Source organism: Plectrocnemia conspersa, unplaced genomic scaffold, assembly GCF_051122295.1.
Source record: "Plectrocnemia conspersa isolate PC_06_02 unplaced genomic scaffold, ASM5112229v1 ptg000009l, whole genome shotgun sequence".
Classification (NCBI taxonomy): Eukaryota; Metazoa; Arthropoda; class Insecta; order Trichoptera; family Polycentropodidae; genus Plectrocnemia; species Plectrocnemia conspersa.
Genome location: NW_028277173.1, coordinates 25,770,452 through 25,842,540, shown reverse-complemented (window position 1 = coordinate 25,842,540; position 72,089 = coordinate 25,770,452). Strand labels below are relative to the sequence as shown.

Genomic DNA, 72,089 nt, shown 5'->3' with positions numbered 1-72,089 from the left:
TGAAAAAATTGATAATTATTTAAAAAATCTTTAAATTAAAAATAACAGATCTGCAAAGAGGTTATTGTCAACTTTTCCTCTATATATAATTGACCTAATAATCTAGACGGAGGTAATAATTTTAATGAAATGGTGTAGATAAAGGTTATTGTTTAGGTTAGGTAATTAATATTATATAAAAGGTATTCTAATTTTTTCAACAAATAAAGAACCTGTTGATTTATTTTTATTTTTTATTATAATAATTTTTAATTTTTTAATCAAATGTAAGGCTTATAGAAGAGTCACATACAGTTAAACTTAACCGATAATATAATTTTGTGTTGGTTATATTTAGTGCAGATTAAACGATTCCGTTGATATACAAATTATAAAAATAGTAAAAAAAGTTATTCGAATAAGCCCTAAGTAATTTTCGACAAAGTAAGAATATTTTACTAAAAAAACAATTTCGACTATTTCAATTTTTTTTTGATAACTTAGTTCCTTTTTTTTATAATTACAAACACCTTATGTAACTCAAAAAAGGCAATTGAAAAATACTATAAAAAATATTTATTTTATACAAAAATTTGGTGAGTCTCCCAGATTTTTCTTTGCAGGCCGGAATACCGGCCCGTAGGATAATGATTATAGATATTGCGGTCGTTCAGGTTTCAGACGAATATGCGTCACTAATTTAGGCCGGTTTACCGGTTAATAAAGGGTTAAAACTAAATTAATATTTAATTTTTTTGATAATTTTATTTATATACTTTTAAATTTTTTTGCTCCCTTATAAAAATTATGTGTTGCTTAACTTTTCTGTAATATTAATTCAATGTTGAATATTAATAAATAAATAAAAAAAAATATGATCCACATCATCTTACATAATATTTTTCAGCTCCTTATCGCTATCGCTGAAAATATTATGGTGTGTTTGTTTAGAAGCAGAATGGTTCGTTAAAGAGGAGCGTTCTCAAGCGCTGACGTTCTCACCGCGACGAATAAGAATAAGGGACGCGATCGCGACTTTTTAGAGCGTCACCGAAAAGTCACCGATTCTTGTATTCCAACGCTTTAATACAAAATCAATACGATATATAACAAAACTAATTTAATGATATATTTTTACTTTAGACGGATATTGCCACATTGTTTCTGACTTTGGTTTTGGTGTTTAATATGCAGTTTTATTTACGCTAATTTAATTCCCATTTTACATATGTATATTATTTTTATAAAGGTAATTATTTTACAAGATAATCTATATTTATTTTGACATGCACATTGAACATTAGATAAAAATAAATGGTGCGTGCAAGAAATTTGCTATATTGCGGATATATTGAGATCATATTTAATAACAATATATATTTTTTATTATATAATTTAGCTACACTTGAATATTTAAAAATAAAAAATATACATACATGAGTAAGCAAAATAAAAAAATATAATTATATATTTATTCTTTTATACACATATATATTATAGAGGCAATATCTGTATTTTTTAAAGAATCTTTAAAAAAAAGATTTCTATTCTAATTGAGTCACAAAATTTATTTAGACCAACATAAAAAAATTACTGAAATTCCTACCACAGCAGACTTTTTATTAGGTCCACAGTCTTATTTTTAAAGTGGTGGTACTTAGTAGTAATGTTAAGTATTTTCATTAAAATATTTCAATCTTGCTTACTTAAGAAATAAATAAATACCTCTTTGCTATGCTTCTGAACTATTGTAAAATTGTAAGTATAACATCATTTAACTGTTTTTTTGGTGAGCAAGTTGTCTTTACTTTTTTAAAAGTCATCTTTTTCATGCTTAAGCATCTATATTTATATTAAATATTTTGATTTTAAAGCAGATTTGACTATTTTAAAGTAAATTTCAGACATTTAAAATACATATTGGTTAATTTTCTGATGTTAAACTTTTTATTAAAAATATTTCTAAAGCAAGAATTATATGAAAAACATTGTTTTATAGTAACAGTAATGGCATGTAGTGAATCACAAACCGAAGCAGTTAATTACTTATAATATTCAGTACAATAGATTGCAAAATCAATCATAATGAATCAAATTCGATCTACTTCACATTTGCTTAAACAGAATCATAATATCTTGAACTACACCTTGATTCAAGATTAAACTGAAAACATTTTGTTAAATAAAAAGTATGTATTGGAACATGAAGTAAAACATAAAATAATATTACTGTAACTTATTAATATTGAAGTCTTTTTAACATAACCATGAACTAAGATGCCTCAAAAGATCTAATATAATATTCAAAAAACTTTGAGAATAAAATAACGATTCCTGGCAATCTATACACGTTCATTTATCATGAAATAATATAATACTCAGTATCAAAATGATAACTATTTCTTTTACTCAAAATCAGGTACAAATATCTTGTTATGATGCACAGCTAAATTACTAAATAATAACGAACCTACTGTACTATCTTGTTGTATACCAAATATTCCGAAGTAGCTATTTAATTTATAAGAATTTTTATGTGCGTCTTTCATGGTACGGTTATTAAAGAAAAAGTTTCATTAAGGATATTTAATTTAATTAAAAATACCATCATTCACTTACCGTCTTAACTTAGTTACATAAAGCTGCAGTGCTGAAAAAATACTGATCTAATACGTTGTAAACTATTTATTTTATATTTACAAAAAATGCATATATAATATTACATATTAAATAAATAATAAAATAATAAATAAGGAAATAGTTTACTGACAGACACGTACACGTAAAGTACATATAGTTATATATCTTTCTCTCACTTTTTCTGTCGGCATGCAACGACAATTAACAATTAATTAAATCCACGTTTGTCCAATAAACAACGTGTCTCTTTTGATTATACACAGGTGAAAGAAAAAATATGTAAAATATATATAGGTAGTTACGTGACCGCATGCGGTCGAATTGATTAGCGGCACGAACCGTTACCCTTCGGAATAGAATCAATATTACATATATCTCGAAGAACATATATACATATAATACGTGGTAGACATATGCTAGACCGTAATAGGTATACGTTGGTTCCGACACTTTAATCAAAGTTTGGTTTAATAGATGGTTCAAAGTTCATTTCCGAGGCTTTCTAATTATTTTTTGTGTCACAGATTACGTGTTTTATCAATTGATGGCTAATTCTGACAATTTATTTGAGGCATCTGGGTTATGGAATCTTCCGTTAAGTCTGAGATTGTCGTTTGGAATTTAATAATAATCTGACTTATCAAATTATTGATTAGAAGAAATACCGAAATGTTTTAAAATATATTTAAAATATATTATACGTCTTTTTCTATGCATTTTTGCATTTTTCAATCACTGTTTCTAGCACTAAATAAAAGTTTATTTTATTAACTTATAGAAGCATTGCTTAATCTATGAGCTATGTACAACACATATTTTTTCCTGCAAATTTTGCCAGTAAAACTATTAAAGAAGGAATGTAACCGTATGCATTCATTACAGTAACAACAGTTATTAGTTCAGCTTTTTCTTATTTGTTTGTGCAGATTTATTCTTATTCCTTAAGGCTGATTATATAATTATGCTTGTGCGACGTACGTAGACATGACAGCTATTCAAGCTTCGTATACGTAAACATATAATTTTTTTTGTTTCCGGTTCAATTATATTTAAGAAGTGTTCAACATTCTCTTAAAAGCTCACACAATTCAAACTGCTGAAATTATCATAGATAACACCTTTATTCTAGCTGTTTCATTATTATATTTTATTTATTAAAAATAATTATTGCAGTAAAAAAGCGTTATGGGCTCAATAAGTTACAACTAAGTAAACACAACCAATAACTAATTAAGTTGTAAGACATCAGATTGTTATTTATTTTATTAATAATATGGCTAAAATAATCAGATTCAGATTTCAGTCACCTTTCACGTTTTTAATTGTACTCTTTATATAACCAATATCCTGATTTTTAAGTACTCATATTTTTTATTTTATGTTTTGATTGATTTAAAAAACGATGATCTTCTGGAAATAATATGTAAACAATATAAACATATATATTTATTTATCAAATATTATTAAAGAGACAGTCATAAAATATATATTAATATTTTATATTAACACTAGGAATTATTAAAAATGTTTTAAAATAATATTTATTTCTTAAGCGAATATCTAAGTCATATTTTTCGAAGATAATTTTTATTGCTATAAAGTAACTTAAATAAAATGTATTAAAAACAAATAATTATTTTAATATTATATAAATATATATTATACGTATATATATAGTGTATTTTTATTTATTTTATATTCATATTTATCAAAAATATTAAAATATATATACATAGGGAAGAGACTGAAAATTATTTATGACAATCTATTTTATTATTTAAAGTATTTTTTATTTAAACACATATGTGCTGTATTTTTTTAATACATATTTATATAAAATATGTGTTGTGGGAGGTTACCTGTACAATTTTTTATAATTAAGAAGTCATTCCAATGAACATTTCGAATAACGAAAAGAGAAATCATTTCGTATTTAAAATAAAGTCACAAAATTGGAAGTGAAATATTGTGACTGCCAAAACTACGCTTTGTTTGGAAAGGACGCGCACTAAGCAATGCATACTATTGTTCTTCGACTGCTTGGTTAGCGATCGCCTAAGTGGCAACGTGGACTGCTTCTATTTAGGCAATAACACATTTTGTGAGTTTATCCAAGATAATTCAATATTTTTAATGTAAATATTTAGATTGTAATATTTTACAACTAAAGAATATGATCAAAATATTTAATTTAATGATATTCAAGTTAGTGTAATAATATATTTGAATGATTTACATGTCAATAATAAAATATTTAAATACAACATAACTATATAAATATCTGAATAATATTGATTTTTAAATTTGCAAAGATGTTTTGCATGTTTTGAAATCATATATCGTTAATTAAATATATTTATTTATTTTATAACTTTAAACTAAGCTAATAGCTTAGGTTAGATATTTAATATTATATAACTTATCTGTTTTAAAGTACATGTAAAATTGTGTTTAATACAAAGTATTATAATGATTTCTTAATTCTTAAAAATCAAATGATTCACAATTTTTTAATTTATTCTTTAGACGAAAATAAATAGTATTAAGTAATAAATTGAAAAAGCTAAGTAATTTGTTACTGCTTATATATATATAATTTAACTATAGCTATGAATTATACTAAAAACTATTTAGGTAAAACATACAAATTTTAACTTAAAAACACAGTGAAAAAACACTTTAAAATTAATAGAAGTCCGCTGTTCTTTCCAATATAGGATTAAGGGCAGAACCAGACTTTTTGTTATTGTTTATTAAATATATTGTTAGATAAAAATAAAAAATTAAATAAAAAAAATATAGAACGACAATGTTGGCATATAATACCAATTTAATCCATTATCATAACGCAGATACAATTAAAAAATATCTATAATAGACAATTACAAAGAGTCTGGTTCCGTCCCAGATCATCGGCATTGGTCTGATTATCGAGGATTGGGAAAGGGTATTTAAGACAGTGCATTGCCGTACTGAATCACCTTGTTAACTACAACTTTAAATAAACGAGAGCTCAGCCAAATTAGCATTAAGCAGAGATGATCCCAATAATACTAAGAAGAGCAGCCGCTTTCTTTCGACCGTCCAAATTAAAGCAGTTCCTCTATTTCATTTAAAGGGCAAACTATTCATCATTTAAAAATATTGTACGGCTAAATTTTTAACTTTGTAAATTATTTAGTAATATTTAACTGTATATGTTTTTCATTGTGACATTTATGTACCATGCGGAAAATATAAATTCGAATTTGCGAAATTATACGACAATCAAGAACAACTTTCATGCTGAGAATATGTCTAGAATGCCCTTAAGCTATAAATTCTTCGAAGTAAGAAGCAAACCATATACATACAGATGTTCCCTACGTAATTTAATAATTATCTCTTTGAACAAATATTTTTAAAGAAGCTACACCGAATAATATCATCTGCAGAAAATTGTCTTATTTTATTAAAGAGTTTGAGCTATTGCTCTGGCATTTTGGAATCTTTGTGTTATTTTGTATTTATTCTTATTTATATATTTTTTTGATGTTACAATTAATCAATATATTAATATAGCTTACTGTGTTTTTTGTGCTAATATTTATTTACTACAATACTTTGCATATCATATGACAATACTGAACACAACCAAAGGTTGATTGAATCATTAAAAGTTCTCAAACACACTGCCATTATCTAGCGATGCTAACGACATTCAGATGCACAATCGGCTAAACAAAACCCCAGTGACCGACCCTAGCTAATATTGGCCATCGATTATGACCGGTCGTCCCTTTTATACTGCGTAGCAAATTGATCCTTGTCACGTGATTTCGCGTGACCACATCCTGGAATGTCAACTCGCGGATTGGCGAAATTTTCGCCAATTTACCTTTCAGACGGTGACCTTTAATATAGCTTTTGTTTATTTGCTTTTTGCAGTATGAAGTTAAATTTCTTTAGGCGCAGTGCATGCGAGCGAATATGATTTGCATCGAGATTTATGACCGGTTGAGTAAACCACGCCATTTTTGCACGTTTAATGATGACGTCACGCAGTTAGTTTGCTTTAGAGAACGATTTAGGTGTAGTTTCCAGTATTAAAACGGTCGCAAACAAGACACGCAATGTGGTAATAATGATACTAAAAAAAATCCATTAAAATTTGTTGTTATAACACTTGTTAATTATTATTCGTTTAATGCCAGAAGTAGCCTACTTTATGGATCTTAATAATGCTCTATGTTATACTTATCATTATAAATGATTTATTAAAATATGTATAACTTAAAGCAACGTATAAAAAGTGTTTTTCAATAACAAAAAAAATCTCACTTCCTGATATGAAAAAAAAGGATCCGTAATCCTTACTTTGGTTTCTCAAAAGTTATTAAAACTTATTTATTGTTTTTAAGTAGTTGGCAGCTTTCGGAGTAAAAGTATTTATACAAATAGTCAAAGTAAAATATACTATTGATATTATTGTGTATTTCTCAATTATCAGATATAACAAATTATTATTTTAAAGTTTTTTATTTAATATTCTAATGGGTGTAAAAAATTGTGTTAGAGGTAAAAATAACTACCATTGGTTTATCTTATATGGGGTTTAGAGAAGAGGGTGTATGCAGACGTATATCTACAAAAAAATGTTATTGATTGAAGACATGCGTCAAAATGCATTAACCCTTTGAGCGATAACGCCGTACATGTACGGCCGATCTTTCACTGTTTTGAGGTACTCCAGAATATTTACATATATAACTGAAGAAATAATAAATATTAAACATGAAATTTATATATAATTTTTAATATGTTCAAGTGTAATTTATTGTGATTTAAATACAAAATAATATCAATAAATTAAAGAGTACGAAATAAATAAACATTACAAAATATTTAATTTTAATTTTATATAAAAAAAAAATATAAAAAAAATACGGAAAATAAATTAATAAAATTTTATAAAAGAAAAGTGTTAATAAATAAATTATTAAAACATACAAATTCAAAAAATTTCCGAAACTCAAATAATTATTTTATTAAATGTAAATTTACAATAAATATGTTTTACAACACGCAAACAACCCTTCTTAAGAGTGGACAAGGAAAGACATTAAATGAAGGGCGAGCAACAAATACCTAGGTTTAGATCTGGATTTAAATTTACCTTAAATTTACTTATTAGATTCAAAGGGCTTGCGGTTTTTAAGGTCCTAAAACCAATATTTAACACGAAAAGCGCAGAATTAATACAAAACAAAAGATGCCTATATACACAGATTATTAGCACAGTATAACATACGATTGCTCGGTGTGGAGTAGCACTAGTTATTTTAATTGTTATTTTTGGCACGCTACTGTATTTATACCGTGATGGTTGATGACCCCATCGAATAGAATCAGCGTTTTAATAAAAAATGGCATAGAATAAGGATTAACTACGATAATTTTTCAATGCAAGCTATCGCATTTATGGCGTCCATCCTGAGGGCGTCCATAACCGGCGCCGGCGTCTTTGTTCAGGGAAACCGGAAGCGGTAAAGAGCGGAAGTAGACGCCCAATCTCCGCCCCACACCACCACCACTACCAACGTTTCACCCTTCTCCCCCATACTAACCTTTGGCGATGGCTACCGCATAAAATTTATCGTCTCCGTATACACACCCCGGAACGTGTTTACGAAACGTCGGATTGAATTAGCTTCTTTATATACATACATTTTCCGGATTTATAAGCTTATATGTGTACATATTTGTAGGTGTAGTGTAGATAAATTGGATTTCTGCTGATGATTCTCAATCTGTTTTAAAATTTTAATATTTAACAAACCATTTTGGTGCATGAATTGTGGTTTAATAAACCAATGGTATAGATCAGTGAACGTCACAGCTTCCACTTTTTATCCAAAACACACGGACGCTGAACAAACGCAATCGTAAATATTTTTTTTATTTTTTTTGTGCGAAATAGGCAAAAATATTTATTTTTATAGCTGGATGTGTCACAGACGAAAAACATTGAAATGAGCATTGTCGCTTCAACAAGAACAAGTGAGACAACGAATATTCTTACGCGCATATATGTCTTCTCCTCGCATATATGCCAAATCTCAAGACGTCATCATTTATTATTTTTTGTAATTGCACAAGAGTCACTCAAATTTATAAGAATAGTGGATAATTGTGCATCAATAAATATTGAACAGATGCAGTGTTTTCAAGGCAAATTTTGTTGCATCAACAGCATTCAAAAGTTTCTCCCCGCCCGTTACACTCTCATTAATCTGGTCTATACCAAAACTGTGACAATTTTTTTTATGTGGCAATATAATTAGCTGTCGTATATACAGATTTTGAGAAGGCCTTCGACAAGGTTTGTCATGGGTATTAGTTATAATATTTAAGATTTTTGCCTATTAGGTTACGATGATTTTTTTTGATCGGATAGTGTCATATTCATGCTGTTTTAAAGGTACAAATAAATGATTCGTTATTCATTTTTTTAAGCTAAATATAACAGAAAATAGTCTAAAATATGGTAATATTTAGCTTATAATATATAGAATATAAAAGGGCATTTTGGTGTTATTATATCAATTGAGACGCTAATGTCCGTCATATGGTGTAATGTTGCAATTGCGCAACAATCGTGGTCATCAATGTCCATATGCCTTTTTGCGCATTTATCGAACACTAATATAGCTCATTGTCCATTCCAAATTATGACCTTATGACTTTAAAGCCATATGGTCTTCTCGCAATGACATTTAAATTGGCCAGAGCTGACCAGATCCTTGGAGCGACAATGGCTCTCTCCTGGGTCAAGTCAGTCACGATTCTCTTCTACCAAATTTATATTATATTATAATACATAATGCATGTTGTTGTTGAGAAATGTTAAACATCTTTCAAATTCTAGGTTTAATCCTTATAAACGGATCAGAGGTATTCAATGGCGATTGTAATTATTTAAACAATCGACGGGGCGTTACTCTGTATTCAGAAACAATGCTGGATGTCTTCTTTGTCATTCTAAATGATATTATCCACCGATGGGTATTACACAATCGAGATTTCGAGATTCCGGGCGTGTTTCCATAGATAATCAACAATGGCCCTCGAGCTGCCCGCGGACCTAATGTTCAATTTACCGGATGAAAAACTTTGTCAAGTGTCAATTAGGTAAAACAACGAATTTTAATTAGCTAAACAATTGATTAATTAATTCTATGACACTGTTTTAAAATATGTTTATATATATAATAGCAAAAAAAACATTTTTTATGATCATATCTTATCATTGTTTTTGTGTTACAATATGTAATGATTATTTATTTATTATGTCAAGTGTTATAATTATTAACCATAAGTTCCGACTTCCGACCTGGGTAGCCATGTTTTAAAAATAATCAAATACCCTGTTATTTTTAACTGGTACCCGGTCATTTATATTTATAAAAAATATATATCTCACACAATATTCAAGATTAAAAATTCGCTGGCTTTTATTCTATTTCGCAAAACCTAAGTGAAAAAGGTGTATCTAAAAGGAACAGGAAATCCTTATTTGCCAGAAAATATTGTTTTACAATCAATATATCGGCATCTTCCAACATTTGCTGTTTAACAAAAAAAGTAAAAATGCGAGTATTTGCAAAAAATACATATGGCATACTCGGGGGATGGTTGTACACAAAAAAGCGACATTTAAATCTATTGTTATTATTCACCGTCATTAATTTATAATCGTGTCTTGCTCGCTCGTTATCCATCGGTTGATGGTTAGCACCGCTAGCATGAGATGTGTACAGATTTTTAACTATTCCAATGCAATGTTTACACTAATTACAAATAATAAATTATTTGATTATATAAATAATGTGTATTTTCGTAGAAATAACAAGATATGAAAAAAGAAAATTCTGCATGTATAATTAGTTGATCAGATAATAAAATATAATAAAGTTTTTAATGCAAATATTATGATGCTTTCAAGTTTATAATTTGAAAGAGTTAACAATGTTAATCAATTCATAAAGTTTCTGTTAATCCTTTGACTCTTAGTAGAAACACATTTTTACTGTCAAGCATATATTGGGACGAGTGAGCCATTTTACGTGTTTTTACGATAATGAAATTTATAAGATTAAATAAATAAAATAAAATAATCACTTAAAATAAAAATCATTGCAATTATATACAAGATATGTTTATAGATAAATGTTCCTATCTAATATACAATATCAACAACTCCGTTGTAGGAAGCAATGTAAAATCACTACATCTATCTGCTTTCAAAGAAAATTTGAATTTGAAGTATAATAACATATGTTTCACAACATCTCATGTCACTATTTGACTATGTATAAATTACAACCTTATTTTTTCATAATTTTATTTTAATACAATTCAACAGTTGTTTAGTTTCATATGTAACATTTACACTGACCAGTATATATGCACAATTACCACAGACGTTCGCTTTATCACAATTCATTTTTTAACGTATCATTTACGAGGTTTTGCAACTTTTAACGGCTAATAGATTAATAACAATGGATTACGATCGGACAATGGTCTCATTGTCGATCGAAGAATAAGGGAAGCGGCGCCAAACCTGCGGTCGGCGGACGCTCGGACAAAAGGTTGCGAACGACTGCGCCTCTCACCTGGCCCAGGCGATGCAACGGAGAAAACGAGTAGCGGAAAACCGCAACCTTAATCATAACTATCCACTTTCATTCGCAAAATAGAGCTGAGTTAGCGGACAACAATGGCCGAGGGCAGTTCTTGGCGTTTAGCGGTAATGGGCCGCATAAGAAATTATTGTTGTCCACATTTGACGTTGTTGTGTTATTCAGTTATTCTCGTTGGTCGGTCACGTGCTCCCTGTAATTTTCTGCGTTAGAAATTTACACTTCCGGTGCTAATCAGTAGTTATGTATTAAAAAAGGTTATTTTTTAATATTCAATAAATTTGAATGTGATGAGAAAAATATCTGTGATCCGAGTTGTCATTGATTCCATATGAGATCGTGCAATCAGTAAATTATTTGTTTTGCTCTATAATAATTTAATAAGTTAAATTGTATTAATCCTGATTACACAGTCAATATAGAATTATTTAACATTGATTTGATTTAATATAAAAGAATTAGTGAGCCTACGGTTGGTTACCTCCGCCGCGCCGTACCGTAGGATATTAAATTCATAATAAATATTAGAAGTAGGATAATGATGTACGGGATGGCCTGGGCACGTGCAACAATGGAGCGATTCTGGTCTTGTCCAGGGCCGCATCGGGGTAATTTGAATAGACATCTCGGCACAAATTACCCACGGAGCGGGTGCACGGTGTTCTTTGTTCCCGACAAGTGCGTGCGTGCCATAAATATTTATTCTATCTATATGTCTATCTATACATACATAGTATCTAGTACCGGCGGTGTATAGGCCGGGGTAAAAACAACAAGAACAATGGCAATGCCCGATTCGATTTCGCGCCGGTAGCTGATTACAGATGAATAATTACTGGAAGCGGCGCGAGGAAGAAACAAATCAAGAAGGAATTGGCGTGTTTGCGTGATTTCTATTTTTTTTTAATAGTTAAATATCAGAAATATTCTCAATGCGCTTAATTATTTTTTTAATTTTTTATTTGATTTAAATGTTTTTATAAAACTTTGACAAAATACTACAAAACTATTTTATTACCATTTGTATGCTTGATTGAAATATAGCTACTGGTTTGAAATGATTAAAGCTATTGAAATAATATTTCTTAAATAGAAAAAGTAAAAATTTTATTTTAAAGTTGCTACAAAAAAATGTATAGATCAAGAGAAAATCTTATCTATAGTTTTTTTAAATATATTTTTCTTCTTGTTTTTAATTTTTATGGTAAAATTGAAAAGTTTTATTTGGTAAAATAATTTAAAAATAAAAAAATATTAAAATTTTTATGAATGTTCATGAAAAGTTGATCAAGTTTTGAGAAAATATTTAAATTAATTCAACTACTAATATGTGAAAATCAAATTTTCATACTATTCTAAATCAGACGCTGATTTCAATATTATTCATTTTTTAAGACTGCATTAAGATGTTAAGAGTGTAATTATAATATATTTAAATACAAAAAAAAAAAAATTATAGTATGATTTTTTTAATGTTTGTGTAGTGTTCTAACTGTAGTAATTCTAACTATTTTTAAGCTAATAAACTATTATATCAAAAAAATAGTTCTATGAAATATATCATATAAATAGCTACGCGTTGCAAGTAGCCGTAAAAAATGATAATATCAACCATACTATTATGCAATAAAAAAATGATAATTTTCTATAAAATTCTTATACATAAAAATAATATACACTAAAAGATTTAATATGTACAAGGTGGGCCAAAAGTTTTTTATGAATATAAGTTATAAACATTTATATTATGTAGTAATTTAATATTCTAAAATAAGTCTTAGAAAATATTTTTCGTGTTTCTTTTGAAACATCATAGCGTCATTCGTCCTACCTATAATGCGTTAATTTAATCAAAGAAATTTGACATTTCTTGAAACAACGAATCGTCGAGAGTTAAAATAAATACTTTTTAACCCTTGAAAAGCCTTGATCTCATCTTGAGCTAAATAACAATATCCGTTTTGTTGTGCTAAGCATTTAATATGCAGATATAAGACATTCATAGAAAACGTTTTCTTTTAATTTTATATAATATAAATGCAAGGTTTTTATAGACCTAAATTAGTAATAGTTATTTAAAATTATTAACCGTTGTATATAAAAAATAATTCTAATACATAGTTTACACAGAAACACGTTGTTCCATAATAAGCAAATCGGTAAATCTAAACACACAGCCCGGAAGTACAGCGGGGTCAATAAATAAGGCACGTCAGTGGGTTGGTTTTAGAATTGTGTATAGCCAAGGGTGGAGAGGGTGGTGGACTTCATCATCAGATACAATACCTTAATGGCCACTAAGAGTGCACACACTCTCATTTTTAATGCTTGCAGGGAAATTTTATAGCCATTACGTGCCTTAAACGCGAGTGCTCCAACACAGAGCGGCCTTGTTCTCACAGAATTGCCTGTACATACGCATATTACTCGTTTTTCATTATAGAAGGCTTCTCAAATATCGATTGTATTCATTTTTCATTAATAATTAGTATATTTATATTCTAACTAGCAATATGCAAAAACTAACAATACTTTTTTAATTTGATCTTCGAAGCTTTTAAATTAAATTTAATCGGAATTTGCAATTAAAAAAAATTGTTATAAAAATATATTTACATCTCTTTGCTAAAACATATATGTATATATATGTATACAGTAGTTGTCAAGTTTTTTTTACTAAATTATTATTACTTCAAAGGTGCAGACTAATGAAAAATAAACTATTCGGCTCGTGATGCAAAACGAGTTTAACATCCTTTACGATTACAAATAATTAAAAAAATATTTCCCGGGAAATGACTTGATGTTTTTGTACGGTAGTGGGCGGTAGTGTACAAACAAAATATTTGGCCACACACCGGCTCCGTGAAAACGTCTGATGACTGTGACTAATCTGAATGATCCGAACGCTTCCCTGTCGTCGATACGTGGCAATTAAAAAATGATTTAGGTTTTATAGCCCGTTGAAAAATAACATAAATATCCTGACGGAATATAATTTGATATATATTATTCAAAGCTTACTGCATATTTATTTCTAGGACCAAATTACATTCGGATTATCCGATTTTTCAGCAGATTTTGTTTTTAAATTATTAGCGAAACATGTAGCAATTTTATGCTGTATTGTATAAATGACTAGTTTATCCAGAAAGTAGCATTTATAAATATTTGTAAAAATAATGAATTATAATTTAGTAAGCTAATAATATTTGTGAAGCAATTAAAAAGGCAGTTTTCCAAATTCCAATGCAACTGAAAAATCAAGGATCTATGAAAATATAATTCAATGTAACGTCTTAAATCATAGCTGTTTAATTTTTAGTTTTAATTGTTAAGTCAATTGTCTAATCTACCCTTGAAAAAAAATACTCAGAAGGATTGTTTTTTAAACTTCATAAAAAAAATTCAGTTCTTATCTCTTTCGACTTTAAACTTCTTAAGTTTATTAAAAAATGTTCTAAATAGAGTTCTAAGGCTATTCGAATAATAATATTTTTTTTATAAATGTACTGTTCATTTTTTTTAATTAAAAAAAACACTGGTGATTTAGAGAAACCATTAGATAGCAAAAGATGACAATATTTTTTTAAGTAATGTGTTTGATTCTAGTCTAAATATTCTAGAATATCATTCCACGTCTAATTTTATGCGGACCACACAAAAAGTAATCAATAAAAAATTACAAATGGAATCGCCCGGACATCGTGTCATTGCTTATGTGGATTATTTTCATAATCATATTTTAGATACACGTGTGTGTATTGTGTTACACATGTGTATACATTATGAATGCTCTTATAAATATTTTTTTGGGCCGCGACACAAAGCCAGGGCGGGGGTCCGAGCGAACGGCCGGTGTGTCCCATTTTGAAAATTACATAATGGTGCCCCCACTGTTATTACTTCACGCCGTTTATGAAATTCAATTATCCGCTTGGACCTTTTTAGATCGAAAAAGACGACCTCAGCGGCACCTTTGAGCCGAACACTGCCGATAGAAATTCTTCTGTCAATATGTATCCAACTGGCAGGACATAAAAAACGCATCTATAATACACAAAATAATATCATTGTCATGACTCGATAAATGTGAATTTAGATTAGTTAAAAATGTCATTATAAAATCACTATAACATTAGATTTGAAAATCTTTAAAAATATAAAGTATATTCTGTCTCGAATGCATAATATTTGGTAGATGTTTAGATTATTTTTATTTTTACGATTTTTCTTTGAGCCTTTTCTCTCGATGTTTCGCTAAAAATGTCTTTCAGCATCTTTAAGAGAACTTTTTTATATATTCAAAGTAACTTGAATATAATTTAAAAATTAGTTAAATATAGTAAATATGTATTCAAAATATATTACTGATATCATCAACACTATTTTAATCAGAGTAAACAATTTTTTTGTACATAAACATCTTCAGATAAAAACATAAATTAACATAAAATGAAGAAAAAATATTTCACAATTTTATTTATAAATCCTGTTTCAATATTAAAAAAAAAAACAATATATAGTGAAATCTCTTCGTAACGAATACTGAAATAGCAAAATTCCCAGTATAACGAATCTTCAATTTGTCCCCGAAAAACTTTCATACAAAAGGTTTTCATTGTAACGAAGACCGATTTCAGTATAACGAAATATTTTGATCCAAATTTAAGAATAACGCTACAATTTAACACAATATTTCTCCGAATTCAGTTCGTTCTTGACTAGGCATGTGCCAGATTTGTTTACAAGCGCATTCAAGGTGTTTCGCTGAACCTCAAATTTTAAAATTTTATTGTGTTTATTACAGTATCCTTAAAAATGCACAAAAAACGATCTGTTAATCTTGTAAGAAGTTATTTTGATGCTGTAGTAATATGGTAATTAAAAAAAATAAAAATATGTCATTTTCTTTACATTCAGTATAACGAATTTTTTTCTTCGGTCCCGTAAGCTTCGCTAAATTGAGATTTTACTGAAATGAAATCTATTATTAAAAATATAATCTAAGCTTTTACATTACGGTACAATAATTCCGCACTTATTTTTTCCACACAGATAAAATAACACTAATTATGTTCTAAGTTACGTGTAATTGAATTTTTTTTTAATAAAATTTCCTTATATCCTATAGTCGTTTTTCTTTAAATTCAGTAGAATTATTTGATTTTAAAACTTTCAGTTTTTTTAAATTTAAATTTTAAGTTTTTGAAGTACATTTTTTTGTATTAATATTTTTGTAATGATGAACTATTTTTTATGTTATAATTTTATAATTTCACTACTTTGCCACAAATTTTTTCACTGAATTAACAAAAAAATAATATCATGAACACAAATATATTACTTCTTGGTTATTTTTTCATTAAAAGATACATAACTTGTATTAATTGCTAATCATTTATATGTATTATTATTATTATTACGCATTGCGATAACATGTTAGGTTAAGATTGAAACTTATGCTACATATTATGAATATTATGCAAAATATTTTCTATAACATTTTTATTACAAATAAATCAATTCACAAGATAATAAGAAATAAATCAAATATTTGAATTTTTATATAATTTATAACAAAAAAATATATAAATTATAAATAAATTAGTTTATAATAAAATAAAACCGAGAATTTTTAATGAAAATATTTAAAAAAAATCATAATTTCATTTATCAGAGTATATTTTAAGCATTTATAAAAATGAAATTAAAATTTGTAATATTGTCTTGAACTTCTTTAATTATTAAAATAAAAATTTAGCTCAAAAAATTGTAGCACTACTGGAATCATAAGTGCTAATATAACAAACGTAATTCGTTACATTAATTTAATAAAACATAATAATATATTTATATAAAAACAGTGATGAGCATATTATCCGGGGGCAGAGACCCTCGGCGATACGTCATTTAGGTACTGGTGTCATCGTTCTCAGTAGGATGAGGTGATTCTCTAAATAGATTCTCGCTCCGTGGAAGCAATTCAAAAGGCTAACATCTCGATATTAGCCCTTTAAGTTTTTATTGGGGTGGTTTGGTGAATGGTGACTCGCGGGCTTAGAGAAACCCTGACTTCAATACATGAAAAAAATACACTATATTCTCTACTCTGGTCGACGACCCAAAATCAATTATTCGACGTGGCTCACATCTCTTGTTATCTCTGATGCCTAGCAAAGGAAGCGGGTTTTAAGAAGCACTTGTGTGTTAAATTAATGATTTTCATATTTTTTGAGAAAGGTTTTCGTACGCTTTCTTGTCTCTCTTTCTCTCTTTATTTTTTTTAAGGTAGTTCCACCCTTTGAGGAATATCGCCGTACATGTACGGTGGTCGAACTTTCACTGTTTCGAGGTATCCGAGATAGTTATATACATATATAACTGAAGAAATAATACATAATAAATAAAACATTTTGTTTATGCGATCAATTGACGCGGCGGTAAATTGCTGGCAGTGAATTGTGGGTGATAGATTTTTTTAGACTCATTGTTTTGTTTTACCTTAAAGTAAATAATTGTTACGTCATTAACAATACTTTATATTTTGTAGTTTTTATTTTACAATAAATGATTAAATGTCCTATATTGTTTTAGAAGACACATATTCTCAGCCAACTTAATATTGTTATTGAGTTGCGAATTGTTTATTAAATTAGCTGTTAAGTGATATTACTTTGACATAAACGGTTTATTGGCAGTTAGGTTAGTTATCCATTGAATTTTAAATGAATACACCGTCATTACAATGAGAAACCACTACGCAATTGTCACTAAGAAATTCAATAAAAACCGCAAATTGCCTCCTAATTCGACAATTGTCACCTCGACCACCATATTTTTTCAACTTTTACCATAAATTGACATATGCGTTTTTAACGAGCGATTATCAAAAAGCTTCGTTTAAGGCAAATTACGGGCTACTAAAATAAAAATTTCACGGCCTCGCCGCGGGGGTGTCGCGCTCACGCATTTTGCCATGCACCTATAGTCGCATATGCCAGGGCCGGTTTTGTTGGACGGGCACACAATATCGACACATTATATAAATTTTAACGGTTGCACATTGTGCGATAATTGACCGGGAATGCGGTGTGCGGTCTGGCGTGTGGTTAATTCGTCACCCCGCGATCGTGAAAAGGAATATATGTACATATATATGTATATAGTAAGTAGTTGCGGCCACCGGATAACGCGTGTGTTAACAATGCCGCAGTATTAGCCGCAAAATTGTAGTTTATCCCGAATAGGTAATGTGGTATAATGTGCATTTTTTCACTTAGAAAGGGCGAAAGGTGTGGAAAACCGCAACGTTGCTTGAAAGGCGCCGTCTCTCTATTGGGTAGCAATATTACTCGAATTAAAATAGCCAATGATTATAAAAGTGAAAGTCACCATAGACGTGTATTAAAAACCATATTTAAAAATAGTTATCTAATCTTAAACTTGTATTTAATTAAACTTTAAGCTTACTTTTAGGGGGAAGTTTTCTCTATGACATTCCTGAAAACTGTTTGAATATAGTGTTTTAGAACTTCTTTGTAGAATGATGCGAACGTTAAAAATGAAATAGGCCAGTGGTAATATAACCTGAATACACTGGAGTGCAACAAATTAGACATTTTTAAATACTGGAAAGTGTCACTGCAATTAAGCTACTAACATTATATTAAGACATTTTTATACTTTTGAATCCAATGTATTTTTTTATAAAAAAAATACCAACAAAAAAAGTGTTCATAAAAATGTAATATAATTTGCTAATTTCCTTAATTGTCCATAATGTCTGATATTATGCTTGCACTACACTCTCTGGAAGTTGGCCAAGGTTGGTCAAGGACGGAGAATATAGTAGGTTACTTTGGCCGAGTTAGGTTCTGCCCGCTCTAAAATCTCTCGGAAGTTGTCCGAGGTTACCGAGAACGGAAGGTAAAGTGAAGGTTATTCAGTTGACTTGGCCAGCTTTGAGCTCTTCCGAAAATTGTCGGCAAAAGGACCGGAGTCAAAGGGACCCAAGTTGGAGCTGCTCTTTCGTGCGCGAGCGGTGAGATACTTCCGAGTGACGAGAGTGAGAAAGATAATGATATGATGTTTTGCAAACTGAGATAGAACGAGTAACTAGGTTTAATTTCAGTATGCGCGTAGGCGTTCTATGGTTAACACACATGTCGAGCGCTGCATTGTGGTCACGTGGTCAAGTTATAATACCAAATGCTTATCGGGGACTTCAACAGACTCTTACTGACATCTTTGAATATTTTAGGGCACTAAAAGAGATTAAATATATTTTTGATAGTATATTCTTTTAACAGATATCGTTATTATATTTTTTTTCATATATAATTAAATAATTTAAGAATAAATGTCACACCATAACGAATTCGTATTTAGAATCGATGGTGACAAATTCTAGGATAGTCACAGATGTGGTGTTCGTATTCTGAAGTATAATTTTTATGCCTTATGGCATTTTGAAAAAGCCGATAAAGATTTTGCGTAAATTTAATATTTACGACCGAAAAGTTTTCACTGATATTGTATTGGTGAGTGCCCACACAAACTTTTATAATTATCAGTAGGGTAATTTTATTAATATGACTATTTAAAAATTGCGATTATTTGGCACATTTTTCGATCACGCGCAAATATGCCGGCTGTTCGTGACAGAAGCCGCCGTCCGGACGGCATATGAAATTTGTGTGGTCGCTTACTCGAAGTTATAGGTCTCGGCAGTTGTAGCTTCGGTTCGGATAACTTTCAGAGAGTGTAGTGCAGGCATTAACATCAAATAAAAAATATGTATCAGAATACTTTATAATATATTTATCTCCTTAAAAAAATTAACAAATCGGTTGCTGATTTTTTCATTACTTAACCACCAAATTTTATTAAAATTTATTGTTTAAACAATTTTAATTATCTATAATGTCTGTTATAAGCATAAAATAAAAACCCCATAATTAATTATATATATATATCAGGATAAATATAACCTACATATGTTAAAATATATTTATCTCCTTTAAAAGTTTAACAAATCAGTTGCTGATTTTTCTCTACTTAACAATCAAATTTTATTTTATATGAAAATATCTCCATTCTCTCAATTTACTTTTACTAACAATAATTCACATTTCCTATGGGAAGGGGGGGGGGGCGGGTATTTTTCTTGAAAAAATATTATATTGAGGAATTTCGTGAGGATATTAAAGTTTTCCTCGTTCAGATTTTTCAAAAACTGCAGATATCGAATTAGGTCCGGTTGATTAATTGATTTTTTATTTTTTTTATCGTATAATCTACCTTAGACGTCCTGTTTTAACCCTTTGAGTACTAAGTTAAAGTAATTTATTGAAAATGTTTACCAAAGTCAAATAAGAAATACTGTGATTTTTGTACAAAGTGCATTTTCAATCTTGGTAATTTATTAGAAAATAAAAAAAAGCTCTGGAATCTTAAAAGCATATATTTTTAATAACTTTATGTAATTTCTGAATATTCAGATTTATATTTAAGAATTAACTTTCTCAAATGCAACTTTATACAATTTACGTAAAAAATATAGAGCTCAGTGTCTATCGTTTATTATATGCACCATAATAAATCTTCCTATCGTTTTAATGCTCTCTTCGGTATTTTTCTTATATCTAGTAATAAAAATAAAACGACAGTAAAATAATTTGTTCCCGTCGTTAATTATGGTCGTTTCCTGCAAAAATTATATATAAACGAGTGCCTAGTAAGAGAGCTAACATCGTTGTATTTTTTTTTAATATTTTACTACCAACCGGGTGTTAATAATGTGTTTTTTCCAACCGTTTCTACTATAACTATTTGAGATAACATAATTAGTGGCAGGTGCACCGATCGCTCCAAATAGGCTAGATTGAAAAGTTTACACATTTATGAGGGCAATATAAATTTAACCGGTAACTCAAGAGGCGTAATGAAAAGTCCCGAAATGGGTCTATAAAAAAGCATCATTAATCCTTATAGTTACGCATTTCTTCATACTTGTTATGATTATGAAATCTAGCTAGTCGACAATAATATAATTGATTATAAGCAATAAAAAATAAATATACAGATGTTTTTTGGATACTGATGTCTCATGTTCAATAAATTTGGTAATTGTGTGGAGAATTTGCAGAAACCATAACAATAAAACCTGCTTGGAAGTGGTTAAATTATGGCAGACATGTGGTTAAGCCGCCATTTATTGCATTAATTGAAAATAAAATAAAAACACTCGCAAAACTGCAATAAATTTATTTTCTTGTATACATATAACACGTATAAATTTTGCAGGTAGCAATATTCAGCATATAAATTTATATATATCAGATTGTGTCTTTGGGGTGATTATAGAGTTTGATGATATATTTTATTGCTTCAAGCGTTAAACAATTCTTTTAGCTCTAGAGTTCTAATATTTATATTATTTTAATTATTATAACTATTGTATAAAAAAATCTTAAAAGCACAAGTAAGCGTTCGATCTTTGTTGATGAAATAATTGATTGATTCGCAATAGTTTTTGGAATTTATTCTGCACGATTTAATATTGCATAAGCTTTGAAGCACATTCATTTTTACTATTAAAAAGTCATTGAAAGCTAAAGTTTCTGTGAAATAAAAATAATGTATATCTTTGTTTAGGTGATGATATTTTTAAAGCAGTAAAGAAAATGTTATATTAAAAATCGTATTTTAAAGTATGTCTTTAAGTGTAATACTATAAGATCATTTTTGTTATTTATTTCTAACCAAATATCAATAAGGTTGTTATTATGCAGAAAATTGATACAAAATACATGCCCCAAATAATCGTTTCTGAATTAAAAGTAAAATAAGTAAGATAGACCTGATTTAAAAATAGAAAAAAGTTTTGTACTACTAAAATAATTTGATTAAAATGTTATTAACTATTCATCATATTTTTTCAAACTTAATCAGTAAATTTAAAAATTATAAGCAATAACCTTTTTTATTTTTTCCTGTAAAATGAAAAAAAAAAAGTCTCTTATTTCTTAGGAGTAGAAGAATATAGAGAATTGAGTTATTAATTATATTTTTTAGATTGTAGAGGAAAACTCATCACTACTGAATAATGCCTTACATAATTGTAATAAATTAACTTTTAAAATATTCTTATGGTAATAGTAATTGGCAAGATTATTTAACTACAGGTTGTGACATCTTAATTACTATTAACCCCTTGCATATGCGAGTAATAAATTATTTACGAGTATTTTTGCAAAACGCTGACGTGGTGATAAAATTTAATTATTAAACGCTTGTATTCCAGTTCAGTCTACATACATATTCATATTTAATTTATTTTTTTATGTTGAAAATTCATCGAAAAGGTAGCCAATCCCTGCTGTGAAATCTGCCGTAAACTGATTAAAAATCATAAAAGCGGTTAAAAACATATTTGAACAATCCATATAGGCAATAAAAAAAATGTTATGGTTTAATATGGTCGTACGATTCGTAAAAGCATAATAAAAAAAACACAATTACCGTTTTTATGTTAGGTTTGTAGAGTATCTTTATGGTTGTTTTAATTGTTGGTAGCAGGAAAACCACTGGAAAAAAATATCTGAGCATAAAAAATATCATATTTATAATTTAAATAAGTGCAAAGAATTTAATGTGTATTTAACGACAAAAACATTAAATCACTATACTTAAACTCTGTTTTTTGTATATTAGTCAAAATTAAATAATTTTTAAACACCAAATATTGTGAAAAATTAGTTGATAAAATTACTTAAATGTAGTTATATCGAAGAGCACATTTTAAACAAATTGTAGTTCAACTTTCGCACTATAAGATTATAGAAAAATATTTATACTACACATGTAAGAAAAGTATTTTAATTAGTCTTATCATATAAATAATATATTTATATCTTTTTTTTTAATTAGATTTTAGTTTTGATTCTATTTAACAACTTTTGCATTTATAAAATATAAGAAATCGTTTTAAATAAGATTTGATTTGAATATATTATGATGCATATCATATATTAAATTAATGTAAAGCCTAGTTTTAGGTTCTTGAAATTAAACATAAAGACATTTTTGCGACTAAGATATTAAATTATACAATAGCATCATAAAAAAAGTTTTATAAAAACATTAAAAAACAAAAAATTTTAGGAAAGTAATTTGCGAAAATAATTTTGCTAAATAGCTATGCGTTACAAGTAACTAATAGGAATTTATAAAATTATAATCATAGACAAATACAAATAATAATAAAATTATGGCTTTAATTCAGATAAAAAACAAGCTTAAGAAAAACGGTTTTTAAAAATCTATGTCTTTTTAAAACTAGTTTTAGTTTTTTTTACAAAAAAAAAAACAATTTTTTTTGTAAAAATATTAAACAATTTTATTTTCACAAAAAAAATAATGTTTATTTATATTTTAAAGTTTTTCAGGCTATTCAATATATTTTTAAAAGCTTAACACGTAATTATTTCCTTGATTTTTATAAAATTAAACTCAAAGACATTTTTATCAAATATATGCCTTACCTCAAAATGAAAACGAATAAAAATAATAGAAAATTATATAAAAAATGAATTATAAAAATTCTATACATTTTATTCAGTGATTTTATTCAAAAAAATGGCAGAGCAAGAATTTTCATTTTTTAGAGAATTTTTTATAAAGCCTTTTATTTTTAAAAACATATATTAAATATTTTTATATGTTTTAAAAACTCTGTATATTTTTATACCGCTGCATTAAAAACGGTATGTCCGTGCCATATGATTAAATATATACATGCACTTTTAGAAACTTATAATATACTATTAATAATCAGCTACGAAAGAACCGCTTTGCGTGGCAATTGGCAGATTGTAAATATTATTGAGGGCGTTCCACAGAGTTTTGTTATTGAAAAAAATTAACAAAAATAGAACAATAATGACTGTTTCGACTTTAGGTAAATAAGTTCAATAGTAATACGTGGTAATGTACTTACTAATATGGTTTTAAATATAAAAAATGTTCTACGATTCAAGTTATTTTATATTATAAATAATATGAATAATATAATTTACATTCTTGAATATTGCCAAAAAATATTGCAAAAATGGATAAAAAAATATTGCAAAAATGGAAATACTGTATTATTTTAATCATATACTATTTATTGAATAAATTTTATAAAATTTCCAGAGAATTCACAAAAAATAAGGAGCGATAATCAGAACTTAAAAAAATAAAATGCTCAAGTTTGGCTCAAAACTAACGACTAAAGTTTATAAAAAAACTGACTTTTAAAAATATTTTTCAAATATTTTTATTTTTAGGAATTTTAAAATCAGTTTTCAAATTTTTTCAAAAGCAAAACGATAAAAAAAATTTTTTAGGCTATTAAATATTTATGTGTATAAAAGTGAATTAAAAAAACGTTTTTATAGATTGAAAAAAAATAAAAGCAATAAAAAAACTAATGATATAGTTTTGTCAAAACATAAAAAAATACAGAATAATATTATTCTACTGATTGCTTTCACAGAATTAAAAGCAATTATAATATTACTAAAGAAAAACTTATATATATAAAACTAAAATTATAATTATTTTTTCATTAGTAGGTAAAATTTATTTTGAACAAAAGTTTTTTTATAATTACTGCATCTTAAGTTAATTTTTAAAGCAATATATGTTTATCTAAATATAATAGAGTTATCTTAGTTAATTAAATCTATTTTTATTATTCGTTTAAATTCCAATTCGTAACTGTTTAAATCTAAGTTTTTCACGCGGCGCACGTCCTATCACAAAATTACACACGATAAAATGATTGATACGACGAAATAAAAAAAATCATACACAATGTAATACTTAGTAAATTATCGCTAAATACGTCTCGCATAAATTTATTGTCAATTTGTAGTTGGGCCTCAATGGCCGTTAATCAAACCGTTGGCCGTTCGCTAACGATCCGTTGCGCCAGGGCCGCAATTTACGGTCCGATTATAAGCTTCGGGATCCGAAAATCGAAACACAGATAAATCTCCTTCTAATTTCTCGGTACCGTTATTGTTTTGTCCGAAAGTGTGACTATATGAACGGAAAAGCCGACAAAGACCCGATGTGGTAAATAATGGCAGAAAAAACGACGCGTTGTTAAAAAAAGCTTAGAGGTCAACTGTAAATTATGTTTATATAATTTTGATAATAATACATCGGAGAGCGAAATTTAGATGCAACAAAAAATGTCTGATCATCGTTTATGTACTATATGAAAATGTATGTAAAGATGAAATGCGCCGTTGTGCAATGTTGTATGGAACAGGGTCGAAATCGGCGAGAAAAAAAAATATATCTAGATTTTTTTTATTTTTATAGTACTTGATAATTGTTAATTAATTAATATTTGTATTGATGTTATTAAAAACTTTTAATATTATCAGATTATCAAGACAAAACGGAGGCACAAGTTCAGACCAATATTTATCTCATGAAGCATGACATTAAAAAACCTGAATGCATGACCAACTTAAATACAATCTAAATTAGCAAATAAAACACAAATATGCAGATTTTCTAAGAACAATTATGTTTAAGTAATTATAAAAAAATAAATATCTAAAATATTTATTTTTATTATATGACAAAAAACATAAATATAATAAAATATATTAATAAAAATCAGGTAATTCTATGAATATGTATATATAATTTTATTATATGTGTAGCATAAATATTTTTTTACTAATAATTTGCGAAAAACATATAAACAAATTTTAACGTATTTTTTTTAAATTAAAAATTGACCATAAATCTGTGTAACAATAAATACAGATACCAACTTTTCTTTCCTCGCCGTAGTAGTCAGGTTATCTCCATGTCATATCAATAATCAAGTTGATTAAAAACCGACAAAAGAGATGCTGATTTCCCGGACTTTTAAGGGTCATCTTGGTCTATTTGCCGTAGCTCCGCTTGGAATGAGCTCGGTTAAACTCTCATATATTCAAAGATATTATTAAAGAGATATTTTCTCTCTGAAAAGTCTTAAATATAAACACTTTCTGAAAGAACATCATCAGATACTCCCGACGGAAGTAAAAATGAATTCACACTATGCTGGTATCGACCGAGGATTAGAAAACCGAGATTGCCGCCGCTTCCCACTTTACATTAACCCTGGTCCAGGTAGGAAGCTCGTGCAAAATAAATGATGGAGAAATATAATATTATGTAGCTTGCTTATATTGTTTTTTGGAATTTAATTTAATTTATATTAAAATAAATCTATTCCTAAATGTCCAGAAAATGTAGTATCTAATGATTCCGATGATCACACGATTTATAAAAATGTCGGTATTTAAGAAATATATTTTAAAAGTTTCTACTTTAGAGTAGCAATTATGATTAAAACTAGCAACAATCCCTTAAATCTGAACCAATTTTTTTATATTAACAACCCTAACTTGTGCCCCTTTGCTCATATGACATTTCAAATTTTTGCTAAGGGAGGCGTCACAATATGCCACCGCGGCAACCGCCGAAGTTACACGGCCCTCCATGCATAACGATGCGGTGGTCGCAGTCGTCATGGCATCATGGCCAATTAAGAGACCATTGTGCACAGTGACATAAGTTATGATATCACATCCACAAGGGGTATTGTCCTTGTTGTTTTGTTAGGTGGGGAGTCGCCGGAGCGACAAATTGCACGGGCGCAAAAATCAATTCGGAAGCGTATCCTCTTCGCTGTAAACAAAATTTAATAAACATTTGTCAACGACTGAAAATGGCTATAAACAAATTTTGTACGTTGAAAAATAGGGGAGACAAGAAGATAATAAATTTCAGTTGGTAATTGAATCGGGATGGGGTACAAAGAGGTGTAAACGAAAACAATTCTCACTAGAGCTCTCAAACTTTCCCGACTCACTAAGCTTAATTTGGGTGAATTTTTCAACATGTGCATCACTTAGGATAATAATGACTTAATTAAAAATGTTTAGTAAAATGTTTTTGAAACAAATAAAAATTATTAAAATAAAGTCTTTTACTATTTTAAAATATAATTAAAATTATTTTGCAAGCCTAATAAATTTCTTGCATAAAAAATATATATATTGTTAAAAATATACATATATACACATTAAAAAATATACATATATACATATTGTAATTTAGAATATAAGAAAACGTGGTATAATATGAAGATAAATAAAAGCACGCGTACATAAAAAATCTGTAAAAATGTAATATTGGTCAATATATGTTTACCGAAAATGACGAACATTCAATAACGTTCGCCGTAATGATGATAATGATTTTGGTCCAGCGCAGCGATGCAAAACATTTTTGCGTTAATGGATCGTGACGAAAGCGATGGGCGTCGGTAAAAGCGCGATATAAATTTTGTAATTAGACATTTTTATAGTGGCCGTCATGTTATTAGACATTATTTTAAAGATGTTTTATTATTGTGGATATGCATACCAAATTGGTGGGTGTTTGTTGATTTATGTTGTTTTATTTTAATAAAAGAGTATTTTTTCGGGAGAAAATCATAATAATATAATATAAATTGCGTCCGCATTGTTCCATGACCGCGTGATCTTTGATGCAATTTGTGACAATTCGCAAGAGTGATATATTTTGGTATTCTGTTCTTTATATTTTTATTGTAAATGTGTTACAACAGAATAAATACAATCAACCACTACTAGTGAGATTTCAGATTGAAATCAAATTTTATTAATAAAAAAATATTATTACAGCTTACAATAAGACACATTTTAAAGTTTTTCTATAATGTAAAAACTGCTATTTTATTTATTTATTTATTGTCGTACATTAGCACAATACGTTGCAATGAAATAAACGCAATCAACTACCACTAAGTAAGTAGTGAAACACCAGACTGAAACCACGTGACATTTGTATGATTAGTTATGAACAGCACTAACTAGTTTAATTATATTTTAATTATTCATACATGATATTATAAAAATATAGAAAAATATAATTTATAATGAACTATGGGAATTATAATTTTATAATAATTACATTTCTGATTTCATAAATAGACATAAAAATCACTTGAGTCCATATGGGATTTGAACTCAGATCCTTAAGATATTAGTCACTGACTTACACCACTGTTTAATTGTGCTGGCTATGCTTTTTCTTACATAATCACTAATTTTCGATTTATTTAAAATGGTTGTGTAATTCTTTGTCGTGCAGAAGAATCACTCGCTTTCGATTGACTAATTTTAACGTTTATTTTGCAATTTTTAGTTCAATTATTGATAATAAATTTCTGCAGTAATTGTTGAGCCTGGTTTTAGTAATTCATAATTCAGTATCGTTGCATATCTAACCAAACTCACAAAATAACTTTACAAGTATTTGGTTCTTCGAAAGCCATTTTTTTTCGTGTCATATTATCGTACACTATCAAGTTCCCTTTTTTTCTCTGATTTGAAAAACTATATAATTTTATTTCGGTGCTACCGGTATTTTTTTCTATAATACCGGTATTATAGAAAAAAATAATTGCAGCAACAAAAACTCGGTATGCTCAAAAAATGTTACCATAATAAATTACTTTAGACGGACTTAAAGAACATTATTTGTATTGATTTACAAGACATTAAAAATTCATTATCAACCATTAAGAAACTCCACAGCTGCATAATATTAATTTAAAAATATGCATAATTTCTGAAATTTCGTGAATTACAGTGCTTTTTTTAAATATTTTTTATGAGACTAAATATTTTTTTTATGTGAAAAAATATAATATTACACAATGTTACAATTGAATTCGCGTATTTAAAATATTTTTCTTAAATATATTTAGCATACATCAATGTTTTCATATTGCACAACAATAACCCCACAAATTACCAGCAGTACGAACAACCTTCACATCCATCCATTCCCTAAATAGATACGCAGCCTCCAAGTGTAATTTTGCATATGGCCAACCTTGTGTTTTAGCACAGTCTTCCTTTATTGACCGGTCACGAAATTCATCAAAGAGGCATCCCTCTTGCGCACATACACAGCGAGATACGAAATAACGATTCTCGTTGTCCACAATTACCGCCACTTACCGGACGGATTGTATACCAATGTATACCGACGTATAGGCGAGGGCCGTAAATCAGAAAGGGTTGAGCCGGTGGCGGGCCTAGCTCGTAAATTGTCCACAATTATCCACGCGAAATTATCAATTTTGATCCGGTCATACTGCGAGCCGATACTGTTGTTGTTGCTCCGTAAATGATTTTACGCACGTCGTAAAGCGCATGCGCGTCGAAAACGCGGATGATTACGATAAATAACCGAAAGATTGCCGCCATTATGTTGCATTAAAAAAATGGTGGGGGGTCGTGTCTGTGGAGAACAGAGAGCAAGACCGCATTGTAACTTACTCTTAACTTTCATCATCATGTGGGTAGATTAAAATAAACCATAAAATACTGGACAGTTTTAAGGAAATTTATTTTCTTGGCAATTATTCGTATATAATTTGTTTTGTTTTAACACTTTGATCTATTTTTATTGTTTAAATCACATAGTGTTTTTTATTTGTTTCACTTTGTTTGAAACTTAATGTTACTTAATGTTCATCGAACGCAGAGGTTGAGCGAACAATTTTTTTATAATGATATATTTTTTTAAGCTAAATGAGTAATTACTAACCCTCTCTATTCCTCACAACCGTGAGGTTCGAGACCAAAGCGATGCTTGGGGGCGGAAACAGACCATGTTATTGTCTATTACATTGCTTAACGACAAACATCTAGATATTTGGTAATACTTAGACTCACATTCTATCATTTACTTTTATAATATTTATTTAAAAAGTGGATTTTAGAGTAGTCTTAATCCACCAAAATACGTGATTTCCACGTGCGAAAGTATAATACCTGCAAAAAAATAAACATGTCCTGTTGATTGCAAAAAACTATGGTAATTAGCTTCATTATTCTTTTAACTAGTAATTTTAATATTTTTTTAAATAAAAATAATTATTAAATTGTTTAGGAATAACAGTTTTAATAAATAATATAATATGTTTTTTGGCCAAAAAGTTTTTTCTGTTGGGAGCTAAAAAATGTCTTAGACATTTTTGTTTGTATTTTATTAGCTCTCACCAGCATCCGTAAAGAACAAAAATGTTAAAGTTGATTATTTTTTAGCCTCCTCGTAATTTATTTAAAATATCTATTGTTATCTTACAAGTAAACTTTACACGTTTTTAAAATTTTAAAACTATTTATTATATATAAATTATGATAATACCTATATTAACAAATAATAATATTCAATGTCGGGCATCGTGTTTCGTATATTTGAAAATATTATAATTTAATCGTAAAAAATAAACTTTAAACTGAGAAAAATAGGAATATGATATACACTATGTTTTGCTTTCAATTACTTAGTATAATAAAACATATTAAAAGCAAACTAAGGCAGTACATATGTATGTATAAAATAATTAATATGCTTAGACTAAAATGTATTAAATATTACGTGTATGTATATAAAAAGTTATTGATTTTGTATCACAGTAATTAAGACTAAAAAAAATCTATATTACTTTTATTTTTGTAGATTATATGTGACGTTGCTCAACATATTTAGTTGTTAAAATAATATTCTACAACAAGAAAATAATTAAGTTATATAATAGTTATTGTAATTATTTATAATAACATTTTTAAATACTACTTTATTTAAAATGCTAATAAATATAGGTTATACATAATGTATCAAATAGTAAAAAATTTACAAAACATTTATTGTGCAACTATTTTATTAAAAAAATAATGATTTCATTGAAAAATTGTAAAATTTATAAAACAGTTATAAATAATATATAAATATATTTAAGCTTCTCTTAGTTTGGGCCATTTTTTCATTCGCTAGAAAATCTTTTGCTGTTGGGAACTAAAAAAAAGGTCATCTAAGACATTTTTGCTCGTGTTTTTTTAGCTCACACCAGCATCCGAAAATCAACAAAAATGTCCAAAGTGACCTTTTTATTAGCTCATTTTCTTATATTTCATTTTACAAACGTGAATTGATTCGTGGGCCGCCACTTGGACAGCGCTGAAGTAATTTATTTTTATCTATTGTTAACTTACAAATAAAATTTATGTATTTTTAAATTTTGAAAATATTTATTATATACGGATCATAAAAAAATATGAATTATACCAATGTCGGGCATCGTGTTTCGTATATTTTAGAATATTATAATTTAATTATAAAAAAATATAGATATATAAATATATAGGAAAATAGGAATATAATATACATAATAATTTGTTTTCAGTAAAATAAAACATATATGTATGTACAAAATAAGCAATATGCTTAGAATAAAATTTAATAATTATTATATGCAATGTATCTGAGAAGTTAATGATTTTGTAGCACAGTTAAATGATTTCGTAAAAAATTCTAAATTTATTAAACGGTTTTAAATATAATAAGTATATTATTTTTTATTATAACAGTGCTGTTCTCCTAGTCTGAGCCATTTTTTTTTCGGAAGCCAAAAAAATTTTTGCTATTGGGAGTTAATAAAAATGTGTCCTCAGACATTTTTGTTTGTATTTTTAGCTCACACCAGCATCCATAAATTAACAAAAATGTTTAAGGTGATTTTTTTATGTGCTCATTGTTTTTTAAATTACATTTTAAAAACGTGAATTAATTTGCGGGCCGCCAGTTGGATAGCGCTGAAGTATACGCTTCTCATAATTTGTTTTTATCTATTGTTAACTTACAAGTTTTAGAAATATTTATTATAAACGAATTATGATAAAATAATAATTTTTAATGTCGGGCATCGTGTTTCGTATATTTGAGAATATTATAATTTAATTATAAAAAAATATAGATACTTTAAATTGCGGAAAATAGGAATATAATATACATTATAATTGGCTTTCAGTAAAATAAAACATATATTTATGTACAAAATAAGCAATATGCTTAGAATAAAATTTAATACTTATTATATGCAATGTATCTGAGAAGTTAATGATTTTGTAGCACAGTAAAATGATTTTGTAAAAAAAATTTAAATTTATAAAACGGTTTTAAATATAATAAGTATATTATTTTTTATTATAACAGCGCTGTTCTCCTAGTCTGAGCCATTTTTTTTTCGGAAGCCAAAAAAAATGTTGTTATTGGAGTTAATAAAAATGTCACCTCAGACATTTTTGTTTGTATTTTTAGATCACACCAGCATCTATAAATTAACCAAAATGTTTAAAGTGACCTTTTTATATGCTCATTTTTTTTTTAATTACATTTTAAAAACGTGAATTAATTTGCGGGCCACCAGTTGGATAGCGCTGAAGTATACGCTCACCGTAATTTGTTTTTATCTATTGTTAACTTACAAGTTTTTGGAAATATTTATTATAAACGAATTATGATAAAATAATAATTTTCAATGTCGGGCATCGTGTTTCGTATATTTGAGAAAATTATAATTTAATTGTAAAAAAATATAAATACTTCAAACTGAGGAAAATTGGAATATAATATATATTATGTCTTACTTTCAATTACTTAATAAAATAAAACAGATTATAAGCAAACTAAGACAGTACATATGAATGTACAAAATAATTATTATTACGTATTATTAATTACATGCTCTAAACCAATGTGCTTGTATTTTATTTTATTTTATTAATAATTTTTTTAAAGTTGTAGAAAATAGAAAGAGATGTATTAATGCTAAATGACATTTTTCAACAAAATGAAATATGAATCTAAACCATTTTGTAGATATAAATACAAATGATTGCTCTTATGGTTTTAATGTTTGACAAACAGTAGATAAAGCAGTGATTTTATCCTTGTGAGTAAATTTAAGTAAAATTTTTGAGCATCACTTACCATAAACAATAAGGTAGTTACAAAAGATCCATATATGTCAATTAAATATTGATGATTTACTTTAAATGTACATATATATTTTAATTATTTGTGTATTCATTTCGAAACATTTTAACAGTTATTGTGAATGGTACATGATTTGTGACAGTAAAACGCATAAGTTTAAATTGTGATTAATTTAGCAACAAAGTAACTTTTAGATATTTCTAGGAATTCTACTATGTAATTACTATATAGGTTATCATTTATTTCCACCGTTATTTCATGTTTTTTCTCACCCTTTTTTCCTATATACTATTTATTATGATATTCACGATGCTTTGAATATAAGCTTTGTAATTTACAATAAAAAGAAAATACTAACATTTTAATAACAATCAATTACATTACAAAATAGACAAATTATTTCCGACTAGACAATATTACCGTTACCTCACAAATCAAAATTTCCGAACCTCGACCGTGACCGTTCTCTTTCAAAACTCCGATTTACACGTAAATGCGCATAAATTATTCAAAGGTTAAACACACCTGAAAACTCATCATAAATAAATTACACCGGACGAAACATTCGAAGCATTTTTAAACAGTGACTCACTGTTTGTATATGCATATTATACATACAAGATGGATTTATAATATTTAATTTAAACATTATTGTGTCACGGACCTTTAGACCTTTCCGTAACACCGTATAATTCAACGGTTTTACGTTTAATTAACCGGATTATATATAATACGCTGACTTCACTCGCGGTCCCTATACAAATTGAAATGTCATTTGATAAGACTATTGCATTTAAAACTGGTTTTCGGTTGCAATCGTGATCATTTGCTTGGTCATGTTTAGTGTGCAATGACGCTGTGAAGATGGTTGTCGGACGTTGCTGTTGATGGTTCAATTTTAGACTGGTGAGTATAAGGAATTTAATTGTGTACCTAATGTTTTGACGGGGTTCGATCTGTGTGAATTTACACTAAGCAAAAAATTTTTTAAAGGTCCGGGCTATATGGTAGATGTTCTAAAATGTCTTGGTGACTCTATCGAATCTATCGAATCCTGACCATCCCAATTTTACATAACATATATCCCATAACAGTAGTATTAAGCCGCTTACGTCGTTTTAAGCTTTAACCATCAACGTAAGAACAAACAATCGACGCTAAACGAACGCCACCTATCATCAGTTATCGTGATTAACGCAATCAATAAGCGACGACAGCGTAGAGATATCGGTATGCTGGGCCGCGTTGGCACGAGTTGGGCCGCAGACAATGAATCGCGCGGAACAAAAGACGGTTCGGGCCGCAAACGAGTTGTAACTTACCCGCGGACGATTATGTCGTGTCATAGGGTAACTCCGGAACCATCAATCTTGTCAAAGTTTATATCGAAAATGGCGGCCCGAGCGCTCTTCGAACTTTGGCGAGAGTCTCATTAACCTTTCGCACTCGGAAAATTTTTAATAGGCCCCATATTGATACATGTGTAATATCAAGGATGGCCAAACTTATGCTCTTTATCTTTATTTAAAAAAATATTTAAAAAATATCTTGTCGAATCTAAAATAATCTTTCCTCTATTCCATTAATTTCATCATGAGAAAAAAATACATGCTAGATATAGAAAAGGCATTCGACACTGTTTGGCACAACGGTTTAGTCTATAAATTATCTAAATATAACGCCACTGATTATTTCATACATATAATACGCTCATGATGAATCTTAATACCACATATCCAGCTGGAGTCCCACAGGGTTATTTATTCGGACCGTTGCTATTCATGTACCTACTAATGACATTTATATTTTTTTAAATATTTAATAAAAAACACAGATTTAGTTCTTACGGTATTAAACCAATTGCAATTAAGTTGGCAAAATCTTGACAAAGCTTATCAAATAAAAAAATTAAATAAACCTAAGAAAACTGAATAAATATTTTTTACAGCGCATAGATAATTTAGACAATTGCATCCACTTTATAAAAATAAGCAGGGAAAGGCATTAAATAGAAGACAAGCGTCAAATACTTAAATTCACTAAACGTATCGCGGAAATCAGCTTATTGCTATTGCGGCCCTAAAACCAATAATACAAATAAGTGCCCTCCTTCCAAATTTTTTAAAAAATTAGTACATGATGATTTATAAATGTGTGTTTTTTTATTTTATTTTATTTTGTGGTATTTTATTCTTGAAACTCGCATTAATCAATATAGTGTAAAGGATTGTATCACACAAAGTTACGACTAGAAAAAAAGGGTTTCCTATAAATAACACGCAGGGATTCTCCTGTACATTGAATAAATATTTTTTGTTACGAAGTGGTCACGAGAAACAATATATCACTGAGGACTAAAAACACCGTGATCTCGAAGATGTCCATCAAACAAATGTCGCTTTTTAAAGACGTGTACATATTTCATTGTTCTAAGAAGCGAGTGCGACGATTGTCTGAATGATCTCTGCATGATTGTGATTGGTCAGCAAGCTTTACAGTCTTAAATGCATAATCAGGACCAGGCAAACGCGAAGATACGGCTGGAGATTCCACAACTTGATACAAGGCCTCTGAAGATCTTCCATGGACATCATCCCAGCGCCAGCTTCTTCACCACTACTCGGAGAAAAAGATACTCACCTATCATAGTAACTCGCAATATATGTAATATAAAATAATAAATTATGCGTCTCACCTGCGCCTTACTGGCTACGAAGTAACACCCCTAAGGGTTACTAAACCTTAAATTTTAATAAAACAGTGTTTTTTTTAAAATTATTTATTTTGTGCAACCTAAAACTCGAAATAAAAGGCATACTAATTTGTCTTTGGAACTTTGAAATTTTAAATTATTTTTTAATACAAGTTAACGAATTATTCATATATTATTATTTTTAAGTTATTAATAAATCAAGTATTTTATATTTATTTTTAGAAAAAGATACTGAAGCGTGGAGAAAAATAACGGGCGACTCGCTAAAAAGTCGCTGGCAATTAAAAGGTTAAAGAGTCAAATTCAGTCAAAGGAGTTCGGGTTCTCAATCTAATATTCGAATTATAAATAAATATGAATGAAATATGTAAAAATCTTAGTATGAAACAATTTGTATACTAGAGTTACACAGGTAGTCGTTTTTCTTTTAATATACTCAAGTGACTAGTTCCGCTCTAAAATCCATAATCATTAATGGGCCTATAATTTGTTTCGAAATGTGAGACAATGAGACGTTCCTTCTCAACAAAAAATCTTTCATGTGCTTACGAAAAAAATTTAATGAATAAAATGTTTGTGGTGGTGTTTACTATGACCGAATTCGTAGAATTCGTTCGAAAGAAATAAATGTTGGAAAGGCCCATTCTTTATTATTGTTTAACGTTATCTCAGATACAGGTGTGCGTCATAAATTTTTGTAAAGTTATTAGTTTAATAATTCGATCGCTACTAATTTATTTATATGAAAATCCGCACAAAACAAACGTCTATACAGATTTGCTCCAAATTTTTTATTGAACATAAATTCGAATAAAATTATATATTAAAACTAATTTCGTTTCTCACAAACTGTATTTAATTGAACAATAAATGTTTTTTTTCACATCGTGAAATGAAAATATGAAGAATTGAAACGGTCGTTCAATATGACTTTCACCATTAGCGAAAGTACACTTTCAGTAAAACCTATAATAGGAATGGATCATTCTATATCATTATGAATCTTGGAACACATGCAACATATTTTCTTTAATTTCGTTACTGTATAAGTAAATGATGATTTTTTGTATTTAATCATTTTGAGAAACAGACATTATATTTGTATTTAATTTTTGTATTTAATTATTTTGAGAAACAGTAATTTTATTAGGGGTACATTTGCTTATTCTATTTTTTGTCATTTGGTAAAATAATGAGACACTTGAGTTCTTGAGTTGAATAAAATTCACTGCATCTCAATATTTTATGTGAACGACATACATTGAAAATCTTTATAGAATTATAGAAAATATTATAGAATATCTGTCAAAAGTCTAACATTCATTTAAAACATATTTGATTTTACTGAAAAAAATTTCGCCTGTAGTGCATTTTTTTTTAAATATAGCAACATTTAGGATATAAAATCTCAACATTAAAAAACATTAGCGATTCTTATTATGAATAGGGGTTGTAATTATATATAAATATAAATTTACGAACTGGCTAAATTTGTCTCCACCCTGTAAAAAGCTGAAATATCGTCTCTGATCAAAAATATGTAAAATAATTTATTTGGACGCCCATGTGTTATGTGTACTTTATAAAATAATTATTATTAACCAATATTTATTTTTTAATTAAATATTTTTTTACAAGCAATAAATTGATTTTTTATACTAATTGGTTAAATCAATTAATATCCGAATACTTCATTAATTTTTATTCAATATTAAAATAGTTGAAAACATCGAATTGAGAACCCTAGAAATCTTTAAATATATATAGAGATCTTTGATCTATTGTTTACATTTTTTAAGGCTTTTACTATTAAATATCAATTAGCAAATGTATGTATACATATAGGGACAATAAGGCATACTTATGCACCATACATTCCAAAACATTAATATAGTATTATATTACTATATTATAATTAGCCTTCTAATATAACAAAAAAACTTAGCATTCGTTCCCGTGGGCGGGTGTAGTGTTTTCCACTGTTTCGTAACAACATTGACAGGCGTGTACATCCATCCGACGGGTTTCTTTTGTGAGTTGAAACATGAAAAGAATCTTATTTGGCTGAATTAACGACGTACGTGGACTGGTAACACTATCTCATCGAGTTAACAATCACACGTGACGCTTATAATGCGTTCGACCGGCGCCGACGAATTTAAGTAGATTGCAATATAAATATCTATAGTCGATTGCAGAGAATCTCATATTACAACTTATTTATTTAAATATTTTTAATGCAATTTAGTTCAATATCAACTCCGATCTATATACAGTACACTCCCCAATAACACGGTATTTGGGTGCTCGTTACTTTATGTGTGAGCGAGCCAAATGTAGGATATTTCACCACAAAGTATTGCAAAAAAAATTCTAGAATGCTTCTAAATAAAATCACAACAGAATATTTCCTATTTTTTTTAATCTACCATATATGAAATGAAGTCTCACACGTGAAGTTTAGAACAATAATTATACTATACAAATTTGAGCGATTACTTCATATATTCAAGAAATATATAGGGGTAGTATCTAATATTTTGATATTGATCATTTGAATGAATTTATGCGATATCGGTTTTTTCCATTCCATCTGAACGTATTATTTGCCGAGAGAGCGCGCTGATGACTAATAAATCCAATAATCCGTTTCTTTGGATACCACAATGGATGTAATACGAGGCAAACGGTGTGAAAGACACCCACAAAAAACTCTCCAAATTCAATTACATACGCCGCTCTCCACCTGAACAGCTCGACTATAAATCACCCATCCTGGGATCCGCTTTTGACCCCATTCTCTTTACACATGTACCCATGTGTTACACGTCACATTAGGCACTGACACGTTATGTACAAACATTTATTTTTGCGACAAATCGCTTTCAAATCTCATTTGGACCGATTCCATTGTTGTGTTGTGATATTGACAATGGGAAAGCGTGAAATTCGGGGTGCGTTTATAATCGATGGTTATGTACAGATAAAAATTACTGTATCTTAGCTGAAAAAATACTCATTGGTACTGATACAATTGTGCAATGCGGTGAATTCAGTTAAGGATTGATTTATGGAACGTATAAAGCAAATTGTGCGTAAAGAAGAAAGAATATTTAATATATTTTGTGTAATATTAAAAAAAAATCAATAATAGCTTTGGTTAATGTTTTTTGCTTGAAATTCTGTATATTACCTATGTCAAGGGTAGCTTCCGGAATTAAAATATGTACTGCATCGTAAGGCTCTGTCTTTGAACCACCTTCCAGTATTCTTCATGTTGAACAGTGAGATCAAGATGGTGTGTGAGTTTATTTTTGATTATGCAAAGACTGATTGGAGCATAGACGAGTATCTGATATTAATTAACCGACAGAATGACAGACTCCAAATGACACTAAAATATTAAGTATTTAAAATCCGAGGTCGAGGTGGAATAAGTCTGGATTTTAGCATGACCATTTGAAGAGTTTTGTAATGCTTCTGTGGATTTAATAATATTAGAATATTGCATATATAATATTTTTAGGCAATAATATGACATGCTAATATATTTTATTTCTTTTAACCAATGACAATGATTGGTCTGGAATTGATAAAAACATTTCCATCCCATTACTCTGTGCATTGTAGACAATACACATGCATTGACAAACAATAACTACTATTAGATTTTAAGTGGTTTGCAATTGCGATAATTGGATTGTCAGCAGATCATTTTGCAGTTTGTTATTATGATGATAAGTTATGGGCGGTTACTTATTGCGTCACATAATTTTATAATTGAATATATTGCCTACTATAATTTAATATGCTGACTTATTACGTATATAAGTATATAAAAAAATATTTTGTTGACAACAGTTGTAATTCATTGCTTCTTAATTTATTAACAATAAGGATGAATAAAATAAACTACAGTAACTACCAAAAAAAAAAATAATGACTTAGAAAGTAATTAATGATTATTTAAAATATTGTTTTATTAAATAATAATTAACAGACACTTAATTAATTTTTTGCACTAATTGGTTAGATACATTAATATCGGTAAAAACCAAGAAAAAATACTAATATATTTAACTATTCGAATATTGAATAAAAAATGTTTTTTATCGATATTAATGTAATTAGCTAATTAATGCAAAGAAGCAGTTAATTGCCTGTTAAATATTATTTATTAAAAAAACAATTATTTAAATTAATCATTAAAAACTTTCATTATCGTTAAACTTTCTGAATTTTATAAAACATGAAAAACACAATGCTGTGCAAGTTACTGATTAGTAAGAGAGCCAAAAAATTAATTTATTATTACAAATTAATAAATAAATAAGATAAATATATTTTTAAAAAACGATTCAAAGTATTTTTAATCTCTCAATATGAGCATTGAAATAATAAAAATGAGAATTGGATTTATTTTTTATATTAGTAAAAGATAAAGTTTTTTGAATAATAACCAGCACGATAGACAAGCGGTATAAGTTCCTGACTATTGATTTGAAATACCTCGGTTCAGGTTAATTCAGTTTCATGTGGTTATTCCTAAAAGAAAATCTAGAAAAACCGTCTCAAATCAATCCATAAATTATTGCTTTTTTAAGAAATATTAGACATGAGAGGAAATATATTTTTTTAAATTGTCCTATTAGTAAAATCATTTAGGAAACATTTTCACTAGTAGATATCTATTTTTACCAGTGAAAATATAAATTATCTGGCAGGTTCTAGTACAATTATATGACTTCAAATTTTCTATATGTAGTGATATATATATTTACATTCTTATCAATATTTAAAACACATGTATAAATGTTACATTAAATGCGTATTTTTGGTGAAATTATATTTTCGCTAGTAAAGCCTAAATATATTTTCACCAGTAGATATATATTTCTACTAGCGAAAAATAAAATATAACTGACAAGCACAAATATGCTCCTCTAAAATGTCATTGAAATTTATTTTGACAGTTGCGTAACTTTTTTAATTTGCTGTTCAAACCCAAACCTAACCTAATAAAAAGTTCTAAAACTCAAATTAGTTTTCGAAATTTTATTAGTTCAAGTCCAAAATACAAACTAAGCCAACTAATCTCTCAGGGGAAAATAAGCGGAAGAATAAGTATTTCACATATTGCTCCATTTCGATATTACCCTATGTTTTAAAATATGATAGTTATCCTTACGGATATTACTATGGACTTCTAATATAAAAAGGGCTGATCAAAGTATATTCAAACTGAATTTCAGTCAATAAGAGATCGCAAAAAACAATGTTCACTTCTCAGAAGTCAAAAATCCACGTCAAAAGCAATAAAATCGTGCCGTCGCAGTGGAAACGCTTGTTTTTTTTGCGCTCTCATATTGATCAAAATTCGATTTAGATGTGCTTCATTCGATTCATATTTATATTATTGGCACGATTTTATTGTTTTTGATCTGGACTGGAAATACACTAAATGGCAACACTGAGCAGCAAAAAAAAAACATGATTAATTATCAGGTTAATATATTTTTAATAATTATTAATGCCTAATTAAAATATTTCGTATAAAATATGATTTCAGAAAATATATCGCAACGGTGGCTAATTTTTATATTGATTTGTAGCATAGAAAGATGTTAAAAAATATATAAAATGCCATGTTTGTCATGAGGCCCGGAATCATGGTTTTCCCAGGGCCCGGATTTGCTCTCGACTACCCTGCCTACATGCAATAATTACATTTGTGATTTATCACATACGCTATTCATATTTAAAGGTTATTATTTTAATGTTAAGCCTAATTTAAATAAATCAAAGAATGTGAAATTATTTTTAGGTGTTTGCTTAATACAAAAAGTGACATTCAAATGGAATTGATCAATATCCAGTGCTAAAATAAAAGTACCAGAACTACTTAGAATATTGACAAAATAAAAGCGATCTACTGACAGTGATTTCTCAATCAACTATAGTAACTTTAACACTTACGTTATAAGTGTGCGAATTTTTAATCGTAATTGGGTAATATTGAAAAATTAGAAAAGAATACAAATATACATCGCGATAGATTCAATATGTAATTTAATTTAATGATTCTCATTTTTTTCCCTAACCTTTTTCACTCGTCACGCATTTTTATACACCACAAAGTAACAACGAAGCTACGTTTTTTTCAATCCATAATTGTTTTCTCTATATTGAATAATAAACGCTCGTTACACGCTGTTTTCACGTGTGAAAAGACTGTGCGATGACGCGCGTCCCTCAAACTCAAGGAACACTATTATATGGTAGTTTAAAATTATCCCTGTACGTGCGTGGTACCTTGGTAGAGGTACTTCGAAATAAATTACCCGAGGGTGGGCGTGACGAATAAGTTGAGAAGCTCTTTTCGCGCGAGCGACACGCCGCGCCATTCGAAAGTTGCCAGCGTTATTAAATTTAATAATTATTATTATCAATTGCGCATTGTCGAATGCACAATGGGCAATGACTGACTATTCAACTGCGCATTTGTACGCATAATTTTATACCGTGGTGGTTGACGAGCACTCGAGTTTTACCAGAAGGGTTAAGTCTAATTGCTGGGTGTGAAAGATTTTTGTTTTGTTGAAAGTTGAAGAAGCATATTAAATAAATTTATTTAAATTTCCCCCTTACCACTTTAAATATAGACAATAATAATTTAAGGACAGAATAGCGTTGTCCGTAACGTCTCAGACTAGTAACTCTGAGGTTACTGGTTCGAGCCCCAGCAGCGGCACTCAAATTTTATTTATAAAAATACGCCATAATAAAAAAAAAATATATTGATTATAAATTGTATAGCACATAATAATTTATAATTAATAATATAGATCTCACTAATTCCCTGACTTTTAGTCTAATAGTTAATACTTACTTGTAGATATTCATTATGTTTGAACAACAGTTTTGCTAAGTTTATGGCGAATTTGATTAAACTTTAACCAAATAACCCAACTATTTTTTTTAATATTTATTTTATTCAAATTATTAGTCTTCAAAATATTAAAACTTAAATTAAATTTAAACTAATGATTCTCAACTTGTTTAATATGAATTATTATTATTTATTGCTCATTAAACATATTTTATATTTTTAGAGTACCACAATACTAAAAATATGAAGAAGTTTTTAGTCTTACTGCATATTATTAATATGTTGATTATATCTAAAGCATTATCTAACATTTCTAAGTATGTAAAATTTTTTTATTCATAATACTTTATTGCTATTTTTTTAATATTTAATTTATTAACAGCGATGGTAAAGGGCAAAACTATGAATACTTCAAAAACCTCATTGACACAATATTAACATTGGAAGAAGGAAATTTTACGAACTATCATATGCAGCAACTACCCACAAAATTTATGGACTCTCAACCAACGTTGAAGAAGCTGTCGATAACAATGTGTGATGTTATAGAATTGAAAATCGACACTTTTGAAGGTATGCTTTTAAAAAAATAAATTCTCATGTAAAATTTAATATCTATATATATTTTTCAGGATTGGAAAATTTAGAAACTTTGAACTTATCGCAGAACAAAATTGAAAATTTAGACGATTCATACTTTTCCCAGTTGGACAAATTGAAAGACTTGGATCTATCGTCTAATTCAATAGTGACAGTGGTTGCCAAAAGTTTTAATGGATTGAAAAGCATGATTAATTTAAATTTAGACAAGAATGCAATCGAAGAAGTTCCTGTTGGAATATTCGATAACTCTTTAGAGCTTAGAAGTATTGTTTTAAGCAAGAACAAGATAAAACATATTTCTTCAAAATTATTTCATAATCTACAAAAATTAAAAATGTTAGATTTGAGTAAAAATAAGATCGATATATTAGCAGAAGATTTTATCACAAAGTATTTTAAATTATTTTTTATATTATTATCTATTATGATCATGTTTTAATCTTATGAAATTTTCAGTGCGATGTCTCTGGTATATTTGGGATTGAACAATAATTTATTGACTCGTGTGGAAGTACCTAACTTTGAGGCAAGACTGAAGAAAACAAAGAGGATAAGAATACATCACAATCCTTGGTTATGTTCCTGTTTAAATGAATTATTGTTGTGGTTAAACTCAAACCATATTAAATATTTTGTCAAAGACTACTTTGAAGGTAATCGTCCAATATGCGTTTTTGAATCTGAGTTAAGCAAAGATTTACAAGAAGAAGAGAATTTGAAGTAAGTATCTAACACCAAAATATGAGTCAGGTGATTTCTATATAATTTTATACAGTTTGGTTGTTTCAATAAGTTTTAATATCTAATATTAACATCAAATCGTAACAGTGGCAGTATTTTCAATGATACTTTTATAATTTGATAGGTCTTGATGATTCTTAGTTATGCCAAAAGCTTTATGTTATTATTTTGCATGTCGTTAATGTGTAGTTTTCTATGAATTTAAGCGCTTTTTCTCAGCTTTTAGGTTCAAAGTTTATCGTGGAATGTTTCGGGGGGAGTTTAGGGTATTTTATTTAGATTTAATAATAAACTTATTTACACGAAATAAAATAATTGCTATCGCTACAAACTAGGTTGGATTTGGGTGAAGATTAATATAATCACTTTCCTGACGGACCGTATGGTACGGTATACTATATGATAATTCCCTCCAGAACACAGAAGTTAAAGCAGTCATTATTTGTCATTAGCTAAAAATAAAATAAATCTGTAACGGATCACATTTACGAAGTTAAAAATATTTAAGATTGTATTGATTAATACTCTTAGTTGATTTTTCAATTACTTCGACACTAATTATTATTATTTGCAGGATCGATAAATGTAAAAGATTGAGAAACGCTGAAATTAAAATGATTCAAAACGCATACAAGGAAGCCATCAACAAATACAACTTCAACAATACGAACTCTGATTCTATAAGCACAGAAGTGTAAAGAAGTGATTAAATAAAATATTTTTCCAACAATAGCCGAATCGTTTTTTTTTTGGGACACATTATGACGGTCACGTGACATTTGGTCACGTCCGCTGAAAAGCGATAAAAAATTAGAGATTCCCTCAATGGACAAATAAAAATATTTACCGTGCTGCTCCGGATCGTGACCGGTGGCAAAAAACGGTGGAAATTTGTGGAAATGACCAATGTGACCGCGCTGCGAGGAATTTTGTGATTGTGTATGTGTTTGTCAAGCCCTCCCTGGCGGTGGCACAATGAAGGCATGCTTCGAGCACGTTCGCAGCAAATGTCACGGATCGATCCGATAAATGGCTTCTCCGAAGACATCCTCGGCGTGTCGTCAGCCCTCCTCAAAGACACAGGGTGATCAAGCTGATTCGATAAAAATAATTCGAATATTTAGCATAACATTTATTTTATAATATCGTTGTGAAATTATAGTCATATGGTGTCATTATATGGTAGAAGTTTTATTCCTAGCACTCTCTCATTATTTTTTTCTATGCTATATATATGTATGTGTATCTAGTTTTCAATGTATTTAATTATTTTATATATAAAATAAGTCTTAAATCACGTCTCATTCGGTGGATTCAGAAAGTGGTGACTCCTACGTGATGAAAACATACTGTCTCTCAAAGTTTATAGAATTCCAAAAATATGTTAATCATAGCTCTAGGCGAAAACCTAAATAAAAAATATTTTTTTATGACTTGACTAAGCAAATCTCATTGCTTCTAGATCTGCTAGCGATTAATAGCTGCCGGTGAATTGCGCGCGAAATCTTTTTCTATATATTTTTAATTAAAATGAGATAAGTATTTTTATTATATCGTTATTAATTAAAATGAGATGAGTCATTATATTATAATTGCATAATTTAGTCAAATAATATATTATTACATCATTGTATAAAATAATTATTTTGAGTAGTTTTATTTAAAGTCATTTTAATGTAAATATTTCTTAGTTCAGCGACACAAATCACACACTGTGGTTGTGTGATAATATAAACCTTTTTTTTTGGTCTTCAATTCATACCTTTTTTTAATCCGCGCTCGAGTGGAAGTCCCATCAAGACCAACAATGGACTGCAGCCGACGACCAAAGGTAAATTTCATTATCGGAAAATGAGCTAAAGTCAAATATTTTTTCTTCGATTGTAGCACCAGTCTTGGGAGACCGTTGACCGAAGAAGAGAAGCCAAATAATCGCCTCTGATTAAAATTACACAATGCTCTTTGTGGCTATAACGACATTTCGAATCAACAAAACGCATTTACACACTGAATGACGCTTGGAAAATTAATTTTTAATTTAGTACGTCACAATACGAGCGGTAATCTCTAAACTAAATTACTATTATAATTGGATGAGTATAAAAAAGTGTATGATCTAATAAATAAATAATTATATTGTAATAACTTTGCAATACAAATTGAAAAATACATTATACACAAGTAGTTTTTTGTTGCGAAAAACAAATATTTATAAAAAAATAATCGCGGTTCAATCAAATTCGTTCAGCTTTGCCACTTATTTTTTGCTTAATTTGTGATTCATAATTCGTGGATATAAACCGGTAATCGATTGAAAAGTTCATAAAAAAAAACACAAGATTAGAGTACGATTTTATATTTATACTATTTTGATTAAACGTAATATTTATTTTAAGAATATGTTTTTACATATTCCACTACAATTATAATAGAAATATTTACGAATAGCTTGACAAATATTTAAATAAATAATATTTCGACTAATCAAGTAACTTGTTTGTATTACAATACAATATTGTAATACAAACACAATTCAACTAAATTAAAATTATACTAAAAACTAGCTATAGGTACATAATATATTTGTACAGCTGGTAACTCTTCCAAAAGTTAAACAAAATTTTTTTTTTTAACTTTTTTTTTAATGTAACATTATAACCAGATTTCAGGAAATTTAACTTTTTTAGCAAATGGCAATTATTGTCACGGAGTAAGGAGTGAAAATAATTAATTATATGATACAGATTTTTTCCGTTCATTGGAAAAACCAGAAAAAGTAATTTCTTACGCAGAGCGGGCGGCATTTTCCAATGGCTGAACTCAGCTGTGTCTATGACTAATTTGGAAATTGACGATGACATGGCCTTGGAGGTGTTAAAGAGGCATTTTTATGGTGGAATTTGGTTAAACAGCGTTCAGTGTTAGTTCCGCACGCGCTCCGCGGCAGCTCCCGTGGCGCTGATGCGCGCTGCACGATCAGATTTCATCCCAGGTGGCCCAACGCCCACCTGGATAGAAATCTGATCAAATTTCTACTCCGACATTTCATCTCATATTTGTCATGAAAATATATATGCCTTATATCTATGACAACGACACTTGAGGTATAAAAATCTTGAAAAAAAAATAACTTAAAACTAACCCTTTGATTGCCAAAATCCGACATATCATTTTTTAATACTTTGGCAAAAATTTCTGAATTCTACGTTATCAATGAAAAATTTTCATGAGTTATAGAGTACTTGCTTCACAGGAAAATATTTTTTTACGAACATATATTTTTTATAATATAATAAATTGCTATTTCGATTAAAATACCAGATGATCCGGCATTCAAAGGGTTAATAATACTTCAAATTTATTCTGTCTATTGACGGTACGCCCTCGTAGTTGCAGTGGTGTAGCTAGGGTATGTGCCGCCCAGGACGATCCTTAAAATTGCCGCCCCCCCATACATTTTTTGCATGGTCATAAAATCAGAATTTCTTAAAATAATAAATTGGTTGTTATTAAGCTCTTGTTATTCGTGTATTTATATATGTTTTAGTGCATTCAGGGTTAAGAACCACACTAGACGATCCCATCGCGAATATGCCGCCCCCAAGCAAGTGCCGCCCGGGGCGGCCCGACCCTCCGCCCCCCATAGCTACGCCACTGGGTAGTTGAAATTCGTAGTGGAATAAATTATTATAATTAAAGAAAACAATAATATTCAATCTAACTTTTTTTGCCTTTTTAGAGCGCCTTTATTGAGACGAGTACACCTTCGTTTTAATATCATACCCATACATCTATAATTTGTAACATATTATAAGCGGTACAATAATTCCGTGTCGTAAGCGATTTCATTTAAAAATTGTTTAGTATTTGCATATGTAGCTGCCACTATTCAAAATGGCAAGCGGAAGAGTTTTGGCTGGAGTGTCGAGTTGAATTATCGTCGGCTGTGATATATTATTGTCTCGTACTGTGACTTCTTAGCGTCTATCCTGGTACGTCTCTGGTTGTATCCTCCTTCATCTGCCCGTCCATCTCCTTCTGAAACCAAATACGATATATTTTATATTGCTGGTTTGAGACAACTCTGAAAAATCACTGATGAGGTTATTAGCGGGGCAATTTCATTGCTCCTTTGACTTACCTAAAAAACGCCTTAAGAGAATTGAACCAGAAACATATATATTATATATAATTAAAACGTCTGTAAAATTATTATATATTTATAAATCTGATTGATCATAATTTTCAGATTTTCTTAATCTCACAGTTAAATATCATGATGAATAAATAAATAAAAATCAAGCATAGTAACGTTTATTGATTGTAAGCTACAATAATAATTTATAATTATTAAAATATATTAAACTGATTTTAGTGAGATGTCTCACTGAATTAGTGAATGTCATGTATTATATTTTTTTACATATTCAATTAATAATTAGCCCTCTGAGGAGCATCGCCGTATATGTACGGCGGTCGATCTTTCACTGTTTTTTGGTAACATAGATAGTTATATATTTTTATATAATATAATTGTTATATATTATATTAAAATATATTACTGAAGAAATAAAAAACATTATAATTTAATAATATTTTTTAGAAAATAATACCAATAAATTAAAGATTACGAAATAAATCAACATAACTAAATTATATTAATTTTATAAAAAAAAATTAAAAACCTTTGTATTGATATAAAAAAATACACAGGCCGAATAATATATTATAATTTGTAAGTGAAAAAAATTAAAAAAATTTAATAATAGAAAAATGTTAAAATAAATTATTAGAACATACTATTACAAAAAAAATAGTAAAACAAATCAAAGCAATAAAAGTAATAAGCTCACTAATTTTTATTATTATTATTTACTATTAATGCAATACTAAATAATAATAAATAAATAACAACAGAAATTATTTTGACATAAAATTAAAATTAAATTAGCTCACTCAGTGGCGTAGCTAGGGCATGCGCCGCCCCCCCCCCCTATACATTTTTTGTAGGGTCATAAAATCAGCATTTCTTAAAATAATAAATTGGTTGTTATTAAGCTCTTGTTATTCGTAAATGTATATAAGTAACCAATAAGAACCACAGTAGACGATCCCATCGCGAATATGCCGCCTCCAAGCAAGTGCCGCCCGGGGCGGCCCGCCCCCTCCGCCCCCCATAGCTACGCCACTGAGCTCACTCCCAGATGTATACTAACAAATTAACTCACTACTCACTGCTAATGATTAAAGGTCTTGCAAATATTATATAGTGCAAAAACAACATAATTTGACATTTTTAATGTTGCTAGTCAAAATATATTAACAAAAATAATAGAGCTTTTTATAGAGAAAAATTAAGGGGGAAAATGTTCAGATTTAAATAATATTAAATAATAGATAATTGTAGTTTAAAAATGGAAAGCAATTAAAATTTGTATTATAGGGATTTTAAGAAAATGAAAAACAAGAAGTATTATTTTTTCACCAAAAATCTATAAATTTTCTTTAAAAAATATATTACAATGATATCCGTAAAGTGTAAATAAAAAAACTTAAAGCCATTAAATAATTAAACGTTTTCTATTTTTCTCTCTCTGAATAATTATTTATATAGCATTTTTTATATACCAACCACCCACATTGAAAGGGTTATCGGAGAACGAACGATAAAAAAGAACGTCGCGTTCCCACTGCGCGGTGAGATGATTCACAGATAAAAATGTTTATTTTAACCCTTTCAAATCGGCGTTTAGTGCTTAGTTATCCTTGAATCCGGTCCCTCCTTTTGTCCACCGTGGATTTGCCTAACCAACCATGACCGAGTATTTGTCGAAGGGCACACCTCCGGTGGCATGCGGTCCTTTGAAGGATTTCCCAAGGACGATTGTTCATTTTGATATCCTTAAAACTATTTTAGTATCATAACTTTGTTTTTTTTTATGCAATCCTTCAGGCGAGTCCGAACTGATTGTTTAAATTTAATAGTTGTGTAATTTTTCTATAGTTTTATCGCGTGATGTTCAGTGTTGTGTCACATTTGTCTTTTTTTATATAATTAACCCGAAGCTATCAAGTATGTAAATGTTTATCTACACTGTGGGTATGTAATTACGCTAAAAGTGTATTAATGTATTGTATTTTTCATTCATAATTAAATTAATTTGATTATATGCTCACTCTTTTTACACAACTTTGTGCTGCAAAGCGAGATGGACACTTTTTTAATCAGTTAATTCGTTTGCTCGGTTAAAATCGCATACGAACGCACGTTAATTAGATTTATCGTGACTCGGGTGTTTTTTTTCACATGTCATGTTTAGATAATTATTTTTTTTATTATGAATATAAAAATATATATTTAATATGCGTAACTAGGAGAGGTTAATTTTATAAATGAAACGCAAAAGTCTTATTGAATTATATTAGTATTTATTTAAGAAACAAACAGAGTATATATTATAAATTCGGTATCGCAAATTGAACGATCAATATCGTCTATGACTTGGATTTGAACTCCATATAGACACTAGTGATTTTTAATTTTTTTTATCTTGTCTTAGGGATTGGAATTAGTGATTATTATATAATTATAATATATATCGATTTACCTAGATTTTTCTTATCTTATAAATACATATCGTGATGAATAATTAATAAAATATAATAAAATTGCGTTAGGTCATCGTACATTGATACATTAATTTAATATTTATTATTAAATTCTAAAATAGATTTTGATTTCAGTATATTGTCTTACTACTTATTTAGTAGTTGTTGATTGTGTTTACCCTGTTGTAAGTTGTTCAAATATATTTTTTTTTTTTTATTATATTTAAAAACGCAATATATTTTTTTATCACATAGTAGCTGTACTGCACTTATTTATTAAAAATATAAGTAATATACTTCAAATTACAAAATTATTTATTTTAAGAAGTAAATAATCTATTTGAAATTATATAATAAAATACGTAGCACTAAGTGTCCTACGTATTTTTTTTAGTGGTAGAATATAAACAAAGTGTTTACATTTCTTCCTTATCCTCGAGAGGATTACTATCATTCAAGTCCAGTAAGAAAACTTACTCTGTCAATTTTCCATCGGCAGATCAAAGGTCCAAATTCGATTTGTTTTGACAGTGGAACTGAACACGTTTCCGTCAAACATTACGAATTAGCGATTGCTCGGATTAACGACCCGAAAATCCACCGAATTACTGAGCTCGCGCGACAAATCGAAACTGAAAAAGCTGTCCATTGTTATCAAAGCACAAGCTTTACACGCTCCTTTCGCTATGCTACCGAAGTGGAATTATTGTCGTCGAATCATGAATAAAAAAACTGTATGAAAACATTTACTGTTCCCGTTTGTCTTTGATGGGATTTAGAGTGAACTTGTAAAAAATGAGACAAATAGATTTAAAACAAAACAATGAATGGTTTCGTGTGAAAAATCATTCATAGAAAAATAAAAATTGAGAATTTATAGCATTAATGAATAGAAGAGTATAGTAAAATTTATTTAGTTGTAAAGAATATGTTCAATAGGGAACATATATAACTGCAAGTGTTTTACTTTGCTTCATGATGGTTACTATGAGGGAATTATTGATCTATTTAATCAATTTATTTTTGACTTAATAATTATCATGCTTAAGGATTACGATATAATAATGATAAAGCAGTGGCGTAGCTATGGGGGGGCGGAGGGGGCGGGCCGCCCCGGGCGGCACTTGCTTGGAGGCGGCATATTCGCGATGGGATCGTCTAGTGTGGTTCTTAACCCTGAATGCACTAAAACATATATAAATCCACGAATAACAAGAGCTAATAATAACCAATTTATTATTTTAAGAAATGCAGATTTTATGACCCTACAAAAAATGTATGGGGGGGGGGGCGGCAATTTTAAGGATCGCCCTGGGTGTCACATACCCTAGCTACGCCACTGTGATAAAGGCAGAGCAAAATCTACAGAAAAGACATTGGAATTCCGAAACATACTGAAAAAAATCATTCATGATCATTGCCTTAACCCTTTATGTGCTAGGTGCGGATAAATCCGAATCACTTTGTGCTGCTTTTTAATGCGAAATTGGGATTTATCCCACGTTCATTATAAAATAATATATTTTTAAAGTGCTGATTTAATTCTCATAATATAGTAGAAAATAAAAATAAATATTTAATTGTAATTGCAGCATATAATCAATATAAACATATAAAAATCGTAATTAAATCACTACATTTATTTTTTACTGAATAATTGACTAATTTATGTGAATTTTTATGAATATTTATTCAGAACTTAAAAGGGTTAACTATATGTGCTTAAAACACCTTTTGCAGAGGTATAAAAAAATACAGCCTTTAGAACATATTTGTACAAATAACATATTCATCAGGAAAAGGTTCTATGAAAATTAAATGGCTCAAGAAATTTGCTGATTTTTTAAGATTTGCCCTCAGAATTCTGGTTTGATATTTTTTTCGAGAATTTTTCGAGAAGAGACACAGCTTATATTAACTCCAAATTGGCATTTTTATATATTGTACTTATTAGTCTAACCATTATTGAAATTTACCAAGATCATTTAAAGTTTGCAATATTTTTGTTAATACAGAATAATCCAAAGTTAAACACGAAACAAGGCCCTGACAGCACGTCAACATCCATGCAGCAATCTCCTTAATGTGGACAATTTGCAAAGACGGTAAAGGTAACTTAACTTTTAAAATTAGTCTAGTGATTACTACAATACTAGAACTTTATTAGTGTTTGAGATTGTGTAGTGTTACTAAAAACTTTTTGAGAGTAATGGTTGAATATAATATCTAAAAAACGTTAATTATTAAATTAAATATAGATTAAAATTTATTGTCGTATAGACAGGTTTAGTATAAAAAAACGAATTTAAAAATCAGAAATATGTTATTGCTTCTAGTGAGTCTGTTTAATATTTTTCGCTATTTTTAATAAATCTTCCGATGTAACCAGAGGCGTAAGCCCAATGCGTTACAACAGGATAAATCTGTATCAACTGAGTAAGTCAATCATATATAATGAATACCTAAAGTAAAGTAAATCTATATTAATAATTATAAATTACTATGTGTTATATAATTTATAAGCAATAGATGTTACTGTGGCTGGGTTGTTTTTTTTTTTAATAAAAGCACATTTATTTTAAATAAAAATTCGATTGCCGCTGCCGGGGCTCGAACGCGCAACCACAGAATTATTAGTCTGAGACGTTACGGTCTACGCTATTCCGTCCTTATTAATATATTAAAAAAATATATAAACTGCAAACTACAAATTTTCTCTCCTCAAATATTCTACAAATATCTAAAACATATTTATTATTATAATAAATATATAATTTACATAATTTATTTTATGGTATTATTACTTGAAATATTGCATCTTCTAAATAAGCAATAACTTAATTTGTGATTTTCAAGTCCAATAAGAAGCTGCGAATTTAATTATATATGATTATTTCAAAGTTTCTGAAAATGAAAATTTTAGTGCCCAATCATTGGACGTAAGATTGTTAGGACTTTTATTGAAATTTTATAACAAAAAAAGTTTTATTTAATTAAAAGATTCCATTTTGTTTTACAATCTTTTTGTATACATTTTTTTAAAAAACAACTTTCAACTTAAAACATTACTTCTAAAAATCTATAATTATTAATAAGGCAGTTTTAGTGTCAATATGTATAGAATTCCATATAAAATTAAAATATTGAGAATTAAGAAAAAAAAAGATTTTTATTTCTCAAGAAATTCTTGAGAAAAATTATTTTACACTCATCGTAAAAATCACCATAAAACATTTTACTGAAATTAATACTAGCAAAAATATCCTTGTTGGTATTAAAAATAAAAAAAATTAAAGACAATAAAAAAAAAATTTTTTTATACCAACAAAATATGTACAAAAAAGACCTTAAAATTTTCAGACAATAAAATCCTCTACAAAAATATTTTAAAAACGATTATCCTAAACAAAAAATTAAAAAACACTATATTGCGAAAATTCATTGTTCTGGATTCAACATTTTAATTCCTGGTGTTAAATAAAAAATTTTAAAAGAAAAAAAAAACTTTATTTTACTTTTTCAAGTAACTATTATCAAGTCGATTGCATAAAATAAATTTAATATTTATTTCTTGTATACATATATAATGAAAAAAAAACAAATTTCAACTGAAATTGGCAATTTTAAAAACTTTTAGAATTAAATAATTCTTTTTTGTATTTTTTGCCATATTTATTATCATTATATAGATACTCCTAATTTTTCTTGAGAAAGAACACTTTATACCCATAACACAAAAATATTTTTTAGACATTTTATTGACTTTTCATGTTCATGTTTAAAAAATCCTTATAAAATATTTTAGAAACGAGAATTTCAAACAATTAAATAGGAAACCCCCCTTGTCGTGAAAATTCAATGTCCCGGATCCAAAAGTTTTCAAGCTCTGATGCAAGGTAATTTAATTTCACTTTTCCCGGTAATCATTATCAAGTTGATTGCAGCTATTTGTTAAATTTTCTTTACAATATCTGAAACAATAGAATAACACACACTCACTATGCATTACGCAACTGTTTTACCTCTGTTTTTTTTTATTATTATTTCCACATTAAAAACACTCCTCTTTTATGCTGTGGTGATCGCAATTAAGAACCTCAGAGGCTTTTTTATATACCTATTTATAAAAACGGCGTAACAAATTGGCCAAATTCGCCGATTTGCATACAATATTGAGTAAGCACACCGATCGCTATCGCAATCGCACACGTGGGAAAATCGCATTGTTTGAACAATAAAACAATTTCCCCTGTGTTTTTGCGCATTTACTAACGCAAACACGACATTATTTATGTAATTTATATTCATAATTCGCTCTGGATCTGCTTTAATTGCCACTCGACTTGTATATTCACTCATTCATACGTAATTAAACATGAATATTTAAAGCGTGAAATGACCATCGATAATAAAGCGATTATTCTTGTAAGACACGGGTGAAATACATGTGACAGGTGATTTTAATTAAACATAACTTCTGATCATTTATAATGATACGAAAAATAAATCCCAAAAAAAAAAAATCTATTGAATTAAAACTGATGTTTAAAAAGCTTCTAAAATTATTTGCAAAATATGAGGTATGTGAACCATATCTTCATTTAATTAATCTAATTTTTTATTATATATATAAATCACCTATTTGTTTTTTTTTAATTTGTGTATAAGAAAATGTGTTTTATTTCAAACATTGCAATTGATTTATTTAGCCACAAGAGTTGCATCTAGTAGATAAAAATAATCGTTAAAATCCCTGAATTTCAAAAATATTTTATTATATATTATTGAGTATGTTAGTATTTAAGTTGTTATTTTATGAACAGATAATTGTAATTAATAACAAATTATATATTACACAAATAGAAAAAAAAATCACTTTCAATATTTTTTGCAGAAATATCCGTACACACATGATTATTATGCGAACTAATTTTTACCTTTGCTATTCTAATTAAGTCTTGTTTACTTTTATTTAAAATGCATTTTTTTTAGTTAATCAGATATAATAATTATAGAATATTTTATAATAAAATGTAAGGTGGTAAAAAATTACAACCACATCATTCATTGAACATTTTTTTTATTTGCTCTTGTGTTATTGCGGCGTTTTTGTAATATGAGCTGCTCAATCTTAGGATCGCTAATGGTCGACAGTTTCTAAAATTATACATCTATATATCATTCATGAACGTTGGTTGAATAAACAACTTGATTTGATCCTTGATAAAGTGAAGGATCAAATGTCGCGAGATACCGTCACCGTCCACCAGGAAGTTTACGCACGGTCGCCATTGTTTTTTTGCGCAGGCGTTCCGGAACGGGGAGCACGTCGATTTCCACGGCTGGTTTGTAAGAAACGGCCACCGGGACGGCTTCCCACGACCGGGACTTTTACTTCTGCCCGGGACCACCGACGGACGGGACATTCCCGGCGGGACACGCCGAGTTAGTTCCGGCCTTTAGCGGGACACACGAATTTCACGTTGATTCACCGCAATCAAAGGACCACGTTAAAATATTTATCCAAAGGAATGTAGGGGGAAGGTCTTACCTGCCGCTGCCGCTAATGGACGATTATGTAAAAACCGGTGTGTTTAATAATTTCGGCGATAACAAAAGATTTTTTTTACTACTATACCTAATATAAAAATTTAGGGAATTCGAGCAAAGAAGATCGAAAAACATAATAGTATTTTTTTTCGTGATTCAGAACACCTATTGTGATTTTTTCGCTAATGTCTCTGTTTTGTTGCTTGAATTGGATAAAAAATAAATTATAAGTCTTCAACACCATAACAAAACTATTTTTATTTTAGGTCTTTGGATTACAATTGCATTACCATAATTTAAAAATATTTTCTTCGCCACTAACTTTGATAGTCAATTGAAATCAATATATAAAAAATATTTTTTTTCTTAAATTGATATTTTTCTCATTTTATATACTTTTAAAATAAATATTTATACAATACATTCAACACAATGTTACCAAAAAATCCGATTTCTATCAAAAGCCGCATAAATCGAAAAGCTCACAATGAAACACCACTCTACACAACAGAAAAGGCTCGTGTTTTGTTTGAGGTACTATAACACACAAAAAATGGAGCAGGGTTGACCGTAGTGAGGGTGTAAGTAGTTCCATGCTTCGAGAGGGTAGTTCCTCCTCATCCCCCGAACCGACTAGGCCAAATGGCAAATATTGGCTTTACGTGTTCTGCAGAAGTGTTTGGTCATGCTCCATTATTCGTGCTTTATTGTTGCCACTTGTGGCTGTTGAGTGGTGGACGACTTTCGACTGGAAACGACCTCATTGGAGGCACTTTGGAGCGCTTGAGGTCTCACCAAGGTCAACCGATTTGGTAAAGGGGGTAGAAATCAATATAAATATAATATTTTATGCGGGGTATTATTTAAAAAAATGTTTTTATTGCTCTAGAATATTAAATGACATACTAAATATAGCTTAGTGTATTGCATTTTAACCTTTAAAAACATTCATTCATAATAATTACTTTTCAAAATAAATGTCTGTTATAGCTCCACCTCCAAATCATTTGTAAAAGTTTTGAGGCGGTCGTCTGATAATTACAAAATATAATTCGAACAATGCTTATTAAATTCAAGGCAATAAGTCTTTTTCTGGAAGCTTATAAAATGGTTTAAATATTTGTTTGTGGTAATTGATGGCTGTTGAAAGTTTGTGTGGCTATTATGCAATCCATATTAAAATTTTTTTTTTCATTCAATATATAAATTTTGATTATTATTAATTTTTCATAAAAATTTAATTGCTTCTTTTCAGTTTTTTTTAACTAGTATAAAAATATCAATAAAAATTATATATGCTAACTAAAAAACACTACGATAACAATAAAAATAATTTTAAACTAAAATATAATTAATAGCATAATTAGTTAGACCAGAGGTGACTGCCTAAAAGGTCGTGGATATTTAAGGTCGAATCCCATATTGACTCTAGTTCTTTTAAATTTCTAAACTTCTGGAAGATCAAAATTACGGAGTATTTAAAGAGAGAAATTAAAATCAATATTACATAGTAACATATATTGATTATTAGCTTAAATAATAAAATATATGTTAATGATTTCAATCTGGTGTCTCATTACTTAGTGTTTAACCCATTGTGACGCATTACTTTAATGCTTGTCATATTGTAACGTAAGATTTAATATATAGAATATTACAGTTTTAATTGAAATTATATATTTCACGTTCATATTTATTATAATATACTCATACAAAATATAATCCTTGTCGCACGTCACCCAAACAACCCTCAAATAAATACGTATAAAAATTAATTCAACTCCATTGTCGAGGCAGATGTATCCAAATATTATTATAAATTGCACATAAATACATATACGTTTTCCATTCAGACTCGTATTGCGATATAAATGCATTTTTATTTATGGTTCATTAAAATGTTTTCATGTGAAACGCCGCGGGCATTATGCGTGCGAAATGACACGCATGAAAATATGTTCAGATCACAAAAACATCCCCTTCGATTAACCCTCCGATGGTGATCCGCGTGTCGAATCGCATACCCTCATCTGCCGAGCGTGTCGAACGAGAGACTCCTCGATATGTATAACTTTTATACAAGACCCTAGAATTTATTCATGACTCGGATAAGGGGGATGTAAAAATTTAAAAGTCGTTCTTTTCGGGGTTAAATTTTACACATTTCACCTAAGATTTATATAGAGTAATAAATATTAAGTTTGGAAGAAGCTTAACAGCTTTAACGGCCGTTAAAGTTTTACTAACTCGGAATAGTTTATAGTGGTAATGTTTTATAGTTTATAGTGTAGATGACAAATTTGAATATGTAATAATACTTTGAAGATAAAATGTATAAGGACTATTAAAAAATATATTAAATAAAATTAGTTGAAAATTTTTCTTATATTTTTTATTCAATGGTTAGGAACGTATTTGGACAATTTAATAAATACAGTGAAATTTAAACAGTTTAAAATCATTTTCTTTATGGAATTAAATTTCCCTATATGAAAAAAATATGCCTTCTTGAATAATTAACGATAATAAAAATCATATAACATTATTGTTTTAAATTATATATTTTGCTACAATTTAAGATCTAGTCATGTAACTTGAAGAGGATCATGTTAGATTTCAAATATGAGCTCTTCAGTGAAATAAAAAATATACAACTATGCAATTTTATTTATATAAAATAAAATGAATAAAGTTTTTTTTTCTTAAAATAGTCGTAACTTTTAATTAAGAAATTTACGACGCTTCAATGACAGCCGCCCATAAATATAATGATATTTTTTTCTCAATGTAAAACAGCGGGTGTCGCGTTAATTTTATTTATTTTGCCGTCAAATTATAAACGAAGCGCGTATAAATATTATTTGCCGCATGATGAATTTTAGGAATAACGCAAAGTTGACGCAATAGTTATTTTTGATACATAATGAAAATAATTTATCGTTCGTTGCTCATCGAAGCGGAATGCTCGTTTGGTACTACATAAATATAAAACTTGTCCAATAACAGACATTCAACATTATAGAATCAAACGATAGACTTTGAATATTTTTGGTGGGAGTAAAGCATAAAAATAGAAGAATAGATGATTTGAGTTTAATTTTATTAATCGGCGTGACCTCTTCAGAAAATATAATTTGTTAAACAAACATTAAAAAATTATAGGAATATTTTTGCTAGACATAGAAAAAGCATTTGACACCGTTTGGCTATAAATTATCTAAATATCAACCCTCTGATTATTTTGTACATATCTGTAGACAAAATCAGTAGATGCAGGAATTTAAGTAGACGTCGTATATACGAATTTTGAGTTGTCCAAAGAAAAAAATATATTCCGATATGATTTTTCTGAAATGACATATTTAAAAAAAAATTTCGGAATAGATTCGAGACTATTTTTTCTAGATTTTTTTTTAGAAATAACCACATGAAACTGAATTTAATATTTATTTAATTTGATACATTAAATCTGGTTGTCAAATCAAATACCTAAATTTACTGTTACAAATTTACATTCGTTGAATATTTCCTCTCATGTCTTATATTTATTAAACGTTCAAAAAGTAGTAAAGTCAACAATAATTTAAAACAAATGGAGCGGCGTCAAAAAACTACAATCTGTTCCTTTAAATGATAATGTTTATTGTGAAAGTATTACCTAGAAAGTGGGTGCTTTTGAAGGCAATGTTCCGCTTCTTTTATTTCTGTATGTATAAAAAGGGCTAAAAACACTTATATCAGATTTGGATTCATTATTTGAGGTCGATTTTTGTTTTTTTTGTAAATATATTTTTGCTATGATTTTTTTCCAGAGTCGGGCCCATCATGAAAAACGGGACCTGGATAATTGTCCCCTCTCTCCCCCTCTAGGCAGGCCTAAGTAGGGCATTCGAACCGGGTAGATCCGGAACCGGGTACCCGGTTACCCGCCATGTTTTTCATGGAACCGAAAACCGGGTAATTTTTTATGGGTATCCGGTTAATTTCATTTAAATAATTTTTTCCATTATTTCAAATTAAATGGAAGAGCCGAATCGGCGTTCTTAAACGACTAACGTCTTTGAACGACAAAAAAGGAACAGCACTTAGCGACCTATAGATTTCGAGATAAGCGAATGCATAGATAAGGATTATTTTGAAAGGATGCAGTTGTAAATAAAAATTAATTTTAATGCGTTGTAGGATGAAAATATAACACATTAGATTCGTTAATGTTTTTAAAATATAACTTTTTACAAAAAGAACATGACTAAAACTTTGTTTCTATACCTACATATAATACATATAATAAATACAATCATCTAATTTCTTTTATAATTTTAATAAAATTTATTTCCACAGTATTTTTCATGTACCATTTATATTATTATTGCCAAATATTTGTTAAAATAAATATTTCGGTTTTGTACTGTTACACATGTATGTAGTATTTAAGTATATGTATATATGTACCTACCGATGGAATGTAAAAATATTTCGATTGAGTAAAGTATTAATAATTAAATAATATATTGATTTTATTTCAATACCTTATTTTTCTTAAAAATGATATTAATTATTAAAGTAAAATTAAATATATCACGTCATATTTAATCAAAGATTCAAATATAATAAAAATTGGACTCCTAACGGCTTACAAAAATTACCCGGAACCGAACCGGGTACCCGGTTCTTTCCCGAAAAATACCCGTATAACCGAGTAATGAATTAGGCCAGGTATTTGGATGCCCTAGGCCTAAGCATTAGACTTGAAGAGTTATAATGCAACAGGAAATAACTATATCTACTCGCTTCCAAATAATATTTCTACACAAAAAAATATAATAATGAATATATCCAATAAGCTATATTAAATCTAAAAAAAAACATGTTAACCCATTCATATCATTCCGCTATATTGTCGCAATTATTTTTAACAAAAGATAACCCAAGTCAGTAAACAACGATCGAGTCCTCCGTGAGGAGAACGTTAACGTAATTTACGACCTCACGAGCCGTGACCGTCTCGCCTCTGTCGCATAACGAAAACACATTCGGCCAATTATACACACGTCGGCTAATGAGGCATTCGCCCGGGAGGGGGTTAAAAGCTGCGCGGTGGTGGGGAATCAGTCGATTTGAGGAGGTGGCCCTCGAGATTTTTATCGTGAGATGGACCCTTTGTGTCGGCCCTTTTTGAATTGTTTATTAAAAAGAGAGCCGCCGCGTGTTAAAATCGCCATTATTTCGGCGCGACGGTTCTTTAACCCGCTCGAACCCGACGGCCGAAAAATATTATATTGCCCTACATAATAAAATATAGTTTTAATTAAATATCGTAACTGACAAAGTGTATATTAAGGAACTAGTATCTGACCCGTTAAAAAAATTATATTTATTACTTATATTTTAAGAAGGCTTTTAAAATGGTTAGAAAATATATATAAAATTATGTTAAGTTGGCTTAAAAAATACTTAAAAGAGATCAATTTTAAATCAAATATATACGTTTTTACAAAAATTGTTCTCTAGAGAATGCTGAAAAATATTTATAGCGAAACGTCTAGAGAAAAAAATCGTAGTTAAAAAATAATTAATCATAATTAAAATAATACAACAATATACATATAAAAGAAACTGAATACATTAATGTTAGTGATACAAAAATAATCATATAAACGCAAAAAAAAATATAAATCGATCAAACAATTTTAGTGTATACCTTAAGTCAAAGCAATATTTGTATAGATTGTATATGTTAAACTGCGTTTTTTGATATGAAAAATTTCATGAACAAATATTTTCATGAAAAATATTCATGAAAATATTCTCCAAAAAATGCCGAAAAACATTTTTGCCGAAACGTTGAACGAAAAACTAGTATTATACAACATTAATTATTTGTATACATTTATGGAAATGATATTTAAAAAAAAATACAAAATTAATAAATAATAATCAATCGAGCAATTTAAATCCACATATAAATGTGGGATATAATTTTATATTTCTTTTAAAACGTAAAATTTTATATTTTTAGAATGAGACAATAATAAACCAAGATGCATTCACTGTTTGTAAATGTTTTATTAACTGTATGGCGTATTTGGTTATCATATTTAATTAATTAGTGTAAGTTTTATAATTATGATAGTCGTGCTTAGTCTCAAAAGCGCAATAGACACCCACGCCAAATCAGCGCCGACATTCGAAGGATAATCTCTTACAGCCACCTGAACGGTGTCTGCCTTTTAGCGCAGCATCTCGCCATCGTCTGTGGAGAATCTCCCTTTCCACCCACAGGTGTTCGAGTCTCGTTAGGTCGTAAGCCCGAAGCGTTTAGCATACGAAAGAGGAGAGGTAGGTAGGTGTGTTTGAGCAAGCAACGAGCCGCGATTGTTTGAGAACACAACAGAGGATACCTCTTCCATTCTTCCATTGTGGCGAGGCGACCGCCCCTGTTGCCCTCCAGGACCGGCACCGTGACTAACCTGCCCTTAAACTTGCCCTTTTCCTCTCTTTCATTCCGTCCCGTCTTTCTCTCCTCGTCGACTTGCATATTTGAGGCGTTCGGCATTAAAACTGTCTATACAGACAAGTATTGAGATATTTTTTTATTGGTAGAACGTATAGCAAATTGTACTCTTTGCATTGGTATATCTCAGTTCAGAGTTTAATATTTTTTTAGAATGTTATCTAGATAAACATAACTTAAAGATATGCCATTTTACTTGAATTCACAATCTAACATGACAATAAATAAATCATTAAAATAATACTTCTCTAGTTAGTAGTTAGTGGGGTCTATATATAAAAAAATGTGACATATCCAAAGATATTTTACGATGCAATTATGCTTAGGATTATTTACAAATAAAACGATTATTTTAAAAATATATTAGGAATGGTTATAATGATCAAGAGTAACTTTATAATTTCGACCTAAAAATCAGACTCAGATAATAATGAAATAAGGGTAGCATTACGAATTGTATAATACTAATGTAATTTATTTTTGAAAGGATTTGATCATCTCTAAACCAAGAAGAAACTAAAGGCTATTTTTTTCCAAAAAGCAATTATTGCTCGTTTTTAAACTAACCGACTCGAAGCGCTTTGGCGGCGAAAAGCCGCACAGGTCCATAAATATCCTTTTATGCAAATAGCCTGTCCGACTTTTACGAGGATTCGATTGTCCCGCGAAAAACGAGCGTTTGGTCACACTGGAAACACAATCAGCAATTGCCGTAACTTATTGCGGATTCTTTGCCATCAGCTGAAAATGCCAGCCCGGAGATTCCAGAGATAAAAAACGATGCAGAAATAATATAAGTATATTATATTTGTGTACTAAAAAAATTAAAAAAAAACACTGAAATCGTACGACTGGGATGAAAAATACAATAAATTAGTTGCTGTAATAATTGTTTAATTTACAAAATAGATTTATGTTTATGATACAAAGTACTTTATCCAGTACTTTGTATCATACTTTATCCACTCAAAAACATATAAATCTAGCCAACTCTAAGCTAACTAAAACAGCATTTAATATTTTATTAATTAATATTCTCAACGTCTTTAATAATTATTATTGCCAAATTTAGCAGAAATAATAATTTAATAAAAACATACAAATATAAAAAGATTATTTAATATTTTATGATTAGGCTATTCTGTATTGGTGAGTGCTTATGATCCATATATTCAGAATAGCATAGTTCGTAAGTCTCAGACTGGTAACCCAAAGGCTGCGGGTTCGAGCCACGGCAGCAGATTCAATTTTTTATTTCTAAAAATATACTTTAAACACATACTAATTTATAATTAATTATATAGATGTCAATGATTCCCAGATCAAAGCTTCAATACAAATAAATTTATCAGAATTTAATCAAAAATAAAATAAAAAAGTAAATTTTAAATTATTTAATATATCTTTAATTTTCTTTTGATAGATAAAAATCTAATACTAGTGATAATTTACAGAGCTTTCAAATTATTGAGTATCTTATTAGACTTAGATTAAGAATATACTCAAGAGATATTCTAACATATCCTTGAAGTGACTTTTTATTTTTCATCGCTCATTTCTATACACACCCTTATCTCGAAACAATCAATTAAGAATGTTTATGCGAATTTGTCGACGCGGCTGCACTCTGTCCTCTGGCCAAAGAAAGCGACTTCGGTCAATATATCAACAGCGTAATGGCCGCGTTTGTCACGACAATGTCTGCGGCTACAATGCCCGTTTGCATTACAGTTTTTCCGAAGGGCTCTGGCGGACCGTGTCTCTGTTGTGGGCACACAATGGGTAACCATTGTGCGCTTCGTTTGTATTCAAATGCGCATTGTGCATACGGGCGTGCTCACATAAATACGCGCAGGCCTCTGTGGCATTCTCGACTTGCGTAATGTCGCATTCTCGAGTTGCGCAATGAAGTTTGCCTACTTTCTGTTATAGGGGTACAAAAATAACTGTCACAATCGCCTCAGAAAATAGGTTTAAACCAGTAAAATCAATATTTTTTTGAGGATGATTGAATTATAGCCTACCAGGAAGATGCGTAGCTGATAATAAATACAGCAATGTGAAGCTGGATGGAGAGTGAGCTGATACATACGTCTTGGCTGATCGCGATTGACTCTTAAAGACTTTCCAGAACTCAAAAATAAATTTCTTTAAAAAGAGTGTCACATGCACCTTGAATATTATAAAAAAAATACGCTAATATACAAGAACATATAATAATAAAATATATTCATATAAAGGCGTCTCAAGAACTGTTTAGATTAAGATAAAATATTTTAATATTTGGGGACTCCAAATCATAGATCCCGATTCAAGAATTCTGCGAATTAATGTGTCATAGTAGACATGAATAAGTGAGAGATCGTCAGAGTGAAACGCATTTACATGTGGAGAGAACCACCACTTGCTCTCAAAAGTGTTATCTAATCAGAACATAAAAATGAAATTTTATGACAGAAGTTCGGGATCAGTTGTCGCTACCTGCTTGCTCGGAGACAATATTGTGACTACTTGTTTTTTTAATATGATTCTCAACTAACGAAACTATTTATTATATTTAATTATTTTTATTTAAGTCCTTCATTTATATATTAAAATTAGTATATATTTTTATATTATACTCAGAAAGAAAATTTCACTTCTGTGTAAGCACTTATATACTGCTTTATCTTATTTTTGTATAAAAAGGTTAAAATTGCAATAGTAATATGATCAGCTTCAACATTATTATATATATATATATATATATATATATATATATATATATATATATATATATATATATATATATATATATATATATATATATATATATATATATATATATATATATATATATATATATATATATATATATATATATATATATATATATATGTTTTATTATTCATATTATAAAAGATTAATTTATTATTACTTTTTACGATTTGGCCGTATGTTCTTCTCGAGTTTTATTGTTGTAATAAATCTCACTTTTACATTTCAATCTCGTTATTCATAATATTATATTGCATATGGTCGATTCGTTCGAGCGTTAATGACTTGTACAAATATTAAAGTCTTAATCCGACACGAAACATCTCCAGTCATCTTCAAGCATATTATAATATTCTTATGTGTGTGTGAAGCGGACTATAATCATGTCAACGCGGAAAATCGATAGGCATATCGCTGACAATGGATGACACTTGGCAATGCCAACTTCTGAAGTAAATCATAAGGTATCATACATAAAAACACGCATAAGTTTTGCAATGAAAATATACGATTAGTTTTTAGTTTTATATTATTTTTAATGCAAAGTTTTATAATATAAATTACATCTCATCACCTGATATATTTCATCTAATTTTGAAAAAAAATACAGCATCTTATTGTATGATTTATATACTTTACATGGAAACATTGACTCTTGCTTTATTTTGCCGGCGAACTATTCCTTGCCAAAGACTTATTCATATAAGGTAGGTTCGGGCATTAAGGCCTAGCTAAGGGAGATTTGAAATAAAATAAAAACTATATATCGAAATCAACTAATTTTAATGTAAAGTATACCTATAGATACATTACTATAAAATAAAAACAAAAAATGGCAACTTTTGCCGTAAACAAAAACAAAATTAAACATTTTGTAAAACTCTATCTTTAGGCCTTATTATACTATGGTCGGGTAATAAGGCCTAAGGCTTTAACATACTATAATAATCAAAATATGCATCTTATATTTGGTAATTATGATCAATAATCATAGATATGCATTAATCATGCATGAAGTCTTAAAAAAGCAACAAATTCCTTTGATTAACAGCCATCAGGACACTCAAAAGTGTCCGTATCATCTGCTGACAAACCAACGCACTCCTCGTGATACCACTTGCCGCATTTAGCACATTGCCTCATATCTGCCATCTTATCCTCTTCACAACCATGACAATACCAGCTCACTTGTTTCTGCTTAGTACTACTTCTACCTTTGAGATTCGATGTCTTTATTATTTTCTTTTCTTCTTTGTTTTTGTCAAACATATTTTTAGTGACTGGAGTTCCCCTATAATTTAAGGCTTTTCTCCTAACGATTGGTGTTTTTTCAGTATTTTTGACTGGTGTAGGCATAAGCTGCTTAAATACTGTCCTTTTTATTTCAGCGAGAGGCACATGATCTTCATCATCGTCCGAACTAGAACTACCGTAAACCATAGGGTAAAACCTTCCAGGACGTTTGTTTGGGGTTTGACCAATTAATTCTTCTCCAATTCTTGATGTTGATGGTCCCGATGTTGGTGGCCTAGGGTAGACGAGATATGGCGAATTTTCTTTGTTAACATCGTCAGATACAGGAGGAGCTGGTGCCTCTGTCAGTAAAGATGGTGCAAAAGCTGTTTCTGGAATAGCCTGTGGATTCAATGGATACAAACCAGTTGCCCTGAAGCCGCTTATAGTGTTATTATGGGTCATAGATTTCGACCACACATTTGAGAGAATAATATTAAATCTTGCCTTAGTGAGTTTTTTATCTGGGTTTTGTTCCATAAATGTTAAAACTTCAGCATCCCAATGGTGCTCAAATGATCGAAAGACGGCTTTATCAAGCGGTTGGAGTTCATGAGTGGTGTTTGATGGTAAACAGTATAATGATATATCGAGTGAATCGGCAACTTCAACTATGGATAGGTCTAGGTGACAGGCTGCTCCATCAAATATTAAAAGGCACTTTCCTGTACTTTTGTACCGGGCTAAGTGTTTCAAGAAATCCTTGAAAAGTTCATTGGTCATATAACCCTTTGTAGATTTTTGAACTAATGTTCCCGGTGGAATGTTGTCATATAACTCTGGTTTCAGTCGTTTACCTTTGAAAATGATCATTGGTGGTATTGCAATGCCAAGTGCATTTATACATCCGGCGATTGTGACACTTTCAGCGTGTTCTGAAGACTGTAAGTGCACTATTTTAGCTCCTTTCTTTGCTAAAACAGTTTGCTGATGATGGATCGTTAGACGGCAACCTTTCTCATCCATATTGTAAATTCTTTCAGGATGACTTTTCAAGTCCAAATTATCATAAACTTCACTCAGTCGCTTGAAGTGATCATCAACAATAAATTTATTAAGCTTTTGAGCTCTGGCAGGGTTTATGAATTGAGCTTTTCTTCTAGATATTTCTGGATGTCTTTTCATGAATGCATTAAACCAATCTTTACCAGCAACTTTATGAGATGGGTTGAACTTATGATTGATGTTATTAAGTTCGCAAAATTTAAAGACCAAGCGTCGGAGAATCAGTGGTGTCACAGGCAATCCAATTTCAGCGAACCTTATGATTCTGCTTACAAGTTCAGTTTCCTGGTCGTCACTGAGTATGGATTTTCGACCTAGTGTTTTTTTTAAACTGCCGGTCTGAAGATGATTTCTAATGGTTCTTCTGGGTACTTTATACCTCTCAGCAGCTTTATAGGTGCTCAGTATTCCTCTTTCTACCGCTCGAACAGCCGACACCAAGTCATTTTCAGACCACAATGCTCGTTTGGGAGGCATTGTGATTGCTGTCACTAAAAAAAAACAATAAACAGTTGTCATTACTTTTTATAACACTCCTTGCATTTTAAAAAAGATACTAACTAAAGCTGTGAAATTGATACAAAAAGGAGGATAATAAGGCCTACGATCAAATTTTGTAGGCCTTAATAACCACCGACAACATGTGTAAAGAAAAATAAAAATAATATGATTCGGATCATGATATTATAATTTAAACTTCTAAGGTCATAAAAGTATGAAATGATAGAAATCTATAATGTAAAATAACATAATTATGTGAAATATTTCAAAAAATACTTACGTTTGTAACGGACGATTTTTTGTTATTCGTGTTGCGCAACCGCTTCCCACAATGAACGACGACGCACTGGCGAAATCGCGCGAGCTATCCTGTCGTGACACGTTTGAAGGGCCATCTTTGAGTGTTAGCTACTTATGTTTGTAACCTTGAGTGATTTAAACAAGCTTAAATTGGATTTTTATTACTTAGGCCTTATTACCCGACAGGCTTTATTACCCGAACCTACCTTAATCGTCATATAAGTTATTAATTCTTGCGTTTTAATTTTTTTTGTTGACCAGAAACTGTTCAGGGAAGTCAAAACAAAATTTTTGCTAATCGCAATTCCTAGACTCGGTCATAAAACTTTAATTATTAAACAATATTTTCGAAGTGTTAATCGGAAATATTTGTCTCTTTAATTCTACCTGCTCGAAATATAGTTGTGAATTTAGCAAATTAAAACCACTAATTTTTAAAATTGCAGTGGTTGTAAATTATTTAAAAATATTTGTATAAATTTAATTTTTAAGAAAAAAATATTTTATGAAAATTTTTGAGAAACCTTCGAGTTCGTCAAAAATTAAAAAAAAAACATTATTTTCGTTTAGCTAACAACATGATTTTTTTTCGCTTGTTCCACATTCATTAAATTTATTTTTCACCAAAATTGACAAAATACAATTGGACATCATATATACTGACTTTGAATAAGCCTTCGGCAAAGTTTGTCATGTATTATTAGTAGTAAAAAAATGCTTGATCTCGATTATTCCAGAGTTATTTGAGTGATAGTAGACAGTTCGTAACCAGCCGATTGTGAGCCGATTCATTAATGACATAAATACGGAAGCTAAAAATTAAAGTTTTTTTTATGCAAATATTTTAATATTGCTGCGAACTATTAATCTTTACAGAATGATTTTTTGTGTAAGTAGGATTAATTCAATAGTTTGTCTTTTAATGTCAAAAAATGCTATTTATATAATTTTCCCGATCTCATCTATCAAAATTTTCATACGATATTAATTAGAATATTATAGCTAGAGAAACTTTCGCTAAATATTTCGGAATTACTTCTAAGAGCAAGTGGAGATTCTCTCTGCTCGTAAACGACGTCTGAAAAAATACTATTAAAATACTCGCTCGCCTTTGTTATGAATAACGCGTTTAACTTTGATGCTGAGTGTATGTAGCTAAAAATGTAATACGCTAGCATTAAACATTGATCTATTTAATGTCAGCAACGAGGAGCTGGTCCAATTTGTATCATTTTAATTTATTACTTAAAGATTTGTCACAATAATACAAAACAATAAATTGCACAAGCTTATTTTTTAACTTCCCAAAGGGGAATGCTAGAGTCGTCAAGACAAGACACAAAAGACGACACAGCTTAATTAAATCGAAACGGCGGGGGTTGCCTAAACCACGCCCATTCCGGTTGACACGGAAACGGTAGTGGGGTAGCGGACGAATCGGCGACTGTCGACCTCTTCCGGCCCATTTGCCTATAACCCCTTCTTCCGCTCCGACTGCTCCATTTCCCCCAGTCAAATATTCATACGAGTATTTAAAATGAATATCCATGAACTACCCTAGCGACCCTCCAGACATTATTATCTAAAATACTTTGCTTTTCATGCGATAAGAACGATAACCTCTCATTTCGCGCAAGTTTGCACGATGGGCGTATTTAGTACTTTTTATGATTATGACGTTATGTATGACAAAGCATGTGAAATGGTAATAAGTGGTGACGTAAAAAGTATACTAATGCTACTCGAGTTGTCGTTGAATTAACATTTGAGTTGTAGGCGTTTCAAAAATAAGTAATAAGCTTTTGAAATGTTACATGTTTTCTTGTATTTTTGATAAAATGGATTATGGTTAACATAAAACTATAAAGGTATAAATTTTATTACGACAAATCTGAGTATCGACTGATTTATCACTTGACTTTCAATTGCCCTTTGACAAAACACATGTATACAAATAAAAATGTCGTGTCCGTGTAAATATAGATAATTGGTTTTATGCTGAAAAAAAAAGTAATATACAATACAATGGCTTTTCATTTATTCAGTGGTTGCGTGTGACTTTTCATTTTACTATGGGAATATTTATTTTTCATGTAGAACAACGTCTATCACAACCCATATCGATTTAAGGCAGTTTGATTATTTAAAGAACTATTTTTATTTATTGATTTCACTTTATTTTGTAACTTGTTTTTTCTTTAATATTTTATAAAGAATTTTAATACCCTATATTAATAAATTTTAGGTTTAGTCTAAATACATGAATATTTATTACTTTTTTAAAATTATATAATCTGTAAATATAGTTTTAATTACAGTAAAATTGTAGTTATTACCACTATTGAATATGTATGAAGAGATCAAAATATACTTTAAACCCTATGTAAGCTTAACTTCTTTTGCTTTTATTTTTGCAAAATCATTGATAATTTCTTGCATTCGAGCTCATATGTCATCTCAGTTTTAATAGATAAAATTGAAAACCCCTTTAATCTTTCTTCGGTCATTCGTGACCTTAAATGGTTCTTAATGCAGTTTAATTTTGAAAAACTTCTCTCAAGATTGACTACAGATATAGGAATTGTCAGAATTATTTGAATTGCAGTTACTTCATTGGAATATATATATTAATAATGTGGCTTAACTAATCTCCAGAGTAATTTTAATTCTTCACAGAGTTCAATAGCAGCAATATCCAATGATTCATTATCGGTGAGCTTAGTCTCTATTTTTTTACAATTTTCCATCAATACTTCTGGCAAAACATTTATTAAACCATTGATGGTATTCAAAAAATCTAAAAAGGTTCTATGATATTTTAAGTTATCAAATCTAACTTAAATTACGTTGATTGTCTTCTATACAATTGAAGAATTCATCCTTGATTTTATTTCAATATTATGTATAACTTCATCACAACTTTCATAATCGAACTGTTTCTTTACTTTTCGCTGTCTGCAATCAACTTCTTTAAGAAACAATGCAGGTATTTCGAGGACTATTGATAATTCACAAGCTGCAATTTTTATGAATTTGAATCCATTTTTTAAACCAGATTTTTTTAGGAGGTTTTTTTCAAGTAAAATCTAAAACAATAGTACCAAATCTATTCCGAAAATATTTTTATAAATATATCATTTCAGTGAAAACATATCAAAATACATTTTCACCGGTAGATATATATTTTTACCTGTGAAAATATAATTTACATGCGATGTACAAATGCTACAGTGAATGTATATGTTTACCAGTAGATATATATTTCTACTAGCGAAAATATAAATTTAACTGATTGGCACTAGTGAAATTATATGCTGCCCTAAGATGTCTATGAAACTCAATTTAACAGTTGCGAAACGTCATTTTTCT

The 72,089-nt window shown here is 29.1% G+C and overlaps 2 protein-coding genes across 3 annotated transcripts; one reads left to right on the top strand and one right to left on the bottom strand.

The window, feature by feature from the left end:
• Positions 1-34,000: 34,000 nt before the first annotated feature.
• On the top strand, positions 34,001-44,923 carry LOC148232434 (uncharacterized). Of its 2 annotated transcripts, none has more exons than XM_088192435.1 (6): positions 34,001-34,151; positions 43,071-43,164; positions 43,230-43,420; positions 43,480-43,840; positions 43,907-44,170; positions 44,766-44,923. In XM_088192435.1, exons 2-6 carry the CDS (start codon positions 43,091-43,093, stop codon positions 44,887-44,889), a joined length of 1,014 nt encoding a protein of 337 aa, XP_088048561.1. In that variant the 5' UTR covers positions 34,001-34,151; positions 43,071-43,090; the 3' UTR covers positions 44,890-44,923. The 2 variants fall into 2 exon arrangements, with proteins under 2 accessions (XP_088048561.1, XP_088048562.1); XM_088192436.1 differs by lacking the exon at positions 34,001-34,151 and adding an exon at positions 42,321-42,534.
• Positions 44,924-66,389: 21,466 nt separating this feature from the next.
• LOC148232433 (uncharacterized) lies at positions 66,390-68,923 on the bottom strand. Its single transcript, XM_088192221.1, has 2 exons — positions 68,701-68,923; positions 66,390-68,410 (listed from the first exon to the last, which is right to left on the bottom strand). Exon 2 carries the CDS (start codon positions 68,394-68,396, stop codon positions 66,666-66,668), a length of 1,731 nt encoding a protein of 576 aa, XP_088048347.1. The 5' UTR covers positions 68,397-68,410; positions 68,701-68,923; the 3' UTR covers positions 66,390-66,665.
• Between the last annotated feature and the right edge of the window lie 3,166 nt (positions 68,924-72,089).

Coding starts and splice junctions, on each gene's coding strand:
- LOC148232434 (XM_088192435.1), top strand. CDS start 43,091: ATGAAGAAGTTTTTAGTCTTACTGCATATTATTAATATGTTGATTATA. Junction 43,165..43,229: donor GCATTATCTAACATTTCTAA/GTATGTAAAATT, acceptor ATTTATTAACAG/CGATGGTAAAGGGCAAAACT. Junction 43,841..43,906: donor GCAGAAGATTTTATCACAAA/GTATTTTAAATT, acceptor TGAAATTTTCAG/TGCGATGTCTCTGGTATATT.
- LOC148232433 (XM_088192221.1), bottom strand. CDS start 68,396: ATGCCTCCCAAACGAGCATTGTGGTCTGAAAATGACTTGGTGTCGGCT.